The sequence below is a fragment of the Dermacentor silvarum genome, chromosome 6 (genome assembly GCF_013339745.2).
Source record: "Dermacentor silvarum isolate Dsil-2018 chromosome 6, BIME_Dsil_1.4, whole genome shotgun sequence".
Classification (NCBI taxonomy): Eukaryota; Metazoa; Arthropoda; class Arachnida; order Ixodida; family Ixodidae; genus Dermacentor; species Dermacentor silvarum.
Window position 1 is genome coordinate 79,000,260 of NC_051159.1, and position 72,089 is coordinate 79,072,348.

Sequence of the window (72,089 nt, forward strand, 5' to 3'; positions counted from 1 at the left end):
TGTACCCATTCCATTCCAACTCCATTTCAATTCCATTCGCATTTCTCTTGCCAGAGTAGTGCCATCATTTCATTCCTTCCCATGCCATGTGTATAGAAATGTGCAATAATTCCGGAATCATTCCAAATGCGGAGTTGCCACTCCACAACTCGAGATAATCGAGCAGTTTGTCACCGAAATGAACGCCTTCATTGCTCTCAACGCGTCACATGACTCGCCACTCGTGCGAAATAGAAATGTCCAATAGAATATGGAACCATACTGCACGATATTACAAAAATGTTGGCGACTTTGAATTGTGAAAGACTTAAGGAACCTCCATACAGAAACGCGCTCTAGCTAACAGGTAGTAGGAGAGGTAGGGGTGCGTACGAAGACTCCTTAGGAAGTTTTTGGGCACTGTGCCGCCATCTGTCGTGAGCTGAGTAAACTAGGCAGGACTTTGTATTGCCTCCTTGATCTGGCAGCTCGCGCTGTCTGTCTGACGATACGCCTTTCAGACAGCACTTGCCGCCAGATCTCGAAGGCCCTGTTTTCATCCTGGCCTCCAAGATTTAGTCGACGCACCGTTGCAATCTTAGAGGCCATGGTTTTTCTTTTTCTAAATTTTTCTTTCTTTGCCCTGTACCGGCGCACTTTTTGAAAGGCGGAATCGTTACGCAGAGATCGCGTCGCTTATAGTACCTTCCCCGTAAACACTTTCACGTCTCCCTGTGAGGGGATTAGACGAAAGCCTGCAAGTAGTATGGCAGAAAAAATAGCCTTTATAAAGCCCACGAGAAACTCAAGAGCAGCTTGAAGAAAGAAAGAGTCAGTGGTTTCGCCAAAAGTAAAAAACAGTGACAACATCTAGAAACAATATGCGATTCGGAAATGAACGGATTAATTGGCGAATTAATTATTGAAAACAAAGTTCTTCTAAAATATACCACTATGCTACGGAGCCTTCAGGGCAGATGTCCACTGATGGACTGTTCCAGGCACTTCTAGAGCTTCGGTCGTCCGCGGTTTCAGGGTTCAGGGTCTCGGCAAGAGTAATTAAGCCATTCCAGAGTAGGGTTCATGAAGTACAGAAACAGGATGGAGGAAGAAAGGCAGGGATGACATGAGGGGGATGACGGGAGAACGCTAACCAGAGCCATCACATTGACCACAACCGACGCCTCTAGTTCTGCCTTGTCTATTCGTTATTCATTTCACTACTGCAATACGACTGTCAGACATAGCTTAGACGTAGAAGAACGCTTTTGATGCAGTGCGAAGCGCAACCGGACAGAAGAAGGCACAAGTAAAAAGACAACACACAGCGCTCCAATCTTTTGACTCGTGCCTTCTTGTGCCCGTGTTACGTTTCGCGCAGCATCGAAAGTGTTCCTCATGAATCACCAACACACCCCCATCGCTACCGCTAGACGTAGAGGTTACGGGCTAGTTGGGGCGGTTGGGCACGTATAGTTGTTATATGTGACTTGCCACAGTAGCTTAGTGGCTATGTCATTCCGCTGCTGAGCTCTATAGGTGACGGGATCGACCTGAGCCACAGCGACCGAATTTATATGGAAGTGAAATGAAACAAAAACTCAAGTACTTCGATTTAGGTGCATGTTAAAAACCCCAAGTGGTCAATATTAATCCAGAGACACCATTACGGCGTGCCGCATAAGCATATCGTCGTTTGTGCAAGTAAAACCCAAGCATGTAATTTTTTATGCTTGTTTTTAGTTTAGACCACGCTCTGTCCCTGAGCCAACGTCCATGATTGAATCAGCGAGCCTTCTGAGCATTGTCGGCTTTCTGAAGACACGGGATTTCCGAAGACGGTACAGTTTAGTAAGGAGGCTAGCAAGTGGGCACTCTTAATCGGCTTTTGGGGAAACCACCACCGAACAACTTCAGAAAATGTGCAACCGACACTGCATCCTCCATATACTAGATAACCCCTTGCCCCGGAAGAACGGCCGCCTTCGGAGGGCGCTCTTCGTGCGTCGTGCTGGCGAATGAATTTTGCTGCCTCTCCGGTCATCGTATGCCTGTTTCGGTCTGTATAGTGATGCCCAATTGAATGTATAGACGGTACTCTGAATTTCTGCCGAATACGTGATCGTCTATTACGTGAATGGACGATCGGCTATTCACGTAAGATATTCAATGTTTTTAGCATCTGTGTCAAGCATCCGTACATGACATAGTGTGCGTTGCATTCTGAGTGAGAATGATAGTTTTGTATGGCCCTAACGAACTGATAAACTTAGCTTTCTTCTTTCTTTTTTAAAATGTGATCATCTTTGCGAAGATCCAGTCCTTGATTCAATGGCTCGTTGGTTGGGCTCCGACCGCGAAGGCTAAGAGAAGGCATGAAGTGCACACATGACGAATCGGCTTATATAGCTGCCGGTATACCATGCCCCTACAGATCTGCCAGTGCCCGGCCCTGTTCTCTACGGGATAGCACAAAGAAACAACAAACGGTAGGTAAGCATCTTTGCTGCAACAAATACACGCCTTCCAGCGCATAATTGCGAAGGCAAGAAAAGCTCAGCTTTCTTTGCCTTTGTCCCCGGTGTTTGGCGCGTCTGCTCTGTCCGTTTCTAGCCGAGCAATGTGGGGCGATCCAGCATATGGTGCAACGAAAACTGAGCCAATCTTGGAGTCAGTGTAATCCGCGGTCGCGTGGATCACATGGTGTATCATATCACGCCGCTATGTTCAGTGATGTGTAGCCCGTTTGTCCTTACTCCCTCCTTATCATTAGGTGGCTTATGTAAAGTGTCACTCAACGGAATTTCGGCATATATTTAAAGGAGGCTAACGCCGTCTTTGACAATCATTATAGATGGTTTCTACAGGAATATCTTGTTTCTATTAACATGACTTTGACTATGTAACTGCGTCTCCTCCCGGCAACGCCGAACGTCAAACTCTAATCCCCTTCGTCATATCCTGGTGGCGATCTGCGGAACGCACTGAACCAGCGACACAATACAAGCGCAATACACAATAAGTTTATTAACGAATGACGCATAGCGCGTGTGCGCGTTGACATATCCGTAGAGTGCTATGTACAAAAGCTGAGAAGTCTTCTGGTGCGCTTTATGGACAGGCAGCCTTGAAGTGTAGATCAAAACATTGTGGTACCGTGATCATATTGAACGCTCAAGGGTCATCGTCCCTGCGCATTTTCTCGTACAGGGAGGCAATTTCATCCATGTCCATGTAGCAACCTCTCAGGATCCTGAAACGTATACCGAGAAACTGTTAGTCGCAGGAAGTGAATCACTCTATAACAGCCACATTTGTGCCCTTACATTTACTTTCGTGCTCTCATACGCGGTGATCATTTCTAACTTTTACCAATTTTTTTTTAAATCGCCTGTGGCAGATAGCATAATTCTTTTCCTTCAGCTGGATTATTCGAAGAGGCGGACAATAGTAACACGAGGAATCGAAACACATATTCAACTGATTAACGAAAACTCACTTATTAACTTCCGAAATGATTACATTAGAGCACATATTTAACAATTGCAGCCAGTGAGTTTGCAAGACGTATCCACTTAAATTAATTTTAAGGATGACACGAGTTTCGAGATGTTATTTCCCAAAGTGTAGGACGAAATACATGGGCGTTATAGTTGATCTTGCGCGTCAACGCATAAAACAGCGCTTTGTTAAAAAAAAAAAAAGTAGGTGGAACAACAGTGCATTATTAAGGCGAGATTGATGACGCGTATCTCCAAATAGGTGTCATTGTGGAAATTCATACCAAATGGATGTGCCTTGCAAACACACCAGCTACAATTTTTAAATTACAATACGTGCCGTGAAGTAATTAGGAATTTAATTAATTTTGTTAATTAGTTGGATAAGGTGTTTCGATTTCTCGTGCAAGTAATGTCCGCCTCTCTGAATAATACAGCTCAAGGACTCGAGTTATGTTATCTAGAACATGCGATTTTTATAAATTCCGTAGAAATTAAAAATGATCCCCCCCCCCCCCCCCATATGATAAATGAGTCAGTCAAATAATAACTAAGCGGAAAGATAGGGTTGAAAAATCTGTCCTGAAATCCAAGGGTGAGCAGGGCGACCAATAATTGGTACCAGGGTGGTCCGTAGGTTCGCGCCGCCGAGTCCGGATCATGCCAGGGGAGCGTCCGCAAAGAAAAGCTGCAGTATGCGAAAGCGGATAGCTGATCTTATACACTTGCGGCCAGCTTTCGGTGAGCCCCGAACAGGCGGACCAGTCCAGGTTCCTGTTTTGGTGTCCTGGAGACGCCGCCAAGTATACTTAATAGTGACACGTTGTTACAACGTTAATACTTAATAATTACCCGTTGTTGCATCCAGAGATCTCTCCGTATGGACGAAAATTAAGGAACGGTTATTGTTCCATCTGGAAGGAACGCTGGGCACAGCGTTCGGAAGAAGGTTAATAAACTTCACATATCCCCGGGGTTTGGCGCGTCTGCTCGGTCTGTTTCTCGCCGAGCAGACGCGCCGTGATCCGTGATGCCTTTTGTATGGCGTCACGGATCCGAGTTTCCAAACATTCTTTTGTTCAATCTGGGACGTGTTGTTGCATAGGCTATCGGCCACTTCATGTAGATACGGATCCGAGCACCTAGCGCCTTTGCTATCTATGTGGTGTTCCCTCCCGATCATGTAGTGTTCTTAAAATTGGATCACCTATTTGCTTCAATGACAAATTATGAATTTTTTTGCCCCACTGCAGAAGCGGTCAACATGGAAACTTAAATAACCATGCCTTCAAGATCTCATTACGCGACTGGTTTAAGTAAGTGGCTTAAGTACGTGTGTTTATCATTAGAGACCGGATTTTAGGCAAATGCCTTTTTTGTTCCTTGAGCTCCTATCCCCCCAATTTGATATATGAGCATGAATTAGCGGTTAAGAAGGGCTTTTATAGTGTTTTTATAGTGCCTATAAATGCCTATTTTCAATATCGGCGCATATATGAACACTATTTAGCCTCAAGTTTCGCTTTCGAGTGCAGTTTGAGACCATTATTCATGTTAGCGGGCAACATTGACTGTTTGGAACTCTATGGGGTTCATCCTAGTCATCTAGTTCAACGAACTTTTGGAAAACAACCCCTAGTAGCAGGAAATGGGACGCGCCGCGGTTGGCGATTGCGAAACCGCGGAGAGCTGTCAGGGGAAAGGAGCGTAAAGAGCAAAAGAAAAACGTGATGTGCACGCGGCTATTGTTTTGTTTGTAATTTACTTTTTAAGATGTTCACTGCCATCGAGCGTTCCTTCTCAGCGTACAAGATCATTCTCAGTGACAAGAGGAACAATTTTGAATCCAAAAATTTGGAGATGGTGGTAGTTTGCTATTGTTTCCACGATTTTCACAGTGATTCTTAGACTACGTTCCGCGTGCTCTCCAAACAGATTTCTTCAAACACGTGCACTTCAAATGGGTGGAAGTGTATTTGGCAGTGTTGGGGTATTTTGCTTGTACAATTCCGATAATCTCATTGTATATGAGAAAATTGCCAGAGTTGTACCTAACAGTCCTCATGTAAGAACATGCTAATTTCTTAATAAATTGTAGTCTCTCTTTTCTTTATTATTTGTCTGTTTTTGTTATGTCTTAATTAAATTGCGTCATGGAGGCATAAAGTAGTGCTTTTTTAAATCAGTATTCCCAGCTTTCAAGTATTCGAAGTATAGTGATTTACAGAGTAGTCATTATGATGCTTTGCCCATTAGAAACTTGAGTGCAAAGTCATTTTTCTTCACTCCTACGAATTGTGCTGAGGTTTTCTCTTTTCTAAGCTCTGTTAAAAGTAGTAAATCCCAGGACACAGATGGTATTCAAATTGGACCTGTAAAGCATGTCCTTGACATCATTTGTCCTGTCCTTACTCACATTTACAACTTGATTCTATCATCTGGTCAATTTCCGAAAGACATGCAAATTGCTCGAGTGCAGCCTGCGTTTAAAAAAGGCGACAAAAGCTTGCTGGGAAATTATCGTCCAATTTCGATCCTACCAGTATTTTCAAAAGGCAGTGAAAAAATAATTCACGCTAGAATAGTATCATATCTTGACAAAAATAATTTGTTAGGCGATTTCCAACATGGCTTTAGGAAGCATCGTTCCACCGAAACAGCTCTTTTAATTCATAAAGAAACAATTCTACAGGCGTTCACCGATAAAATATTACTTATGGGAATATACATATATTTTTCTAAAGCATTCGATCTTGTAAATCATAAAATTTTACTCGCTAAGCTGCTAGCTTATGGTATCCGTGGTATCGCCTTGGAGCTCTTTGAATCTTATTTATCGCATCGAGCACAATATGTCGAGTTGGAAAGGAAAAAGTCCAGTCTTCGGGCTGTAAGAGTTGGAGTTCCGCAGGGAAGCATCCTTGGACCACTCCTGTTCATAATGTTTGTAAATGATATGCCAGCAAGTTCAGTACGGGCAAAATTTATTTCTTATGCTGATGATACAGCAATGTTTATTACTGCTACGTCAGAAACTGAACTACAGCTTCAGGGGAACAGAGCGTTAAGAGAATTTAAAGATTGGGCTGATGCAAACTGTCAGCGAATAAATGCCAGCAAGACAAAAGTTGTTGTCTATATGCAAAGAGGCAAAAAATTACGAAGTTCAATAAACATGAAAATAGGTACGGATCAATTAGAAATTGTTAACACGGTCTCTGTCTTAGGGGTAACATTCGCTAAAGATTTAAGTTGGAATGATCACGTAGAACATGTAAGTAAAAAGCTATCATCTGCTGTAGGGACAATAGGTCGATTGAAATCCTTTCTCCCCTTTAAAATTAAAATTTTACTTTATAATACTTTAGTATTGTCAGTTCTGCAATACTGTAACCTCGTTTGGGGCACTATTAGCAAGGTAAACCTTATGAAATTGCATTTGCTCCAGAAAAGAGCAGTGCGATACATTGCCAATGTCCCTCGTTTATTTTCTACGAAAAATTTGTTCTCAAAGTTTGAAATCTTGCCTGTGTTCTTTTTATACAACTATCGTTTAATTTTGAGCTACAGGTCATATTTGAAGTCTAATAAATCTATTGTGTTTTCTCTGGCCGATTTAAAAGCAAAGCGTAGCATCCGTGATACTAGGCATAAAGAGGAATGGCACGTCCTCAAACCTCGGACCAATTACGATAAACAATCATTAACACATACAGTACCCATTCTACTTAATCAACTCGAACAGGAAGACTTTTATCCTTTATGCATTTCCAACAACGAAATAAGACTATTCAGTCAGTTATGCCAAATAGACTAGTATGTCATAAAAGTTTTGTTTACATATTGCAGTCATGAGTGCGTGATAGCACACCTGTACATACGTGTATATAGATCTGCGTGCATTGCTTGTGCATATGGTCTGTATCTGCATGCGTGTATATAGGTATAATTGCGAAATTCTATGTGTATATAAGTATATCTGTCTTTGTGTAATTTTATACTAGATTTTATTTTTGTTGAAAGTGCATTTTGTTTCCAATATTACTTTGTTGCAAGTGTTGCATTTTTCGTAATGTTTCTGCAGTGCTCTGCTGTCAAACGTATAAGGGGGCGGGACCCTCGTCAAGCTGTACCTCAGCTTTTAGTCCTGTCTTCTCTTTTTTCATTGTGAAAAGAAATAAAAACCATTCATTCATTCATTCTTTTTCATGCTTGTTTCACTTTATGCAACGCTCGAGTACAGTGGCCATTGAACGTGAATATGAGCAGTGTGCTTGTTAAATTACGCCAAATGAAGGTCATTAGTCCAGCAGTTTTATGGGACAATTTCACAGTTATGTTAAACTGTTTGCTCCTTTGTGCCATAATAAACAATAAGCTTTCTTGTTTTCCTGTCGTAGATACAGGTCGCTCACGTCTTCGTTTGAAATTATTTGCATTTATGTAAAAATTTATTGTGCCTATATTTACGACATTGGAGGCCTAACACGTTGCTTTGCCTGCCTATTTGTGGCGCCTCAAACGCGCTTTTTTAATGCCTAAAGATCCGGCCTCTATTTATCATAAATAAAGATGAATCAACGTACACGTCCTTGTGGTCCGGACCCAGCTCCTTCATGCCGTGGAGAATACGCCGATTGTTAAAGGCGACCAGGTCTCCCGGCGCCAAGTGGAAAGCGTATTGGGACGATTCTTCCTCCATGCGCTTGGTGAATGTGCTGCGAGCGAGTCAAGCACTCGAACGTAAGTGAATGAAACATAGGCATGGTTTCTGGGCAGGCACGTTGCTTTGCGACAGTAAAGGACACAAACAAACGTAGTTTAATAGCAGAAAAAAAAAGAACAACAGCTAACAATTGCATAACGTGAACCGCGAAAAGGCATACAATTACTCGTGCAAGTCAATATTCTGAACGAACGACTACAGGAAGCGAATGTTCTGTGGATTCAGAATGGAGACCTATGCATGGAGCCTAGTTATCCAACCACTCTATGACACAAGGTAAATGGAAAAATGGAAGCCAAACTTTAAAGTCATGAAGTGTTCCGTATGCTTTTATCACATGGATAGAACTTATACAGACCGAATATTTCACCATATAGCGCCAATTACAGTCTTGGCACCTTGTACCTGACCGTCACCTCTTGTGCACAATATTACTGCGTCGGGAATCTCAGTGTACGCAGCGCGCGAAAAGAAAGAAAAAAAGAAGAAAAAAATTTGCGTAGGTTGCACTGGAGGCGAAATGCTAAAGAGACAGCGGGGCTGATGGGCACCTAGCTAGTCCTGCCTTTCATGCTAGCCTAAGCACTACCAAGTCATCCCGAGCATTTTCCGAAATTTCTTAATTATTGATCCATTATCGATTAGCTATTGATTGGCTATCGCAAGGTATTGGCCACATATTTGGGCTAGGCTAAGCACTACCAAGTCATCCCCAGCATTTTCGGCAACTTATTGATTATTGATCGATAATCGATTAGCTAACGATTGGCTATCGATGACTGACTCAGCTTAAGTAGTCCCAACCATGCATAGCTAGACTTAGCCAGGCTCAGCTTCGCCAGTTCACATGGGCATGTGCCACTGCGCTTGGACCCTTTCTGCACTGCCGCCAGGATCGGCCCACATTTACTGTTCGCGGTTGACACATTACGCTCGCCTTATGCAGCTCCGCCGTTACAATATGACGCCAGGCTCATGGCGCAGGCAGGTGAAGAGCTACCAGGAGAAAAGAGGCGCTGAGAGGGGCCGACAAGGCCGTGATAATGCGAATATAACGATTAACCGATAGAAAGAAAAGAGAGAGAGAACATGACGAAAGGTAGGGCAGAAACATTAATAGAGTTCCGCCATGTGTGGCATAATTCTAACTTGGAACTGAAACATATCTGTGCAGTAGACTGCATTACAAAGATACAAGTAATTAAAGGGAAAATGAGACATCCACCCAAATGTAGCAATTGCTACAAAGGAAACCCATACAGGTTCCTCGAAAGAAAGCCTCGCAGTTGAAGAAAAATTCGTCCTGGTCCGGGACTCGAACGCGGGACCACCGCCTTTCCGGGGTAGCCGCTCCACCATCTGAGCTAACCAGGCGGCAAGCAGATGGCAGGGCGAAGTCGAATTTGTCAACAACTCGAAGCAAAGGCAAGTGTTTGACGTAATAGTTCAGCGGAAACCCGCTAGGTGGAGACCTAGCGGGTTTCCGCTGAACTATTACGTCAAAGATACAAGTGTTCCGCACTATTTTCGTTCGCGATAATTGCTGGGATAATTGGGCATATTATTCCCACTTTCGATCTATTATCTCTGCCATAATATCGGCGTTATCGTTCTTCCACTCTCACGCGAGACGAGCTCGCACAGTTCGTGCCCTCAAACCCAGCTTATGCCGCAAGTGTTGTGGCCACATTTATTGCATGCGATGCGCGTACAAAGTTTGGAAATTTTAACGACCACTTACAATTTATCGAGAACGGTCGAGCATGCCCTATTAATAAGGATTGACAGCAGGTTGCATTGTTCATTTCGATGACCCCCGACATTATTAGCGACAGTCGCTTGCGCGGGCCGTAAGTTGGGTAAAATAACCGTTTCCATTTTAATGCTTTGTCGTCCTTCATGCGGCTATAAATATACAAACTAGGGTGTCCCAGCTAATGTTATCCAAGCTCTTAAAAATAAAATATAGAATATACGAGGAGGCAGCCAATAGCATTCTGTGAGCATTGACGTATCGCACCAGGAGGATTTCTTTTTCATAATTCAACCATGGATAATTATATTAGATTAATTAACCAATATTTTAATTGCTGAATTGAGGGCACGAATGTTGATAGAAAAGTAATAGTTGTGTTTTAAAACGCCCGATTCATTTGCTTTTCAGGTGCTATGTCTCGCGTAATTATTTTTTCCGCGTTATAAAGAACGCGCGCGAAATATGAAAATAGCCGCATGTTTACGCGTCTGCGTGCCACGACACCAGCGGTCCCAGGCGTAACTCAGAAGCGTAACTCGAAAGAATTAACTCTGCTCAATGCCTGGCTCGGCAGCCACGTGACAGTGGCAAGGCATCGGTATTGGTCACCGCGAACTGCGAGCTGCCTTTTCCGCGTGAAGTGCGAATCCAATGCGGTGCGCATCGGCATTGAGGAGCTGGACAACGGCATTGAGCAGAGCTGATTCTTCCGAGTAACACCTGGTACCGCTGATGTCCCGGCGTAATCATGTGACTATTTTCATATTTTGCGCGTACTCTTTATAACGCGGAAAAAATAGTTACGCGAGACATATCACACTGAAAACAATTGAATCGGCTGCTCTAAAACACAATTATTACTTTTCTATCAATATTCGCGCTCCCTCAACTCAGTAATTAAAATATTCGTTAATTAATCGAACCTAATTATCCATGGTTCAATTATGAAAAAAAAAACATCCTCCTGGTGCGATACGTCAATGCTGACAGAATACCCCTGGATGCCTCCTTGTATACTCTATATAATCATTTTTAAGCGATTGGCTAACGTTAGCTGGCCCACCCTGTATATGCCGCAACAGCATAAGACGACATCCTGGCTACAGCTACCTGTGCCTAAGCACGTAGCAACTTAACAAGCTACTCGCACCCCAACACCTGTGCAGCTGCGCAGCTACAAAAGAGCGCAGTAACGGCTTCACGTAAGCGCATATGGCATATGGTCAGCCGCATATTTCCTACAGTGAAGCTGCATGCGCGCGTTCAAGAGGTTGTTATTTGCTCCTTTAATTTTTTGCTCTTGTAGTTAGGTTATGACTCCACCTATACATGGTTCCGAAAAATAAAGAACGAATGGTAGAAACGAACTACCTCCGTGTTAGTAAGTTGTTGCGTCTGACCGACATTTAAGCCCTTTGGCCAGTGATTTTAAACATTCATGCAGATCGCTCAAAGAAATTGAGATCGTTGTTATCATTTTCTGGACCTGATATAAATGTTGCTGCCGTCAACACGTACAAATTCGTAGCTATGACTTTCGTGCCAGGCGGGAAAGAAGAATTTGCACACCGCTTTTGCCAAAGGTGCAAGAATAAATTCATCAATAGTTATACATAGTACAGAAAATGCAATGCTCCGATCGTAAAGGTATTTTTCTTGTATGAAAGAAATCGCTAGGGAAGAGTTATTGGGACTTTCAAAGTGCAATTGGCTACGACAATAAGCAACTATAGTCATGAGATTTTTGAAACCCTTAGAACTGCGAAGAGATTCAGAGCAGGATGAAGGCTTTACGTTCTCAACAGCTGTCTAATAAGAAATGTCTCAGGAGCCAGCGTTACAGAACTGTAGTTCGTGTATCCAAACCCAGTGGCCTGCTGCAGATTCTATCCAGGGCAATACAACGATCAATGCAAATTATGTAAAGGTAGGGCGGATCTGCCACATATTCTATGGGCAAGCTCGAAGGCGCCTCCTTTCGTGGGCCGCAAAATTCAAAACCGGCAGCAGTGGGGGACCCTGCTGCTCAGCTCAGACCAGCAAGACCAGGTCTGGGCCGTCCAGCTAGCCAAGGCAGCCGCTGAGACCCAGGGGATCTCGGCCGTCTGCTAGGCGGAGGGAGGCTGCGCCCGCCCTCGTGAATTGCTGGCACCAATAAAAGTTGAATCTCTCTGTAGTTCGTCTTCGTCAGGGCATCTTCGCTTGACGAAAACTCCGTTGTAGAAACGTTGGCTCCACAGACACCTCTCGTTAGACTGCTGTTGTGAACTACGCAATTTGTTTTGGTAGCCGATTATGGCTGATTAGTTAATATGAACAGTTTGGTAGCCTACTATGGCTGGGCATAACCAGTGATAGAAAAACTGAAAACGTACCGTGCTCTTCCAAAAAGCAAACAAGGTGTCATAGCAGTGAACTTAGCGGTACACAGTGGGACCAGCAAAACAAAAAAGAAATTACATCTTCAGGTGCTCACCTGTATGCCTCGTAGAACTTCGTAGCTTCGCTAGACGACAGCAGCGGCGGCCGCATAGAGAACGTGCTGTAATGAATCTTCTTTATCTTCCCATAGTTATTTGTCCTGATAATGGGAAACGTATCTCGAAGCCACACCTATGAAGAAACCAGAAAAAAAAGGCGGTCGTCTTATAAAGACATTAAAACAGAGAAAACAGGACTTGATGTCGTATTCGCAAGGACTTCATTATTTGTCGCAACGATCACAAAGGGGCATGTGCTGTGGAGAGGGTGTTACTAAACACCTTCTTTATTAATGCTTTTGCTCGACAACCAATGTTTCTCTGTGCCACCGTAAGGTGACTGGAAGACAAACCATTAAAAAAAATTGTCGCAGTTTCACCCGAAAGGCGAAGCATCAATTGCGATAGCAACTTACTAGAGAATACGGAGTAAGGATCGTAGTTTTATCAGCTGTATAAACTTGGACATGCAGCAGCACCAGCAACGCGCAGAACTGCTGTCGACGCCGTCGCCTTTTTGCCCGCGTTCGCACCGAACGCGCGCGGCGTTGGTGACTGTTGCCAGGGCCTCTGGGGGCGCTCGGAGGTTTTCGACGAGATCAGAACGGGAAACTCGTCGAGCAGCGTCGGAAGTATTTACCACCTTCTCGCCTCGCAACGTTTTAGATGCGAAGCAGCTTATGGTCGGGGCTATGTCACTCCCTCCCTCCCTCCATCTATCCGCCGTGCGGCGTCCACACCCGCACTGCGCATGCGTATCCTCCTCCCCCTCCTCTCCTCTCGGCATTCCTCCTCTCCTCTCCGGATTGCGCAACGAATGGCAACACCTGCGGCTCCGCGCGCGATAATGCGAAGCAGCTTAGGCTAGAGGTGCGACGGTAGGCGCTGCCACAGCCGGGCTCGACTGTCGCGAGCGAGCGCGCGCTGACAGTCGAGCCTGGCCGTGGCGCTGCGTACTCCGCTGGGGGCGCCACTGTAGCTCGCGGTATAATGACGCGCGCGCGCACTCCGCTCCTCTCATTCACCTCCCGCAACGCCGCGATGAGTGCCACGGACTGCGCCAGCGTCAACGCCAGTGTCAGCGCCGTGGACAGCGCCGCGGAGAAGGGGGCTCGAGCCGCTGCCACGAAACGGCAGCGGCGACAGGCCGATCCCGAACTTCGGGCTCGCGAAGCCGGTAGCTACGTACCTCAAGCTAACGGAAACGACGAACTGAAAACTAATGGGAACTTGAGTCGACCCCATGGCTGCTTCGCATACTACTCAGGGTTCCCCTACGGGAACATGGTGTAAATTTTTTATATAAATACGCATTTGGTGCCGCAGCTAAACCTCGCCTCAGAGTTTATCCAAATCTACCCCACTCCATGACGCGACGCGAAGCGGCCCTAGTGCGGCGTGCGCAAACACACTCTCTACTGACCCCCTCATACAGCACCACATACAAGGCAAGGACGGGCCTCTCACCTGTGTGGCGTGCGGTGGTTTCCCGGATAACGCCCACGTTCTGTGGGATTGTCCGGGTGCCCATGCAGCCATGCGCGGGAGCCTCTGTCAAATACCTACTATACGAAGACCTGTGAACCTGGAGGAGTGGCTGGCGGACTCCTCCCCAGATATTATGAAAGCACTGCTCGTACACCTTAAACTTCTGGGCCTGTCTGAAGATTAGGCCTCGCTCTTTTTGGTGGACCCGGACTGGGGTCTATTTTTAAATAAAGTTGTTCTCTCTCTCGCCTCCCCTCCCCCCTCCACCCACGGCCTTTCGCGCGACGGAAGAAGTCGCGTTTGCTCTCTCTCTCTGTATATATATATATATATATATATATATATATATATATATATGGTGATTGTAAAGGAGGAAAGAGACGCTTAATTCTGCAGCCCTTCCGGGAGCAAGGCGCAGAACGTGCGTTTGTTCTCCGCCGCGCGTCCCTCGCGCCCTTTCACTGGCACATACAGCGCGGCGACGATTTCATCGCCGTTGACGTCATACGGAACCTCAGGGCTACGCCGACGGCAGAAATCCTCTTTGAGTGTCCATATAATTGCTATCGCAATAAAAGAAACTATCGTGGGCCCTGGTTTTGAGCGTCATCTCTGCGGAAAGGCACCACAATCTTGTTATTTACAACAAGTGGACTGTAACATCTACTAGGAAAAACCTTGCGTACACTCAACAATAAATGAATAACAGCGCATAGAAATACTACGACACAAGCACTTGTGGCGTGTTTAATTTAGCACTCCTACTATGGTCGCACACGAGCTTGCCCGGGGTTTTATATCACTGACTTTGTCACTTTGCATCTTCCTGGCCTTTGAGATCTCCATAGTGGCAGGGTGCAAGCAAACAGGGTGCAATCTTTATCTGCAGTCTTTCTGTTTGCAAACATTCCTCAATCAAAAGACGCCCTGTGCCAAATATTTTTATACTTACACCTCGCCTCGAGTCGTAGTAGGAAAACGTGACCGGCGTAGACACAAGTAACCTGAAGTACTCGGGGTGGTTGTATTTCATCCACTGGGCTATGTAGAAGCCGTCGACGAAGAACGTTCTTCCTTTGTTGGGCGTCCCACTGAGTGTCTGCTTCGGCACCTCCGATGAAAGGCACAACAGCAGCTTGACGCCTGTGTGAGATAGCAACGGCATTTGGTAACTCACTGCCTACTAACTTATTTTCAATTCGCTATGTTCACATCGCAGCGGAGTTGCGTCCCCGAAGGTCTTAACATTTGGCGCTGGTTCCTAAGACAACCCCAAAAAGCTGCCACAGTATAGGAAGGCGGAATACCACAGTCGGTGCACTATTTTTAGGAAAGAAAAGTAAACGACCTTACACCATGCTAGAGCCGGAAAATAGAGGCGAATTAGAGATGTGTGCCGAATATCCTAATTTTTATTTAGAAGCATATATTTACGTTTCGAATTGAAGTATTGTAAACTCGAAGCTGATAGTTTATATCTTGGGAAATATTATTGTGGCTAAATACGAGTAATTGGAATTACTATGATTATTGAAAGATACGTGTTCACCTTGAACCACTACGTATTTTTCACAAGGAAACATGTCATAATCCTTCTACGGATACGATTGTGGAGCAGACACTTTGCACACCTTGATTGTTCGCACTGCCGCGTCCGACGTCAAGAGTGAGCGAAATTTCTTCACCGCAGAAACACCGCGGCGTTAACATCTCTTGCTCATAGTTATTTCGAGGATCGGCGCCACAGTTAGGGTGCATCCACACTGCACTCGCAAAAGTAGCGCAAGGGCCTTTACGTAGCAAAGAAACAGTCGCAAATGGTTAAATTGGTAGAAAAGCGACCATATAGTTTCCTCCTCTATTTTTCAGTTCCGCTAGTGGAGTCACATTTGCTGAACCATTTAGCGGCATTTTGGAGCCGGACATCCGAATACGTGGACGACTATATTACGTGCTGCTTCCAGTGAGTGGAGGCATATTTCCGCTACTACTCTTTTTTTTTTTTTCGCCAGGGACCGCGCTACGAGAACCGACGCCGTCGTGGTGCACATTCAGTCGTCTAGAACATGGCTGTCATCAAACTATGTGACGAGAGCCCGGAAATAGCAAATGTCAGATGCACTGCAAGCATTTTGAAAATTACGCCCTGGAAGTGCGCCCTGAAAATTGTAGTAAACTCGTGGTCTCTGTAGTAGAAAAATTATCGCCTACTTGACCTAAACAAGGCGTAAGCAGAGACACCTGTTCTGACATCCTGCCTTTTCTATTGTGTTGCTATTACGGACAAGAAAGCTTGTTCGATGCGAAAGCACCGCACAATGGCAACCAACGTGAGAATTTTCCTTTTAAACGCACCACTTCGTTAACACGGCTTGTAGTAACACGGATTTCACCGGTGTAAAAGCGATCGTTTGCGACAGGTCGTTTTGCGAACAATTCTTGAATATCAGACACCCCGAGTCACTCTTCAGTCCCAAGTCGTGATCGATCGCGTGACCTGTGTCATTTGCCAGTTCGAATAAAGTTTGCTCTCGGGATAATTCTGCGTGATGTAAGCGATGGGTGGTGCAGCTGTCGAAACCTGCGTATTCCCATTTTCGGCTCGAAATTAGCCTTTAACAGGCGCACGTGACATGTTTCACATGTTGCCTTCCTGGCTGCTGCCGAACGAAACACGTTATACGGCTGCAGAATTAGCCTCGCGCTGGTGGCTTTCTCGGCGGAATTCGCCGTAGCTCAAGCCAATTTCGCTCGCTTTAGACGCTGAACGCTGCAGTGGGAACGAGGCAACGGACCCCGAGTGACAGCCGCTAAAGTAGGATGAGGTTGGCATACACGCAAAATACTCTCGGCGATTGCGAGCGCAGTCATTTTTTACGCTAATATTCCTCGATAGTTGTGCAAGACCAAAACGCCCAACAGTTAGTCACTAAGTCACTTTTGAGCGACTAGACTATTCGACCCATTCGATAACTCGAATCTTGACGCATGAAAGCGTCTACAGTACTTTCATCGACCATTTCGATGTATCACTCCCAATATTTCTTGACATAGGTCTTACCTCCCGAGGTGTGCTTGCTACCTGGGCCATAAAGCGCACCATCCCCAGTCCTTCTGGAAACATAGGTCCTTCTAGTAAATCTACACGTATTATGGTGGGTTATCTTCATGGCCTATAGGTGCTAGCATATAATTCTGAGTTGGTGCATGGGTGCTGCCGTGCTATAGTGGTGCCAGGTGCCGTGCGTGCAGTGCGTGTGTCGTATTCACCTGGTGCCAGCGTGTCGTCGTTTGATACCACCTTCGTCGTCACAGCGTCCGGATCTCCATCCAACGCGGCAAGCGTTGCCGGCAGAAACATCCTTCGTAGCGCCAACTATAAGACCGCGGCGCTCGTCTGCATCAATGCGCAATCTCGGCGGCTGTGTCTCAGGAAAGACTACTAGGCTGCTTCGAGTATTCACGTGTCTTTGTCAAGAGTATAGCTTGATTACTTAACGTAGGAGTAATATAGGAGTAATCTCTGTATGTTGCTGATGTTACGGCACAGTTCAGCTAGCTGTCCGCAGTGCTTCAATGATAGCGCTGCTGCATCAGGATGCCTGATGCAGGTTTAACATATATTGAGGCTAAGCCTCGATTTGAAATTATGCGATGCCTTAGTCGAAGAATTGCAGAAGTTATGTGCAAGGCAACCATGTAATCTGTCCAAATACAACGTTTTGAGAACTCGACGTTGACGACTAGCGTTTTCGGCGACCTTAGAAAGGGAATGGCTCTGGTAAAAGCCAATTCAAAGCGTTGTGACAGCACTTAGAAATTCTGAAAAACCGACAACGCCCAGATAATTTGTCATGTCTATGGGGTTAGAGGCTGCTTGGACGGAAGCAAAAAGCCATAATTTGCCGTCCATTGCGCATTAGTGCCATTTTTCTCTGCGAATCAGTGGCCCTATGCGCGAGAGCATTATCGAAATGTTTTAAAATTGCCGTGGGGGAAAAATAAAGAAAGAAAACGGGAAAGAAATGGAATCTAACCTGCAAATTAGCTCCTGTCACATTCCTAGTCAAACTGCGATATTATTATCGTTTTTTATTATGATAGAAACATTGCGCCAGCTATAGCTTCAAATTAAAATGCACTAGCTACAGCATTAGCAAAAGCTGCACCATGGCAGCTGGTAATTAAGGAATCTGAACTGACAGCTATTATGACTCATCCCACTACGCTAAAACTGCACATCTGTCTCTCAGCTCCACAATGATCATCTTGATCTTTATCGGAATGTGAACAGCGTTCCGAACAAATATTGCTCTTTTAATCGGTGAAATACCACCATGTTTATAATTAATCCGTTCTTGTTTACGAGTTATGCCGAAACAAGTTAAATTATTTATCATAGACCCAATTTTCACTGTAAGATACAGTCCACACGCATCATGCATCAAATATTGCAGATTTTAAGTCTTCGAATCAGACTTCTCTGGTCCAGTGAAACTTAAGGGGACTTAGGAAGACTGCTGCAGCCGAGTTGGTTGAGAGAATACCTTTGTTTTGAAACAAATTCAGTAATTCTTCAAGGCTAATTATCAGGTGACCACAGGGACAATGGTTTAAGAGGTTGTGGACAGTGGCTGTGTAACAACAAAAAGCAGGAAAAGCGTACCAATTCGACGCAGTGACAGTGCGATCAGACAGCGCGATCACACAAGAGCAAGTAAATAAAGCAGCGCGCGAACCGTCAAACTGGTTAAAAGCATACGCACGCAAGAAATAAAATACGCTGAAGTCGAGACTGATGGAGGGCCAGAGAATACGATTCTGTCGGGCTCGAAATGTTTTTCAGGCCTTAGCGTATATTCAGCACTAACTGGAATGGCTGACAGTCCTGTATGTGATGTCTGTGGATGCGAGGTGAACACTGACCACTTATTGTGACGCTATCCTCAATTTGAAACACAAAGACAGTCTGTGTTCAACGCATTCAGGAAACGATGATTGTCCTTTGAGTGAACAGACAATATTAGAACACCGTCCCCTTCTCTCCCCCCCCCCCCCCCCCCCCCCGGTCATCGGCTCAGAAGGCAGTGAAGGCACTTATGCGGTTTCTGAGAACGTCTGGTTTGTACGAGCGTCTTTGACTCTGTACTCTGAAGTACTGCCCGTGCACATCTCTATACCCCTCCCTCTCCCTTCTGTCTCTTCCCCTTCTTCATTCCACCAACGTAGCGTAGCCAACCAGTCTCTCGGCAGGTTAACATCCCTGCCTTCCTTACATCCCACTTTCTCGTCTCTTGTCTCTCAGCCTCAGTGCGCCGGAGCGGTTCCACCAGTACCTCTGTACGTGGTCCAATGTTCATAGTCTAACGCGTTGGCAATGACTAAAAGAGAGCAAAAGCAGCGGATATAAAGGAACGATTGTGCAATTAAAGAATTTGGTAGCACCCATTTAACGACCCTGAGGTCTGAATTGAAAACACCATAAAACCTGCGTGCAAGACCCTTGATTGCAATTACCCAGGAAGCACATGTGCAATGAACGCGATCAACGGAGACAGGAATAATAGCTTACCCGGGGCGCTCTCCCTGTCGGGAAGCTCGGTGTGCTGATGAAAACGTGAACCCCTGTGCGCATCCGGCTGACAAGTAGCGTCGAACACACGTCCCATGCCAGTTTCCCGTATGTAGCCCATACGGGAGGCAACTTTCTCCAGCTCGTCTTCGTGAGGAGGAACGTCTGCGTCAGAAAAGAAGTGATATGCGGAAACTCCACACACTCTGGGAACATTTGCTTATTAGGGAGGAGGCCGAAGTTGGTAAACCTACTTAGTAAGCCTTCCAAACACTCATTTCAAGAGGCGATAAGATAAAGGTGGGTGTTGGCTGTGCAAACAGAAATCGACACGAAAGCCTCCTTTAAAAACCAATAAAACGTAGCGAACATTAAGGTACGTGTGAAAGTACGACACTCGGCACATTAAACCCAGTACACACGGTATTCGGGCTACGATATAAGGACGTCAACTTGATCAAACGAAAGGTCTTAGTGGAAGAGTAACTCTACACACAGAGTTATTTTCCTTCAGAACTGTATACGAGAGGAGTTTCTTTCAAAGCGGCAGCGCGTGCCAAGTTAATTCATAAATTCGTGATTTTAATGTGAATTAGCATGGAACCTGCCTGCGATACCATACGTACTTGCAGGTAAATGTATATTCGACTATCATTTTAGCGTCATGTCATTACAACGAATGAAAAAAAAATGTCACAGTTTCGCCAGGAAGGTGATGCATCGATTGCGACAGCAAATTATTAGACAGCTATACGAAGTAAAGATGGTAGTTTTATCGGCCGTATAAACTCGTAAACATTCGCTTACTAACTAAATTAACAGGCATGGTGTCATGCGCGGACAGGCAAACATGAACGCATCTCACTCGATGACTGCGGGCACTCGCTGTCAAAACGCTGGCGTGAGGAAGAGCGGCAGAAGCAGCGGGCGAATTGCCCTTCGTGCTGCCTCTCGAGTCAACGTGCAACTGAGCAGCGAGAACACAGCGCACACGAAGCCATCAGCCCTCGGCGCGCCTAGACTTTCTACCCACCGCGGACCGCTTTGAAGATAGGGCCGGCGCGGCCGCGTTCAGCCGCGTCATACGCAACCGCCGCCGGAGTAGAACGTCTCTCTGCTGCCTTGCGCCAGATGGAAGACGGCGCACTTCCTCCCCACCTTCCTCCCCTGCGCGCGCGAGATCGAGCCACCATCCTTCTCGGTCACCCTCGCACGCTTTCAATCGCACCTACAGCATACGGCGCCCAGCCGCGATGTTATCGAACTTGGACGTTGCACGGCACGGCGGCGACGACCGCGGAAATTCGCCGGGTGTGTCCATATAATTGATACCGCAATAAAGAGAAAGAACCTACAATGGGTTGCGTACCATGCAGCACAGAGATGCCGTACTTGACGATGTTCTTAACCATCTGCTTGAGGCCCGAGCGTTCCTCCATGAACGTCTTGTAGTCCAACTCCGGAGGATTTTCCTCGAACTCGTCGCGGTTCCATAGGATCGTTGACGACTTGGTGTTGGTGTAGAACATGTCGGACACCTCGACCGGCTCGCCGTCTTTATTCTCGAACAATTTGCCGAACTGGTAAAGCCTTCAGTATCGTGACGAAGAGAAGTAAATGGAAGGTTGTTTTACAGCACGTAAATATAGCACTGACGGTAGCGAAATCATGGCTTACTACAAGGCAGTGCGTCTTATGGTATATCAATGCTCTTTCAATCATTAGTAAGGGTTACGGAATTTTCCTGGAGGATGTAGTAGAACAGTAATCTTCTACATAGAACGTAAATCTAACTAAACCAAAATTAGGGCGATATCCTTCATTTACATTTTATTAAATTTACGTGTAGTTAAGAATATTAAACGCAGAAAACCTTGTTTACTTTCAAAAATGTCTTTTTTGTTATGGTAATTCAGAACGCATGATGTCTTCAGGAAGATAGACCAAAATAAAATATACTGGTAGCGCGAAGCACAAACAGAGCTTTCTAAATACTAATCGTCATAATAGTGCTACATTTCGAGGTTAGGTTGCACCAGCTCATTAAATTAAAAATAATTGCCGCTAAGTTTAGTGCAGAGGAAGCAGAATGAAAAAAAATATATAGCTATGGTCTTGTGGAAACCCGGGGCCAGATATTGCCTTACGAGCCCGCCATTCGTATTTTGTGATTACTGAACTTTTCATTTGAGAAGCCCAAAAGCTCAGGACATCCTGTCTCAGGATTGATTCGTTTGAACATACCGCCCTTAAAGAAGTCTGATATCGCGCGGCGCAGGGGTGTGCGCCATTCCTTTGTTCCACTAAAATCTCATCACTTTTTCAGGTGACTCTTTTCATCCTCTCTCTATTCCATCACTCCTCTCTTCCGCATGTGCAACGCAGCTTACCGTATGCTGTTCCGGCTGAGCTCTCTATCTTTTATTCTCTCTTTCTTGCCGGTTTCAGAGCGAGCTTAAAGAATCATCGACAATCCCGCTTCCTCGTCGTTTGTCCCAGATGAGAACACCACCCGCCTTGCTCTTGCCGCAGTTACTTCAACTGGGATTTTCCGGCTCACCAGTCACAGGAGTACGTGCTGGAGTGAGGCGGCGACGACGGCTGCTTGTGGCCAGCAGATCTCCAGCGTCTCCCCGCCCTCGACGGCCCACGACAGTGGCTGGATGCTGGGGTTGATCTTGACGCTGCTGACCAGCTTCTGCCGCGTTGCAGGGTGCACGCACGCCGAGCACGTGCAACTGTCGCGGAGCTGCAGCCAAGAAAGCAACATGGACATAAAATCACTTTTCTGTACTTAAATTGTGGGGTTTTACTTGCCAAAACCAGCATCCGATTATGAGGCACGCCGTAGCGGGGGACTCCGGATTAATTTGGACCACCTGGGGTTCCTTAACGTGCGCCTAAATCTAAGTACGCGGGCGTTGTCTGCATCTCGCCCTCAACGAAATGCGGCCGCCGTAGCCGGGATTCGTTCCCGCGACCACGTGCTCAGTAGCCCAACACCATAACCACTGAGCAACCACGGCTGGTAGGTTTCGGTACTCGAGGACTTAAATGCTTTGCTCAGGTCCTTAAGGGCTTGTCAATTGTGCGAACGACTTGGAATGTTGTAGCGCTTTGCATCGCGTTATTGTCTGAATTTACTCCATATTTGATGTTTTATTCCTTCTATCACCTTTTATTTACCTTCACCTCTTTCCTAGCACAGGGAAGCCAGCCTGTACTTACAGCTGTCTAGCCTCCCTGCCTTTCCCTCCCTTTTTTTCTTCCTCCTTGCCCTGGTCGATGAACCGTTAGGAGGTACGTAGCCGCAGGAACGGTTACGAAATTAGTTATTTACGGCAGTTGTCCCCCAACGTCCACACGAATATTCAGTATATCTGCAGCCTCTTATGAAGGGAAGATGAGAAAACTATATTAATCAGCCTGTTTGAGGAAAGCTCGGAATCACGCCGTTATGGTGACAAGAATCGTACGTCATCGCGTCAGAACAGCATCACGGAATCAGTTATATTGCCTTCGTGCTCGTGGCGTTCAGTGAGCTGCGAAAACCTTTGCTAGCTGACAGAAAACGGCCGTGTAGGCGTACGACAGAAAACAGTCGGACGATCTGCTATGCAGATTCCGCCACCTGTGTGTTGTTTTCCTGCAGCTCGAGCTCGTGAAACAGTGTTTTTGCCGACTTTGTCCTTCTCATGAGGTCAGCACGTGCCTCGCGAGCGGCAATCGCATCCACCGGCTTACTGAACCACAAGTTGTAGTGCGAGTCATCATCAGCATATTTTTATGTCCACTCCTGGCGATCTCCAATTACCCCTGTCTTGCGCTAGCTGATTCCAACTTGCGACAGGAGTCATGAAGGAGGTAGTGGCCGAATACTGCGCGAGGGAGGCTAATTACTGTTCTAGCGAGGGAGTATCCTTGTGGAAGCTTAGAGGCCCTTCCTAATTTGGTTGCACATGGACTAGTATACTCCCACTGGCTCTCGGCATTTTAAAGCGAACTTTTATATGACTCGGCGAAATCGCCCGTCCACACAAGACTATCATCATCAGCATTGGCTCGAGCGTCGTCTTCTTCCGCCGCTGGCTCGTTCGCTCGTGCTCGTGATCGGCACGCGCTCGTGCCACCTGCTCCCACGTTAGTCGTCGTCTGCTTGCACAGCTGGCTGCGTTGCCGCTCATCATTCCAGCGTAGCATTTCCCTTTTCTGTCGTCGTAATGGGGAGGCCGCGTAAAGGGGTATGAGCCATTCATTGCTTAAGGGGGTATGAGCCATTCATTGTTTTACTCAACGGACAGATTTAATTTTGAAGCAATTTAATTTCGAAGAATCGCAAGCGGCAATGGCGGGCAAATGCTGCTAACCACGCCGACGAGCAAACTCGAGACATCGAATGTAAGCGACAACGGCAGGACTGCGGGCATACCGTCAGTGACGTTCTCTGCGTCGCAGCCGAACGTGTGTATGTAACCTCATAATTGAGAAATACTTTATTGAACCCTCAGGATTAACCCAGTGATGAACACAGGGGCCGCACGTTTCCGCTTCGCTGGTTAACCATCTTCACGGACTGGAAGGGCCGAAAAATGTTTCAATTTTTTTTCGGTGGTACGCATCACTTCAAGGCTGGAAGATGTAGTAGACTGGAAGATGATTCGAACTTACGACCTTCACTTTAGAAGCCCGGTGTTCTACCTCTGGTCCATACCACGATCTTTGCGGCAAGTTTAAATGACAAATACATGACTGCTAACGCACAGAAAGACACACATGTCGTGAAATACTGCACCGTGACCATGGGGTAAACGAACGAATGACAACCCGGTCAAAAAACGTGCGCGTCTGATAACGTGTCTTCGACGCATTGCCAATATGTGGTAGCCCAGCAATCGAATCGCCTCGGCACGTTACTTACCCAGACACTGTTGAAGTGACACTTCGTGTCATCCGAGAATGTGACGCACAGGGTGCTCTCGTTCACCTTGCGCACGTCACGGATGACCGGCTTGGGGACGTTCTCTTCGTCGTCCATCTCGGCCAAATCCGACGTAATGGCGCGAACGCCAGTTCCTGCATACAGTACGCGTAGGACGCGTTCTGTACCTCACGTCGAAGATGCGAGCTTCAAGGTCAGCGCAGACATTTACGACCACCTATAGTGGTCTCGCATGTAGAGCCAGACCACATCACAGATTCCTGAAGATGTCATCTTATTTTAGCGCCGCGGTAAACAGTAAACAACTATTGTCCTTTGCTAGAGGCCACTGGATAATATTGTTTAGGTCATTTTCATATAACATATGTATCTGGACATACATCAACAGATTCGCTTCAATGCTGAGCGCTTTTCAGCAGATAAAGAAACGTAAGAGGAACTTTTTTTACGGTTCGTGTGTTTTCACTCGCGCTTAATGTTGAATAATTCACACCGGAGACTGTTCGCTTGCAGCTCAACTGCTTGCCACAAATTGGGCATTGTTCTTAAAGGTCATGCTGTTGGAATTCGAACACGAACTGAATGCTAATGAAATTGAATTGAGTTGAATTCTTACCTCCATTGCGTGCAGCAGCATTTCTGAGGAGACCACGGCTGTGAGTTAGGCCTGAAAACAGCAGCCTTCGGCAAGCTGCATCAAAGAACGCAGCTGGTTACGAGGGGGCATCAAGGCTATTCGTCGTTGCGAATTGTGAAGCATGTCCTTCTGGTTTTCGTTATTCCTTCTTCGAATGCGCCGATTAGTATTTTTTGTCGCTTGTATGGTTTAAATAAGCACAAATATCAATATACACACGAACAATAATTAATTGTGACATATTATACCGAGAGGCAGAAACTCGTCTTTGTTAGCGGCTTGCATAACATGGAATGCCTTCAGCACCGAGCTATGAGTTTGTCCTTATATGATGGGAAGTGCAGGAGCTCAGCCCTATTTCTTTAAATAATTTTTTGGTGTACCTACCAAGGCACTTACGATATTCCTATGGCAATGACATGCAGAGGAATGGGAGACGTATAATGCAAGACATCCCAAATGTATATTCGCCTATCTAGGCCGTTCTGCACCAAGCGTCCACGGAGGGCGTTGAACCTGTCCGCAGAGAGTCCTCGCTCATCTGGATAAGGAGGTGGACCTATTCTCGCCAACAAAAGCTTTGAAGGATAATAACAAAAATAAAGATAAAGGAAGCGCGATAACCCGTAGCACCAGTTATAGCGTGTTGTTCTTGGCACTGCGTGTGCACAAACGCGAGCCCTTCAAGTTTAGGTCAGTGACCCACATTGCTCCCCCCCCCCCCCCCCCCCTTGCCTTCCCCCAGTGACAGAACCCATATGGTGTGCTCGCTTCTCCGACCTGCACGAAGACATTGCAAAGGACCGTTTGGCCTTTCCTCCTTGACTCGATTCAGAGACACCCACTTCCTAGAGTGCAGTGCACTAAATGATTAGACCGTCTTTCAAGTCGAATGCCCGCCGAACGGAGTAAATGTTTACAACTCACTTGGCTTCGCCCTCCTCTGTCCATTCATTGGCTTTTAAAAGACAGTGATTAACAGCATAGAAAACAATAAAAGATGAAAATAAAGTGGTGGGGACCGTGTATGCTAGAACGAACACATAAGTCATACGATAACTTTACTAAGTGTTTTCAATCGAGCGTTTTCCATCAGCATTACTTACAGTTTATGTATTGCGCGCTAAATTGAGTTATTTTTCGACGAACAGTGTTATCGGTATCGCTCGTGACTTCATTCCTAACGCCTGCGCGTGTCAAACAAGCCTGACCTTAGATTATTTTACTGGCATTACGCGGGTGTTGTCTCAAGATGGAAATGAGGCTGATAGAATATTGTAACTGCTCCGTGGGATAAAAAAAGAAAGAAAAGCGAACGATGAGGCCCAGTGTAACGCAATTTTTCGTCATGCCCATGCTAGTGTGCTGAACTGTATATACCCCTTGAGGTATATTGAAGAGAGGCGTTTCAAATGCAGTGCGTGCAATCCACAATGTTTGAATGATGGCCCATAGTAGCGTAGATAGCGTCACGTATTCTCCTTGTTTTCCTTCGGTTACACTAGTTCGTTGCACGTTTCGCGACGTGCGTTGGTCGGAACCATTTCCAAGCGGAACTATTAGCAGCCGGGCTAGACCTAGCTGTCTGTAGCTACCACTAAAATCACCACGACCACCATCAGCAACTTGGCATGCTGGACCATTTTAGAAGAATCTGCATGAGAAATATGTCAAGTGAACTCACCTTGTGTCAAAGTGCAAGAAAAAGTAGCTCTTATTGGTTGCTACCACATTTCAGAGGGTACAGTAGAAAAAAAATAGCAAGCTGATGTGTTAGATATTGTGATCCGCTCAAAATAGGAAGGACCTCGTCATGTATTCCGAATGCAGGAGTACTAAAGTCAGCATAGTCGCCTATATAAGTCGACTGAAACCTGTCGTGCAAGATGACCATGATGGTTGAGGCAGCAGTCACTCGTTTTACCAAAATTTTGGACCGAGGCCTGCTTTGACAGCGTATATACATATAAGACAACGGCGGCGACTCGTTATGACTTTCCTGAAAGCAGATTTCAAAAAAAAAAAAAAAAAGAAGGAGGCCTCTAAATGTTTTTTTTTTTTGGTTCAGCAGTATGTAGTCAACGTGCACGTTTCAACATGCACTTGCGATTGGCAAGGTAACACATATCAGAGATGAGACGCTCTGTCACTATTGGGAAAGCCGCTGGAAGCCGGTCTTTCTTACTTGTGCTGACAGCGTTCTATTAAATGTTATACAACAACCCAGCGAAAATTTGAGAATACAGAGAAACTAGATCCCCTGGCAATTATTTTGCCAGCCTGGACAACTTTCTTTCTTGTCTTGTCAGTTTCGCGTTGTTTCAGCCACAACTAAGCTCGCTTGTGCACATGCAGGACCCCGCGTTATAAAACTAGCGAACAGTCACATTTCTGTCTTTCCTTTCCTTTCTTTTATTCTGTTTTTTGTTCCTATCATATTTAAAACGCAGCTGCGTAGCCTTTGGTTCGTATGGTTGCAATGAAAAGCTATCGCAAGCACTTCGTTTGCGCATTATGTTTCACTCAGGCTTAACAATGTGCGAGAAGTAAACGTTCTTAATCTTTTTATTATTCTCCTTCCAAGTTTCCTTTTTACCCGCTGGCCTCGTTGCAATCGCGCCCACGAGCCTAGCCGATACGACGGCGGGGAGCTTCCAAGATGACACTCTCTCTCATCCTCCTTTCTCATCCTCCTCCATCATCCGCCAGCGACGCTCTGCTTTTGTAAACAAACTGATTAAAGATATGGCTTCCCGGTTCGCCATGTGTGCCAGAAGCCATTTGACATGGTGCGACTTGAACTTTGTGCTCGGTTTCATTAATTCTCCTCACGAACTGTCTTTGTTATATAAAAGAAAAAAGAAAGGGTGGGGGTTAGCGGGTGGAGGGGAGGTAAGAGTGTGTATTTACCGAAAAGAAGTTCTAAATTGGTATCCTCGCATTAAAGCTCACAATTTATCCTTAATACCGATATTGTACTTGCGTGCCTTTTAATGACTTACGACCGCTTTCGTAGATTTAGCGCTGCCGAATAATAATCAACAAAAGGAAGAGCGACCAACGATGTTGTCTTAAACATATCAACCCCACGTGTTGGAATTTAAACAAAAACAAAAAAAATGATAAGAGAATGAAGCATTTTCTAATATGTACAGACAGGACATGTCGATGAATATGTACACTATTACGCAATGATACACTTCCCGTGTTGTACTTTTATAGACTGATTGTTCCTTACCGCTGCAGTTGTAAGGGTGTCACGTCCCAGCCAGGAAACTGTTCACATTTAGCTGTGGTTTCTAAGACAATTTCGTAAGATTGTTTTGAATAAATAAATAAAGAATAAATCACGCGTTGCTCTAAATCAGCAGACTGCATGTCTCATGAACATCACTTGCTGTCGGCAATCTAATTAACTTATTGCCACCACAAGCTCGTAGAAGCTATGTGCCCATATTTAAATATACTCGCTATTATACCTTAACGGCCTTTAGAACAAATACTCAACAGCGTCCTTTCATCACTGTCGTCCGCTTAACAGTAAAGTTTTGGAGATAATGTCAATCTCCCCCGGTTATTGAGGATGCGAATCTGCGCCAATGCGAGTATGAGGTCGGAAATAGTTGCAATAAAATCTCCCAATGAATGCATGTTCTTAAGCGATGACTTCGTTTGCGACAAGAAAGTAATCTGAAGTTATTTAAAATTAAATGCACAAACATACCTTGCATCTTGATTGCTCTCCAGGCTCCCGAAGCAGGCGTCTCATGCACTCGGCGTGTTTATCGCCTATGCCCAGCCGTGCCGCCGCCTGCTTTGAAACTCGGCCGTCCTTGGGCGCTCCCAGTGACGTAAAAATCGGTTACAATCTTCGCCGCTAGGCGCCCTGCCGAGTGAGTAAGGGAACCCGCACATACATGCAAGAACGCCGCTCCGGAACGCGTGGAGGCTCCGAATGGGAGCTGTCGGGATCGGGCACGAGAGATGTCAGAGAAGTGGTTTCTATGTTCACGGAGCGGTAGTATGTTGCATTTGAAAAAAATTTAGCACCGCGTTTTCTTCAGCGCTCAGAGCTCTAACACACATTTAGTATGCTGAAATGAATGTTTTGTGGAGGTACGTTTTATGGCTTCGAATATATGTCATTGCACGGAATACGTGCCGTCGAAATTAAGAACGGCTTGAAAGCGGAGCCGCAAGGCGCAGAATTGCGAGTCTTCGTCCACGCACCATTCCTTCCAGAAAGAAGGATAGGTAAGCAGAAATAGTTCTATGCCCTATGACACGTTCTTTCCTTTGCCTCAGTAGCTGCACGGAGCAAGGGCAGTTCATGTGATTAACGGAGTACTCTGTTTTACAGTGTAATATTCCTGTGTTTGCAATGTAAATTGCAGTACTATTGTTTTTTTTTTTTAATCTTTAACACATGTCCTTTGCTTACATGGCATTTGGCCGTGAATGCTGTTTTTGCCGTGTTTTATTGCAGAGTACCTAGTGGATGGTTGTAGTGTCTTCTTTTGTTTTCTTTTCGCATAGTACGTCTATATTGCCTATCTTGCCGGCTCCTCCCCCGCCCCCTCCCTTTTTTTATGTGATACCCTCGGACAAAGGGCCTTTTGGATAAAGGAAAGAAATACGTGTACATAAACTGCTGCCTTTTTCACAGTGAAAATCATACTACTTCTCCTCCCATCGAAAACATTACCAGAACTCTTTTACGGCAGAAGGCGGCGCTAGCGTGCCGCTCTCTGCTGCATTATAGGGGTCCCGGAAGGGAGATGGTTGAGGAGGAAGCCACAGCGCGTGTTTCCCTCGCCACTTGGGCGAGGGCAAAAAGAAGTCGAACGGCTGGCTCTGGGAGAGCCAGGCGGCTACGCGACTCCGATCACGTCGGTGCAGCGGCGTGAACTACGCATATGAGTTTTTGTTGTGCCCGTTGTTGCGGGCGAGCGACGGGCGCGGGGGGTACGCTTCGAAGAAAACGCAACGAAGTTGAAGCGACCAACTTGTGAAAGTAGGAAAAATGCCGTCTGATGCCAACAGGGACGCTACTTTGTGTTTTCTGAGCAGTGAGGTCGTACGCGCGGTCGTTGCTTTTTGCAGGTCATTTAATAAGAAGAAAGCACTTTAGTCAACCTGTTCCCACAATATTAACTTGTCTTGTGAAAGGCAATCCCGATCGGTCCATGCTGAAAGGTGTGTGTGTGTGTGTGTGTGTGTGTGTGTGTGTGTGTGTGTGTGTGTGTGTGTGTGTGTGTGTGTGTGTGTGTGTGTGTGTGTGTGTGTGTGTGTGTGTGTGTGTGTGTGTGTGTGTGCGTGCGTGCGTGCGTGCGTGCGTGCGTGCGTGCGTGCGTGCGTGCGTGGACGAATGTTAAGACCGCGCGCAGAAGAATGTCACCGCTCTGAGATGAACTATTGCATCAGTTTCAATGATTGCTTCAGTAGGCGCGACGAGAATATTGTGGAATACAAAAGTAAGTTAAGAGTAAACTTCAGCTCGAGGCCAACTTCGATTTCCCCATTCAAACACACCTAAAACGCAGAAGCGGTTTTATGAGAAAACAGCTGGACGATTTCGATTACATTTATTGCATTTAAGAGAAAAAAAAAAACCCAAGTTCTAGCAAACAATTCTAGGAAGCAGAGTTTTTATTTAGAACGTGAAGTTTCCTACAAAAAAAAAAAAAAAAAAATTGTCGAAACTGAATGTCTCAAATAACATTGAAGCGCGAAGTTTACAACTTTGTAACTCTGGACTAAAGCATCTAAAGCGGGTAAATTTGATAAATGAAATAACCTGTTCAGTGAGATTGTTATATTGTTTACGAGGATCTTGCGCTTTCCTGCTCACAAATTAGTGGTATATTTCAGAGCTGTGTACAATAAAGCGATTTGTTAGCTTTAGTTATATTACTAGGTACAGTCTACAGAATGATGATATCGTTTTTCATTGCTGAGGTACAGAGTTGTAAACTTGTTGGCTGAGCTTCTTAAAATTTTGCAGTATGGAAGAATACTTCCAAAAAAAATTGACAGCTTAATAAAATATCCGCTTCGTCCAGTGACTAGTTTATGGCGTTTTCTTTGAAATTCAACAAGCTCTATCAACATCGGTGCAGTGGTAGCAAAAAAAAAAAAAAAATACAATATCTCCGTTCACGTGTATTTAGATAGGACCTGCCAATTTAAAGCTTCCTTTTGAGGCCAAAAGCGAAAATTGAAATGCAGGGTTAGGCATCGACGAGCATGCTTTCTTTGTTATTATTAATAACTGACAATAAGAAAAGAACGATGCGTTTCTCCAGCTATTTCATGCTTGGGCTAACCATGATTTTCGGAATGGCTCGATTTCATCAGCAGCAATATTTTCCTGGTGTAAGGGGGCAACAGCAGTCGGCCTTCTTTCAAGAAAGCATAAGCGGAGACAATGACGATCATGAAAACTGGTTTTGTGCCCCGGTCACTCAAGTCAGTGCAATCAGCTTGCAGATGTGCGCAAAGAATGAAGCGAGAAGCTTGACAGCCTCAACATTCAACTCGACTCAGCTTACCAATGAGAATAATCGACGACTGCGTGAATAATCTGAATCTACGGTGAACCTTGAGGCCACTATTACTAACTAAAGATCTCTGTGAACAAAGGCGGTTCTCAAATAGCCAATTTCATTCATAAAATATCTACCTGCTAAATTTTCGTATAGGTTTCAGCTAAGGCAATCTTTCCCTGGACATAACCAAGCCACTTACTTCCTTAATGCTCCTGACAAAGTTTCGTCGCACAATGACAAGTTTGATGCTTGTTTGGGCTATACCTAAATCTTTCTTCTTCTTTTTTCAGAAAGAAGAAAACACCATTGGGATGTGGCTACTCCTAATTTCTGCTCTCCACGAGTGAAAAATCGGTATACTCCGCTTAGATATGCCTGAGCAGCGAAACTCCTCATACATTTTGTGCACACATATTGTGCGTCGCCACTATGCATGTATGCTGCGGCTGTGGCATCGTACGCTGACTGAAATCACTAAGTTGGAAACATGCCTTCTTAATTCAGTTATTTATAATGGCATTCGAAATGCCGGCAGTTTGAGTTACTGGCTTTTATACAATTATCTATGGTCATTTAAAGAGCGGCTGGGTGGCTGAGATATAGAAGAGCAAAATATGTATAAAAGCTAGGCCTTGTCATTATCAGCTACCATTTCTACTTCAGATGTGAAGCATTCCTTGTCAATCAATAATTAGACGAATAACTATCAAACTTGCAGTCTTATCGTAAAACCCCTAACCATGAGTGCATGTGCCCGTCTTTCTCTCATGTTCGCAGACATGAATTGCTTCTGATAGAAGTACCTGGCCGTCATTGTACCTTTAAAATGGATGGACACTGCTATTGGCACATCAACCTTTCGCAAAATCCATCAATCTTTTGTTAGTGAAATTCATATGTGGTCTGAGAGTGTCGATGGAATAAAAAAATAACAGTCACAGATAAACAGAATGGTTGGCACGGTGAACCGCCAGCCGTCAAGCGTACCTAATCTGCTAAACTCAGATACATGTCGCAAAACTGTATAAAAACGAGTAGAGCACAGTATTTTACTGGCAGTTCTCTCTGCAGCATGCAAAGCTATCGCGTGCATACTTGTTTTCAGCATTTTCAATAATTATGTTTCAATTATACCTGCCTTTGAACAAGTGGCGTTGAACTATACTGCCTCAAGGCGATCTCGTGACCAGCTCGCTACGTGTGAGGAAAGTGAACAATTACGAAGGAGAGTATAGAACAAAAAGAGTACCGCTCGGGGAACTGCTCAAGTGCAACCCACAGATATTTAGCTGATCCGACGATGGCATATGTCGGAGGTTTCCCGAATCCACGCGGTCCTCATTTTCATCAACATTTTATATTTATTTAATTTTATCTTTGTCATGACCACACGATGACCTGTAGCTAATGGCAACGAGTGTAAACGAACGCACCAAGAGACGAAAGAACGCGCAACAGCGACCAGCGCAAAACGATATTACGACTACTTAGGTTCGAGAAGCACTTGGCAGAGTCACTTCCAACATTGCATATACCGGGCATTACAGTCGTCAGCGACGGAAACATGCTCGAACTGCACAGCACGGTGTAGGCACTGATTATGAATGTCGAATTCTAGGGTATCACATATTTTCTCCCGAAATTAAACCTCTCTTTGTAGTAAAATACAAAACGGCAAAAGAAACTAAGGATGTAAGTTTTCCCGGCCATGTCATTAGCACTATCAACCATGTATATGACGCACTCCAGGACTTCAGCTGTAGTCAGCTTCAGTTTCATTACAAAACTACCGACCAGCGACCAAAAACAACGCGTTGGAACAGCTGTTGACATAGTTCGATTACATTGCTTTCACCATTAAAGGGAGAAAACAATTAAAGATCGTACAGTCCTCATTTTTATTGCGTCTTCTTCAAGTGTAATTTCGGTAATTTATGCCTGCCTGCACAATACTCTACAAATTGCCTTGAGTTTTCTCGATGTCTATACGTAATTTACAGCAAACGTGTGGCTCGTAACGCGCAAATAGGTGTCGATCATGTACACAGTGTATATATTCGGTTTTGATTCATTCGTTTTATCTTTGCAATATAGTTTTTGGTATGTATTGCTATTTTTGTAATCTCATGCTACACAATCTGTGCACAATTGTCACACCAATTCTTGATATTCCGCCACGGTAAATAACCTCATTACTGGTTTTCATTTCATTCGTCTGTACATATTCTATGTTAATTTACAGTGCACTTTAGGAACACACGCCGCGCTTTAACTGCATCTGTGTTCGGTGTAGTTGCTTGTCCCACATTTAGGTCAATTCTGGAGGTTTCTCGTACTGTGGAGCACGTTCCTTCTGATTGGGCAGAAACCGAGTTAGCATAATCTATTGGAATATAGAACTCTCGAAAATAAAGAGGCAGTTGCGGCAGCACTGTGTTTTCATTGTATCCAATGGTTGTTTACTGTTTCAAGCATTCCATTGCTTTTAGAATGTACCGTAATCTTTACGTTCTCGAGGTATGAAGAAGACCTGTAGAGATTCGTTGACTGGTACCGTAGCATCAACACCTTCATTCGTCGATGCACTTGTAGGACGTTCAGGACGTCACAGTCGAGAAGGCATTCAGGTCGTCTCTAAACACGGTCGAGGTCAATTTCCGTTTGAAATGGAGGTCAATATACAGAACCCGCAATTCAGACGTGTCGTCGCTCGACCAGTTAGCCCCTTAGTAACTTGCTGGGTATCTCGAAACGAGCGCCAAAGGTGACCACGCATACACAAGTTCCTTACTCTATACCGGCGTATATTGTTACACAGTTTTGCCTTTCCTGAAGCAAGCATTTGCTCCATCCAGAAAATCACTCGTTGAAGTTATGGTCGGGGCATTTGAGAACAAGTTCAGCGAATGACATTGCAAACTAGCTTATTTTTATTCATATCTCTTCTCTGTCTGCATTGTATGTTCGTTATTTATCATGGCATGAACATTATGCTATTCCACTTTGTTGTGTGTTCTGGAAAGTATTTCGCTTGGTGCAAATTGACTTCGGCAAATCCACACGCATTTCTGCAATAAATTTGTATTTGTGCAATATTGTGAAATAAGTTCTTCCCGCAAGGGCTCACATTTTCTGTAATATTCTATCTTTCTGGCTTTGTAGGCTGCCCTGGAAGCGATCAAAATATCCAGGGTGTCCCAAATATCATGCACCAATATTTAAAAGCGTGCAAATGCCACGTAGCTGGGCGGAACCAAGGTAATGTTGTTTGCCGTCGCATGTAGGTACTGAGATTACTTTTTTTTGCACTCCGCCTCGTTACATAATTAGTCTTCATTAATTATTCAACTCCTCAAATATTATAATCAGATGTAAAGTCTCAATGATAAAATGTAGAGCAACATCATAAACTCCCGATACAGATTTCTGTCGCTGAATACGGGCTACATAGAAGTGTTTTTCCGGGCGTGAAAGAAGCCGGCGAATACACGAAAAATTACTGCACGACTAGCCGCTCGAAGCACTTTGCGTGTATTCGCGGGATTCTTTCACGCGGGCTTCTTTCCCCTTTATGTAGCACGTATTGAGCAACAAAAAGCTGTATCTGGAGTTTCTCGTGCTACTCTGAAATTTTCTCATTGACACTTTTCACCTAATTATCATATTTGAGAGGTCGATTAATTAATTAAGACTGATTATGTAATTAGGCGGAATGCAAAAAAAATTATCGGAGTATCTCTAAGCGACGGCAAACAACATTATCTTGGTTCTGTCCAGCTACGTGGCATTTGCGTATCTTTAAATCTTGGTGCATGATAGTTGGGCCACCATCTATCTATAGCAGATAACTGAAGTGGATTCAGTGCATAAACGAACAAAAGTGCACACTGAAACCAGGGACTTAACAACTGTCTAGTGGTATGCTTATTAAATAATGTTTCATTGAAAAATAACAAGGTGAGTAAACATGCCAAATTGAAGCGCCGTCTTTGTTGTGTGAGCCTTTAAGACGAACAGGCACAAAAAAAAGAAGAAACTTAAGACGATTGTTTGCTAGAAACTGACATGAACAGCCAGAAAGTAGGAGAAAGGGAAAATTTCAAGGCATTATCCTCTCGTTTACATACCAAGTCAACATACGGAAGGGTTAGTTGCAGCCATAGTTGATCCGACGGAGACGGTGGAAGGCTGCGACAGCGGAAAGCGAATATCTATAGCGTAAGCTCAGGCACTGCTCAGGTTATTATAGTCTACGCCGCGTTGCGGTTACGCATAAATTACAATACATACAGTGCTCTACATGTACTGAGTTCAGTGTAAGACTGCAAATGAGTTCTCTTCTTCCTAAATGGAATGGTGCCGCGAAAGCTGTGGCTAAAAACAAGGTCTATACTCTTGCAGCACAAAAGAGCATTGAGCAGAGAGATGCCGCACCTTTATGTAAGTGCAGGAATAGTGAATAATAATAAAAAAAGCACAACAACCCCTGCTATCAAAGTTCATTAACAGAGTAGTCCGTAAAGATAATTAACTCTGTTAAATTTGTTATGCCGATTTCAATTACGGCAAACGTGAATATTCTTCTCTGCTACGCCAGCCGTATTGCCCCGGTAACTGCTTTTCGCCCCTTCGAAAACCTCCAGTTAACATGCGCATGGATAAATGGAAGACTACAACTATATAAAACATAAGGAACGCTTTATGAAACAAATGACGACTACTAGATGATATTCATTAGTGGGACAGATTTCTCATTACGTTCCCAGCAGTACAGCAGTGGCCGGAGACAGTGCAAGCATTCCCGAGACGGCATCAAAACACGACCGCAGAAACACATAAAAAACAAGATAAAAAACAGCAAATGTGCAAAAAAAAATCATTGCTCCCATAGACAAATCGGATGTGCTTTAGCGGAGGCCTGCTGAGGTTATCTTTATATATATATAATCTTTCCAGGCATATGACAGCCACGTTGCTTAAAGTGAGGAAAATGTTTGTCTCACCAGTTTGCACTTTGGTGAGACAGTTGTACTGCTTGTAGACGGCAATGGCCGATAAGAAGACGCAGTGTCATCGGCCTAGGCGTACAACTGAACATGTTGAGAGACTGCCATAGCATTCATTAAATGAAAGGAATGACTGAGAAACTTCAGGAACAAACTTTTCTTGACCGCTAAGCGAAACAATGTGCTTCAGAAGCGAGATAGGAATAAAATGTTTCGATACTTTCATTTGAGTGCGGGAAAATAAAACCTCGGGGGTCTCTTATCAGGGACAGCGGAATAGAACGATGTGAAGGAGGTGGCATACGGTGACATTTTATCTTTTATTGCAGCGAAAATACATTTTCACAGGGGTGTTGCTTACAGTTTGGGTCAAAGTTCGCAAAAGTAACCTGACGGCAGCAGGTATGCTTTGATGTACAGAACTGGGAAAACAATCTAAAAAATAAACAAATGAAAAGTCGAGACACAGCCTAACACAAAAACGCATGCAGGAACGAAATAGTATCAATTAATGCAGCTGTGGAGATGCTCTGATTGGCTAGATTGTAGGCCACAAAAGTAATATCTAAATGTATGGCCACTGTGTGAGCGGCTTAAGAAAAGCGATGACGTCATATGATTATGTCTTCAAGGCTCAAAGCACCCAATATAGGGTACAGAAGATTCACGACTTCAGCGCAGAAGGAAAATTTTTACTGCGTTCTGTCACTAGAAGATGTTCAGCGTCTAGTCTCCGACTTATGAGTAGTGTTGTCACGAGCTCTGGCGACAGTCTGAGGTGAATTCATATGAAAAATCTGGAGGCGTTTGTAAACTCTATAATCGAATCTCTTGGTTTATTACGATTAATATTTGCCCTGTCTCATGCATCAAGCTTTCATTCACTTTACATTATTCACTTACGGAGTGCAGAGGCGTGTAGGAGCTATAGTAACTCTTGAACGTGACAGGTAGGGAAGTGTATCTGTGAAAACATCAGGTTACATGTGTTGATAAATAAATAAATAAATAAATAAATAAATAAATAAATAAATAAATAAATAAATAAATAAATAAATAAATAAATAAATAAATAAATAAATAAATAAATAAATGTTTACTATGAGAACAATGAGAAGCTTACGCCCATCGATCATTGGGCATAATATAATAAATACAGCACGAATGAATTAACAATTAAGAACCTCAGCAAATAGAAATATTTATGTAGTCACTAACGAAAAAAACACATACTTTTCATATGTATCAGATGAGTCTTAATGGTTTGAAAGTTTCCTGCGCACCTAGTATACAAGAGAGAAAGATACGAAGAGGGAAAGGCAGGTAAATTAACCAAGGACCTGCCAGTTGGCTACCCTATAATTAGTGAACGGGAAAGATAGTTGAAAAAAAGGAAAGAAAGTAAAAATAATAAGAAGCCACGAAATTTTTACACAAATACTCAAGTACACAAAAAATCCTCATGTTGGGCCACACTCATTACGAGGTATATTCAATATCTCCTAGGAATGGATATCCAGCACAAATCTTACCATTTTCGCAGTTCAAACATTGCACTAGTGTATTATGTATATGCACGGGACATGGCGCGCAGGACACACCCGTAGTGGAGGGCCACGACCAAGGAAGGATAAACGAATCTTAGAAAATGCTTCGTTGGAATTGGGTTTCGTGGCTCGGAGCATTTCGTCTGCCGGCAGGCCTCTTCATTCATACCAGTGGCGATGCCCCGCTCTTATATGCGGTCATCCGCTCTGACTGATTTTGTTAAGCTAGCTTAAGAGCTACAGAGGTGTGCACCTCTGTAGACAAATCAAGTTTGGTCATTCCGGGCGTCAAGAAATTTATGATGGCAAATAAGGTTGGAGCGAAAAGAAAGACCAATTCGTAAACGTTCAAAATGTGATTCAGTGGGCATGGCTGTTCGTTGGAAATGATACTTAAAGCGTGTTTAAGTGTGCCGGCGTGATTATGGACCTCTGCCTACGGTGACCCTGTCTCGGGATCGCACCGAGCGTCAACAAATTGAGCGCCAGTTCAATTATCAATTCAGGTGCGCGTTACCAAGCTTTCGCGAAGCGCCTATCCGTCGACTGAAGCTTATTGAACTATTTCATGCCACCATTTACGTGAGACCAATAGCGCTGCAAACCGGCTTCGGTTAATGAGAGGTTATTGTTTTCCGCTGTGGAACACAATGTCGTTGGTTGGCCGGGGTGGCTCAGTCAGCTAAGGCGTTGCGCTGCTGAGCACGAGATTGGGGAATTGAATCCCGGCCGCAGCGACCGCATTTCGATGTAGGCGAAATGCGAAAACGCCCGTGTGCTTGCGTTGTAGTGCACGTTAAAGAACCCCAGGTGGTCAAAATTATTCCGGAGCCTTCCACTACAGCGTGCCCCATAATCAGAACTGGTTTTGGCACGTAAAACCCCAGAAAGAAGAAGAGATGGTTGGCTGACTCAAGACATAGTTAACTAAATTTAACTACAGTATACGCATTACCATGTAGTACAGTGCATTAAACGTAGAAAGGCGTTTAAATTTTTTTTACGTACTGCATTTATGGAGTCGTAGACTGAAATATTCTGTGATTATACGCTCGAGCCATTGTTCATGCTGAGTTATTAAGAGGATTGATCCGGTGGAAATATACATGTTTTCACCGAGTATATTTAGACCATTTCTATAAAGCAACTTGTAGCGATTACAGTAGGCTTTCATTCGACTGCAAACACTTTCCTTATTGCATGCGGGAATATATGTATCCAAAACAGAAACATTTGTAGCTTGCCGCCATGAAGGCGCATTCGCCTTTGACTGCTATCACAAGCGCAATCTCGCATTGACAAGGAGAATTAATTGAACCTTGCACACAACGGGGCGCCATAAATTAGAGGAGCAAGTACCACGGACTATTAGTTACCTTATTCTTTACTCCGTGGAGGGAAGTGCCGCTTTGGCACAGTAGAAAGGAGGAAGCATTGCCATCATCGGCGCAGGCACAGGATTTGAAGCGTTTGTCGCTGGCCAGGATGCATTTCTCCGTGTATTCTGACTGCCACCGTATTTTCTTCCTATAGCAAAATCCTGTGGGAGGGTATGTTAGTTCCCAGTAAAGCCAGTATATTTTTTGAAAAAGAAAAATAATATTCATTCTCCTCGCTTTTCCAGCGTGAGACTAGTTCGTTGAACGCTCGGTGTTGTTTCTCCGGGTCTGCGGACGACATTCTTACACAGTAGGGCGTCTAGCTTAGCCAGCAGCGTTAGAAGCTTCTTCTGTAGCGCCGGTTACGAGGCAAGTAATTTCACCAAAGCAGCAACATTTCTAAAGAACGCCTTATTATGCAGGGCTGGCCTGCTCGAACAAAATAAAGCGTAAATGAAAACTTGAGATCGGAGCAATTTGTTCGGCAACCAGCATACCTTCGGTCTACAAAATTATTCTCCCTTTTACATATCACAATAGAAAGTGGCCGGCTCTGCAGATTTCTTTAGAGTTCTTGACGTAATGAAGCCCAAAGTTCGATTTCAATCTTATTTCCATACCCAACCCAGTGTTGTCCTTATTGCATTAGTGTGCCTCTTAATCAAGCCCCGAAATTGACGCTACTGTTCTATGGCACCATCGTCAAAAATAGTCGTCTGTGCATTGAATCCAAGCGAAAATATACGTTGTCATCTGTCGCATATTACGATAGACACGATGCATCTAATGGTAATCAGTTCCGAACGGATAGCCCTAATCAAAAGCTAGTCTGATGCGAACAGTCATGCCCCTGCATAGTGGCATCCTCGATTTTTCTAAGACGAAGGTCTCGGTTGGATAAGAGGGAGCAGCCACATGAATAGCGTCAGGTCCACTTTGTTGATTTCCAACCCCAGGTCTCTGAAAATGACAACGAAGAAAATTCGCCCACTGGTCAAATTTTCAGGTTGACTGGATGTGACTGGGTACGATAAAATAACCATTTACATAAATTTGTAGCCTACCACATGCTGCTAGGCCAATCACTTTAAGCTTCAAACTTTGTTGACAAGTCTAGAGGTAGCAGGTAAGCTGTTCGGCTAGAGTGCTAAGTACCATTACCGAAAAAGCCTAACTATTTTTTGTTCAGTTAAGTTAGGCTTAACTGATAAGTTTTCGATGACCACGTTAATTCTAACAGTCATGCTGGTATTCTCTTGGCAGTTTCTATACAGCATGCGTATTCCAATTGCAAGGGGTCGTTCGCTACATAACCATTCCGCTTTCACCCAAAAAGAGCGGCACAAGCCTTGAGCAAAGCAAATAGTATGCCACTTCGATTATTTGACTTTGCCGAACAATTCGGTCTGGCCTCAACCGGTCGAGGTAGGCTACGCCTTATCTGCCACGTAGATAGCGCTTATCGTCAGTGCAGGTACTCCCCCGGCCTCTCTTTCTGTTTGAAACGAGAACGCTACGAGCTCAACACACCCCTCTTCGAACGCCTCGTGGATACTGATAACTTCCGGAATGCTTTTGTGTCCTTGCAGCCTCCCGGGCGCCTACGTAAGCGGGAAGGATCCTGCAAAGAGGGTGACGTGACGACATATGAGCAGAACCGAAGTGTCGACAAGAGAAATTCACGCTAAAGCGTTCACAGCAACGCGTATGCTTTAGCACAACCTTTATAGTACCGCTATCGTCGGACAGACAGCGAGAAGTCTTTTTGATTAGCTGTTTTCTCAACTTCAACAACACCATTAAAGCTAGGGCGATCTGTTAAGGAAGAATCTTCTCTAGAAATGCGTCCATAGCGCTCTCTTGACCTTACTTGCACCAGCAACCCCCCTACTTGTCCTACACCTGTAGTATAGACTGCTCCGCCGCTATAACTATACGCTCGACACTACGGCCAGTCAAGTGCATCAAGGGTGCTGATCAACTAGACTCCACTCCTGAGCCAGGTATGGACACTGACAGGGACGGCTTAGAACAACAGCAGATTAGTGTCGAAGTAAATAAAGAAATTCTGTCTCTGCGCCTTCTTTTATATGGCTAGGCGAAACGAAAAAGCGTCTGTTAGTCGCCTGTCCACAGAAAACTATCATCATCAGCATTGGCACGAGCGTCCGTGATCTTCCGCAGCTGTGGCTCGTCGGCGTACCTCGGGGTTGCGCTCGTGCTCGTGCTCGGCACGCGCTCGTGCCACTGTTCCCGCGCTCGTTGTCGTCGTCTTCTTCAACAGCTGGCTGCGTTGCCGCTCATATTTCCAGCGTAGAACTTCACTTCTCTTCTGTCGTCGTAATGGGGAGACCGCGTTTACGGGGGTATGAGCCATTTCTTAAGGGGGTATGAGCCATTCATTGTTTTACGTAACGGACAGATTTAATTTTGAAGCAATTTAATTTCTAAGAATCGCAAGCGGCAATGGCGGGCGAATGCTGCTAACCACGCCGCCGAGCAAACTCGAGACAGCGAATGCAAGCGACAACGGCGGACTGCGGGCATACCATCAGTGACATCGTTCTCTCCATCGCAGCCGAACGTGTGTGTAACCTGAATAAGAAACACAAAGACGTAATCAATAATTGAGAAACTCTTTACTGAACCGTCGGGATTAACCCTGTGATAAACACCGGGAACGCACGTTTTAACTTCGCTGGTTAACCATCTGTACGGAGTGCTTGGGCGCTGATTTTTATTTCTTTTGTACTTTGCTAAGCGAGTATAAGTAGGTCGATCCTTCACCTTTTGAGTCAATTATTGCCGCTTTTGAGAACACCAGATGTCGAATTCACAAAGCTTTCACTCGTACGTTCTCTTTGTGATTGGCTGCCCACCATGAATAATAATATGTCCAGCATCAGGATGTCCTAAAATGTTCTCTTACGAATACTTATAGCGCAAGATTTGTTTGCGAATACGGGCCCAGAATCGCACGAAAGGCTGTAACGATTGCTACGCCTTTCCTAGTGAATTGTTTGTGGTGTTACATTTGTTTAGCTCCTCATCCATAATCTTTCAGTCTATCTATTCAATGATCAACTAAATAAAAACCAGCGAAAGAAACGCCTACTCAAGAAACAAAGTACGAGTGCTGGATATTTATTCTGGAATGCTTGCCAAAGTGTAAGGCTTATGGCCATCAAAAGTACTGAAATAACAAAGCAATGAAATAACTTCAACGCTTCTTTGAAGACGCTGACATTCGTGAGGAATATTGACTCTACCGAATTGTGTGTAATTGTGCCTCATTCATGCATCCGAAACAGATTACCGATAGTAGTGTAGTTTATTTCTGTGTGGAAAAAGTGGACACGGTGACAACTTGAAGAAAGAAATGCGTATACAGCTCCTGGAGTTCCCGGTCATGTCAATGAAATCGATTTTATCGCCCGAGCATCGGCCAACCTGGTAACAGGTGCCATTAGAGGGCGCTTCCAACGTGGCTGCCGTAAATATTATGCTTCATCTTTCTGGTGTGTGCTTACTTGAGGCAATCATCATCCAGTTGTAAGAGTTCAAAGAAGGGAGGGAAGAACAAAATAGTCGTTCCATCACGGCGAAAGGTCCTTACAATGGTGAACGACATTCGAATGTGATGATTGGCTTGATTGGTTAAGGTGTTTACTACAAGCGGGGTTAGCCTATACCGTCCGGACCAGGAATCACTCTGCCTATGCGTCCCGTTCGCTGGTCAGGAATCTGCTACCCCATCTCTGAGTATAATGTTGTGTAGATACGCGAGTAGAAGGCGTGATACCTCCTTACGAACTATCCTCGGCCCTTGAGGGAGCATTATGAGTTGGATACACGCGTTTGGCAATCCTCTTGTTTGCAGCTTGTCAAGCAGAGTCTTCCTTTTGACACTGAAGCACCGGCAGGACCAAACTGTTCCACGTCAATAATTTCTTGGCATTCCGTGCATAACGGAGAAATATCTCCCGCAGTAATGAGCGCCCACGCTGGAGTGCAAGCTGATCTCTGCACACGGCTCAAGTGCCGGGGTTCAAATCGACCGAACATGGCAGCGAGGAGGAGGAAATAACTTTATTGAGTCCTGAGGAACCCCTCCCCACCCACTCTTTGTTTAGTGGTCGGCAGGGGTCGCGGGCCGCACCCACGTTGGGACGGGAAGCCCGTGAGCCTCCGCCCTTTCGTGAGCCCTCTGGACAGCCCGGAGCTGGGTCTGGTGGTCGTCGCTTTGCAGGGCGTCCTCCCAGTCTTCTTCTTTACGGAATATGGTGCCGCTTAACGCGGAGCATTGCCAGAGCATGTGCGCTAGCGAGCAGTATGATTCGCCACAATCCGGACATTGCGGCTCTACCTCTGGTGAATAAAGGCTCAGTCTGCCTCTCGAGGGGAACGACCCTGTCTGAAGCATTCTGAATATCGATGACTGTGGTCTATTGAGTCCATCGAGTATGGCAGCGAATTACGTCTTTTCGGAAGCGGTGGCTGATCGTTGCTCTTATTCAATTCCCAGGGATACCAACACGGGAAGGTATTCACTGGAAGAAGTATATCATTCGCTTCTCAAGGTCTTTATTAAAGCCAGTGATCTCTGATAAAATGTGTTAGAAGGATCACCACGGGAAAGCTGTTGAAGCGCAGGTCTTGAATCTGTTAACACGACGGTTCTCCATGCAGGGCACCATTTCAGCCTGCGTAGCGCCGCTGTAATAGCAGCACACTGCGTAGTTGTTATTAATACTCAGTCGGTCTTACCGGCCAGACCATGCAATCGCAATGGAAGTGATCCAAATACAGCAGCACAGGCGTCTTCAGCCACGCTGGTCGACCCGTGCACGTACACTTGCAAGTAATCTTGATTAGTTGTCAAAGAACGCGCTTCTGAAAAAGGTGCTAATTGCTTAGATATGCTGACATCATAATTAATGTCCTCTAGCGATCTAGGGGCTTCATTCCACTGTTTCTCTTTCAAGTGGTTGATACCGATGGGGCGTAGAGTACGCAGTGCCGTTGAACGCCCATTGTGAAAAAAAAAAAAAGCTTGATTGGTGGACCTTACACCGATAACTTCACACCATGTAATGTTTTACTTTGGCTCAGCAGGAAAGTGCCTGAACGATCGATTCAGGGAGCACCAGGCCATTAATGGTAAGTGCTTCGGAATAGATGAAGCAGGTCATTTACTTGCCATTTTAAGGAGAGCAGGTATTATACAAGTTTTCACTAACACATGTGTTATCGGGCTTCTCAAAGCGAACTCCAAAGGGTAACTATTTGAAGCGTTTCGAATTCAAGCTGTATATACATTAATAAGAATCGTCAACAGACAGAGAGACAAAGAACTTTATTGACTAGGTCCTGAGAAGCCCTTCCCTAGGGCAGAGCTGCGGGCTGCTCCCACGTGGGGACGGGTAGGCCGAGCCTAACCGCCGCATCGTGGGCTCTCTGGACAGCCCAAGTTTGCCGTGAAAGTTCTGAGCTCTTGATGGCAGAGCTCCATTCTTCTTCGGTGATGCGATTGTGTCCCTGTAACGAGGGGCATCGCCAGAGCATGTATTCTAAATTGCTAAGAGCCGCAGAGTCGGGGCAAGTAGAGCTAAAAGACTCTGGGGTGGTCGAATGAAAAAGGGCCAGGTTGGGATAGGACTTAGTCTGAAGCATGCGTAAAGTTGACAACACAGGTCTAGCCAGTTTGCTATGAGGGGGATCGTCAAGAGCACAGAAAATAACTCTTTAAGAAAGTGTAGATAAAACGTGTTCTATAGCAAATAGTGCGATTGTACCGACAATATTACTATGAGAGAACACTGAATCTTCGTAATTGCGCGAATGATTTAGGGTCGTTTATGCCTGATTTTCTGTAGCAAAGACGAGCGGAAGTAAGGTGCACCCTGTGTACATCTTTACTCTTTTGTATGCGTTTCTATAGACGATAAACACGGAGGTCAAGAGTGACATAATATTTAGAAGGAATATATGCTGAATAAATTCACGTTTCACTCTAGAATCTGTACGAAGAGCTGTTCAGCTAAACGCCCTACCGACACTGAAAGACCAAAGAGAGTGCTGAGGCTAAATAAGTAGAGAAAAATAAGTGACATGCTCAAGTCGTTTCCACTGCGGAAAAGGCAATGTCTCATATAACAACAACGAACGCACATTAGGAAGCACAATAGGTTGGGCAATATGGTAATGGTTCCGATTGATGGTGTGGAAACAGCGCCAAACTCGAAAACAAAGAGGAAAGAAACGAAATGGACAGCCGCTGACTTCTGTACACACGGTACTAGCAAAGCTGTGTAACCATACATACGGCTGTAATTACTAGAATGCTATCACATCAGCTGCTTTCTATGCCTGTTGACGGCATTTCTTTCGAATATCAGGTTATATTGAATAAACACATATACAACACGTGATCTGTGCATCACCGGTAAATGTATATGCGCTATTTCATCTTTACAGCATTTCACCTTATTAAAACATTTTTAGAAGATGGAAAGCTATGGCCTCCCATTCCATTGTACGTGCATCTCTAAGATGCCTTCAAAATGGATTTAGTTCACACCACCATTACAAAAAATAAATCTCCTGAATACTTATTTTATAATACCTGCATCAGCTTGATTAATCTTGGCTTCCGCCCATATTATTGTTTACATCAGGTTTACTATGAAGCATTATTAGCACTTGAACACTAACCTGCAACCTGCGCCATTATTCTGAGGTATCCACCGAATTTGCCTGCTACTGTTTCGATTATACACTCGTTATTTTAATTATTACGTTATGCTCACCGCCAGGCGTCTGACAAAACGGGATCATCCTCTATTCTTAGGCCCAACAATCGGAGGGCGTTTTTACGTAAGAATTAACCTCCTCTATGTTTTCACTGCCTGTATTTTTGTATGATAATAACTATGGTGGTTGCTTGCGGAAATGAGCAAAGCCCCATTTTACCTAAGCTAACTGCGTTATCGAGGTAAGCGATAAGACTGTTGTGTATGCGCACAGTGTGCGCCAAACACGAGGCTAACGTTGTGCTTAGTCACGTCAGGCAACATCGTTTCCTAGAGATCCCTGCGAACTAGGAGTTATCTTGAGAGCTCTGCTTATCTTGCATTCTGTTGCGCTGCGCATTATCACAACTTGTAGGCAGTCGAGCCGCGCTTGTTGTTGCGAGACGACCTCGAGCCCTTTAGTGACGCAAGGCTATAGGACCGAGATATCGCCATCTAATCGATGTTGGCGCAGAGGAGGGCGCGGACGGTCGTTGGAGGTTACGCTGTTCACGCCTTTTACTTTGCTGAGCTACACTCATTTCTGGGAAATGCAGCAAAGCAGTTTGTGCGATTAGATAGCGTTTATGTGCTGCATGAAGCTGTAATTTTTTTTTTTACTTCAATCGTCGGCGCACGGCTGCAGTGCCCCTTGTAACACATTTCTGCATGGCGACCCGCTGTTATCGCTCTCCTTGCATGTACAATTGTGAGGGGCGCGGGCTATAACAATGTTGTTTCGTGTTCTTTGTCGTTTTCCAGTCTGAAAGCACTGCATTTACTCTTTTCTTTGTCTCTACGAGCTCCTCGTCAATCGAATTCGCCTTGTTGGCATGAAAACGGCGGTTACGCAGAAGCAGACGCTTATCTATCTTTCTCTTCACCGACCAGAGACAAAAGATCGCAAAGTGACGTTCTCCTGCAGAAGAACCCAGGTGTCTTGTGCTAACTTTGTTGCTTAACTCATATCCACAAAACTAAGATCAAATTCTTGTTCAGGAGGAACAGACTAATGAAAGTACGTCGAGTCGCAAATATCGAAGAGTTTTCTAAACGCCACGTCAGTATCGATACATCTAAGAGCAAATGAGTACCGCAGGAACTACCTCGCTCTCAACCTATTTCGTAAGTCGAGCAATCAATGACCAATATTACCAACTACAGCCTCAAAAATGTATCCGAGCATGTCCGACACAGTATCCAATTACTCTTTTTCACTCACTTAAATAATGCAGCTATGATATAGTGCTGTCTAAAAAATTCACCCACAATTACGATACTCCCCAATGCAAAATTGGAGCGCTGCTCTACACGTGTTTTAATATCGCGATATATCTGTCTCGTGCGGCACGTTGCAAACGGAGCGAAGTGGGGCGCGACTGCCTCATCAATCGGGAGATCGCGAAAGGCAGTGCGTGTGTGACGCGTCGGCTTGATTCACAGCAGCCGCCGCCAACAGTTCTCCGCTCATGTAGCGCTTTCTTTTCATACATGGTATCGGTGGTGTCATCGACGAACAGACAACGCACGCTACTCTGGCGCCATCTCGTAGCCATCGTCGCTGCAGAACCCGTCTTGTGCGGTACTGCGCTTTTATTTTCGCGCTTTCGCCATACCCTCCTCCTCGGCTTTCCTGCCCGAGTTGTCTTCCCTATCGCCGTCTTTCATCCCCCGCTGCGCTCCGCGTTCGCTCGGTTACGAGGGACGCCGGGGAACGCCGACGCTCGCTGCAGGAACGGGCGCCTAAGAGCCCATTCACACTTGCGACTAGGCGAGGTCGCGCGACCAATTGCGACTGGCGACCAGAAAACTACTCAAGACGAAAGATGTTCACACTTACAAATGCGACCGACGAGTCGCTAAACCGAAATGTATCACGATATGCCGTTCACGTCTGCTTGAAATGTGATCGCCGCGTAAAATAAGCGTCAGCGTATACGGACGTCCTGTTCCTCCGCATCTGATTGGTTCAACTGTTCTGCGACTGCGGTCGCGCGACTGGAAAATCGAGCAGTGAGCGACTGGCCCGAAATGGTCGCATTTCGAGAAAAGCGACCATTTGCGACTACTTGCGACTGGTCGCTTTGCGACCAACTTGGTCGCGCGACCTCGCCTAGTCGCAAGTGTGAATGGGCCTTAAGAGCCGTGCTCTAAAGTGGCTGCCAATTGGGGTTGGTTTCTCATACATTTTTTCAGGAGAACAGCGCACTGAATTGCTTTTAGAGTGAGGTGCACACCCCGTGGGGGTCCAGTTCGAAGTCGTGTCTTTTTCGTTTAGTACAGTAGAACAGCCCGTTTCTCCTGAACAGTGAATAATTTTGCCCAGTATTGCTACGAGAGCAATACTGGGACTCGACATGGAGAAAGCATTTGATAATATCCTCCATACGTTTATACTCAAAACCATTTCGAACCTCGGTCTGGGTCGTCACTTTCATCAATACGTCGAAGCCTTTCTCAGTGGAAGGACGGCCACGCTCAAGGCTGGGGACCTAACATCAGATACAATGAAGCTAGGCAACCTAGGCACACCCCAAGGAGCAGTCATCTCGCCCACTCTCTTTAATATCTCCATGAGAGGTCTCGCCAGAAGACTCAAAAGCATCGAAGGCATCGAAGGCACAGAATACACCATTTTCGTGGATGACGTCACGATATGGTGTACTGGAGCCAGTGATGAAGAAATAGAACAAAGGTTACAAGAAGCCGTCAACGTCACTGAAGAGTACCTCATCCCAACGGGACTCCGATGCTCGCGCAACCAATCGGAACTACTACTATACAGACCTAAGAGAAGAGGCCGCAAACCCAGGGGATGGATTTCTCCTGGGGAGAACGATATAACGCTTTATACCAGGAGCGGAAGCGTCATCCCAAGGGTGGACTCTATCCGGGTCCTGGGCTTGGTGATAGAAGAAAACGGGTCCGATAATGAAACGATTCTACGTATTGCTAAGGAAGTGGACAACGCAATCAGGCTCATCAAAAGAGAAACTAACCCGCTCACATGGGCTTGGAGAAGACAACCACGTCAGACTGCTTCACGTCTTTGTGCTATGTCACTTCGCCTACGTAGCATTCATGCACGAGTGGCAGAGATCCGAAAGAGACAAACTCAATGCATTGTTAAGTAAGGTTAATCAAGGTAGCGATTGGGCTACCTATGTGCACGGAAACCGAAAGACTTATGCAACTAGTGATGCACAATACACTGGAGGAAATAGCCGAGACATAAGAAAGAGCCCAGTTCTTTAGACTCTCTACCACGTGATCAGGAAGATAGATCCTCAAACGAATTGGTATATCAATTACAGCAATAGATAATAACCATAGAGAAATTCTCAAAGACCTGCGGAATAATATCACAGTCATGCCTGTTCCAAGGAATGTTCATCCCATTCATAACGTGGGCAGAAGGCAAGCCAGAGCCAAAACCTTGCTAGAGAAAGCTAAAAATCAAGCTGAAGAATGCTCGTTCGTCGACGTGGCTTTCATGTCCAATAGCCGAGCCTTCACAGCAGTCTATCTGAACGGCAAAGGTGAAGTCGTCAGCTCGGCTTCCACGTACACCGCGCAAGCAGAAATAGCCGAACAAGTAGCCATCGCATTGGCACTTTTAGACCAAAAGAGATCCAGTATCCACAGCGATTCTAGGGCAGCCGTCCGAGCATTTGCCAAAGGAGTCAGCTCTAGACAGGCCCTGGCAATTCTCGACTGAAAGGTCGCCAAACCCCACACGATCATCTGGTTTCCTGCTCATATGGGAGAAATTAACGGTGCTCCCGCGAACCTCAACGAATCTGCCCACAATACTGCACGAGGACTTGCCAACCGTGCAGCCACAAGGCAAGAAGATGCTGAGGTTCCTGATTGCAGGGACCACATCCTCACGTACAACGAGCTAAGCAAGCACTTCTACCTAGAACGCAGGGTCTTCCCCCCTCCGCACAGTAAACTAAATAGAGCTCAGGCCATTACGCTAAGGCTGCTACAAACAAGAACTTATCCGAACCCGCTATTAATCAACAAGATCTAACCGGAGATGTCTACTCCTACAACACTGCGATAAATGTAACGACACCATAGATCTTAGTCATATGCTCTGGCGTTGCTCCGCGTTACGCAGCGACAAGGACAACACTGAAGAATGGTGGGACGCAGCTCTATGCAGTCCCACATTAGATGAACAGCTATGGGCAGTCCAACGAGTCCGCGAAGCGGCAGATAGGCTAGGCATTTCGGTTCCAACGTGGGAGTGGCCCGCTTCGGGCTATGAAACTTGCGCGACCCAATGGGCTATAATAAAGTTATTCCATCTATCCATCGATCCCCTTCCATATAAAGCAACGTCATTCTGGATTGGCCGTTTCTCTACAGGTCGTCGAAGCTAAGAAGCCTGGGACTCGCACGGTTACCGGAAAGGTGAACGGTGTCACACGTACTGCAGGTTACTGACAATGATGTCTTGTTCGGCTTGTCTTCCTTCTTCCCTCGAGCGTTTCTTAAAGCGGGATATGTGTTCCACTTAGCCATGAACGTCTTCAGAGAGGCACCCGCCGTGGTTGCTCAGTGGCTATGGTGTTGGGCTGCTGAACACGAGGTCGCGGGATGGTATCCCGGCCACGGCGGCCGCATTTCGATGGGGGCGAAATGCAAAAACATCCGTGTACTTAGATTTAGGTGCACGTTAAAGAACTCCAGGTGGTCCAAATTTCCGGAGTCCCCCACTACGGCGTGCCTCATAATCAGATCGTGGTTTTGGCACCTGAAACCCCATAATTCAATTTTTTTTTCTTCAGAGACTGAAAGATACGAGAGGAAGAAGACGACGCTCAAGCAGCTCTCCGAGCAGCTGGGCTCCGGCTTCACCAAGTGATTTCGCAACGATTTCTGGCGACTATTGGCCTGAAGTTTACATCCCTTGATCCGTGAAGTGACCAGTTCCGTGGACACCTAGTTTTCAGGTGGGACACTTCTTTTCCCGGTGTTACGAACGTTTTGGTGCCACGACCACGCCGTCGCCGCGCTAAGCCTAAGCGCGCGCCGGCTGCGCGCCGAGAATGGAGGTTCAAGTAATCGGTGAAGACATCACCCCAGAAGAGATGACCGCCGAAATGGGCTGGCGCACCGCCCGTTCCCGCCGTCCCGACGAGAAACGTGGCCAAAATTCATCTCGCGACGACCCACCTCAACCGCAAGACTCCCGTTCTCGCTCTAAAACCCGGAAGAACGTTAAATCTCAAGTCCTCAAGGCCAGACGTATGCCCCAATTACCCAAGAACGAAATTAAGATCATCGTCAGACCTAAAGGGGCACTAAATATCCCCAAAGTCGGCAGCCCCACAGTGACTGCAGCCATTTTCCAAGCAACACAACTTAGCCCGGAAGAAACCCAAGACGACACGATCTGCCCGAACGTTCAACAAAACATCGTCGTGATCAGCATGCCCCGACCGCTCAATGCTGACAGGTACGTGCGCATGAAATGTATCCATGTCAATGGTGTCACCCATGAAGTCAACGCATACGAGGCAGCCCCGGACAACACTACCAAAGGAGTTATCCGAGGTATTCCCCTCACCGAAAACGCCCAGGAAATCAACGTTAACATCATAAATGCCCGCAATCCGCTAGCCCTGGCCGCCAAGCGCATCGGTTCCACCACAACCGTCGTCATCGCCTTCGACGGACGCAGTGTGCCGTACCTGGTCCGATACGGTGCAACACTGATCCCCTGCTCCCTGTACCGCAAGCAAATTGACATATGTTACCATTGTGGCCGTCTCGGGCACCGCATGGATGTTTGTCCATTCCCTAACAACAAGATCTGCAGGGGCTGCGGCGCCCGAAATCCCGACCAACACCATCAGTGCACCCCCAAGTGCACGCTGTGTGGTGGACCCCACCCCACGGCGGACAAAGTGTGCACAGCCAAATACAAAATGCCATACGTCATTCAGAAACGCCTCTGGGAACAACGTACGCCACAACAATCAACACCTAAACCAAGTGGTTTCCCACCCATGGACACCAAACACCGCTCACGCTCACGCTCCGGACCAGGAGCAGGCCGTTCCCGGTCAAGATCCACGTCGACCCCAAGAGGCCGACAGATTTTAGAAAAGGTGAGCTTCGCAGAGGCTGTGACACGCGTCTCGCGAGAGGGTCCTGTCACGTCCCCCCCCCCCCCCCCCCCTACACCTAAACAAAACACACACAATGCTGTCATTGATCAACTTAAGAGAGAAAATGCAGTTATGCGCGACTTAATTCAAAAACTCACACAGGAGGTTCAGAGCCTAAAGCAACCCAAAACACAACCCACACCCAAAGCCCCAGAACCCCCTAGCGTCACACCATCAGAGGAACCCCCGACGCCGGCCCCAAAAAAGAGAGCACTCCAAGGAGGAGCTACGGGGCAGGTGCGTTCCGAAGTCAAAGACATGCTCGTGTCGCTACAGAGCAACCGTCGAAAGTCTCCACAACGCTCTGCTCGCCGTAATGCAAAGAGTCACCGCCACAGAAAACAACCTCCAGACCCTTTTCACCGCATCCACCCCCGTCACCCCGGCTATAATCATGGACACGAGCGGAATCGCTCACGACAATCCCGCCCCGCCACTGGCGGCCTCTTAGATCATCATCATGGCACACAAAAACACCGACACAGTGATATGGCAGTGGAAATGTCGAGGCTACCGCCACAAACAGCCCGTTCTTCGTCAACACCTTCGCACATCTTTACGTGAACCGGATGTACTCATACTCCAGGAAACGCACGACATTCCGATCACCCTTCCCGGATATCAACCCTTCATCGCTGCCAACGCCCCCCACGGAGTGTCCACGCTCGCCCGACACAGAATCACCGCAATCGAACACGATCTCCACGACCGTCGCACCGAACACTTTTTCATTGAACTCATCCCACACGAAAAGCGGACGGACGGCATCTTCACCCTCAATATTTATAACGCTCCGTCCCTACGCCACAGTCGCTTTCTAACGCTCTTTAAAAAGGCCCTGAACGCTGCAGGCAGCAGCCCCCTCGTCATCGGCGGCGACTTCAACCTGCCGCACACAGGTTGTGGCTACAAACACTGCTCCGCTGCGGGCCGTAACCTTTGGCAAGACTCCCATGATCTCGGCTTCAATCTCATCACAGACCCGACGTTCCCCACACGCCTCGGCACCTCCACTGCGCGAGACACGACGCCCGACCTCACGTTCACCAAAAATGTAGTGAACGCTCAATGGCGCAATACTGAATACGACCTCGGCAGCGATCATTCGATCATTGAAATTACTCTCCCGCACCTCACAGCTGTCTCTACGAGAACGAGGGAGTTCGCGTGGGTGGACTGGGACGCCTTCCGCAAACATCGCACAGCAGAAACGACAGACACCCTGATCACCGATATAGAATATTGGTCGCGCGACCTTTTATCAGATACCCAATTGGCTACTCACACTATCAAAACCGACGCCCCGACTGAACGTATGGATAGTCGGCTTGCCCACCTCATTGAAGCCAAAGCGTCCATCCTCTCTCGGTGGAAGGGTCAACGGCTCAACAAACGACTCAGGAAAAAGGTTGCACTACTTAACGAGAATATAAAAGAACACTGCCGAATCCTTAATAAACAGCAATGGGCGGAGCTTTGCAATTGTCTAGACGGGCAACTCCACCACTCCCGCTCGTGGAAAATCCTAAAACATCTTCTTGACAATACCAGCACCCGCTCACAACAGCAGGATCGTCTTACCAAACTCCTATTCACAGAAACCAAGGCGCACGGCCAGGACCATGTCACAAATACCTTATGCCAAAAGTACATCCCTCCGGGCCAGCAAAGCCTCACGGCCCGTACACGGGGTCCTCGAACTCAGCCCTCGATGAGGACTTCAGCGTGGTCGAGGTACACGCTGCTCTGCGCAAATTGAACAGCCGTTCAGCCCCAGGTCCGGACGGCGTCACCAACAAAGCTCTGAGAAACCTAGAGGACCCCTCGGTGGAACAGCTCACCGAGTACATAAACGACTGCTGGCGCCAAGGGTCCATTCCCCCATCATGGAAAGCGGCCAAGGTAATTCTAATTCCAAAACCTGGCAAGCCATCTAGCCTTGCCAATCTCCGCCCCATCTCGTTAACCTCGTACGTCGGCAAGGTTATGGAGCATGCACTCCTTACCCGCATAAACTCTCACCTCGAAGATACGTCCGCATACCCGTACTCAATCATCGGCTTTAGAGCTCATCTCTCAGTCCAGGACGCCATGCTCCAACTCAAGCATCAGATCCTCGACGACAACTCCCGACACACGAAGGCGATCTTGGGCCTCGATATCGAGCGCGCCTTCGATAGTGTCGCGCACTCTACTACCCTCGAATGCATCTGCTTACTAAACCTCGGCGAGTTAACCTACAACTACGTACGAGACTTTCTATCCAACCGAAGGGCGTTCCTCTCGGTTGGAGATATTCAATCGGAGAAATTCACTCTCGGATGCGCGGGAGCCCCACAAGGCTGTCATTTCCCCAATGCTGTTCAATTTGGTCATGCTCGGATTAGCACAGGAACTACAGAAGCTCAACGGCATAGAACCAACCATCTGTGCCGACGGCATTACCATCTGGACCACTACGGGCAGCGATGGACAAATTGAAACCGCTCTGCAAGACGCCATCGATGCTGTCAAAAATTATCTCGAAGGCATGGGACTCCGATGTTCCCCCGACAAGTCAGAGCTCCTCTTATACCGCCCCACGCTCCGTGGACGCCCACCACTACGATCTACGCATAAACGCCGCTACGAGGAAATCCAACTCCACATGAGGGATGGTGGAACCATACCCGTGGTCTCCACTATCCGGGTTCTCGGCTCGGCATGACCATCGAAGCCAACGGCGCAAATTCAACGGCTATATCCAAGATCCTCCGACAGACGGCCAATACATCGCGGCTGCTGAAACGGGTGACCAACCGGCGACAGGGCATGAAGGAAGAAAGCGTCATTCGCCTTGTTCAGTCGTTCGTCATCTGTCACATCACATACGTCGCCGCCTTCCATAATTGGTACAAAGCAGAAAAGACTAAATTGGACATCATTATACGCGGCGCCTACAAGCTAGCCTTAGGACTGCCAAACAACACCAGCACTGAACTTCTACTCCAATTAGGACTCCATAACACCCTAGACGAATTAATCGAAGCACAACGTCGGTCTCATCTGGAGCGTCTCACCCTCACAGAAATGGGCCGGCACATTCTAACTAAACTCGGCATCACCTACCACCTTCAACATGGAGACAAATACCCAATTCCACGCGACGTACAGACTTAGCTACATGCCGACCCTATTCCCAAAAACATGCATCCGGACTACAATAAAGAACGTCGGAAGGCAAGGGCTGCCTCCCTCATTAAAGCCTATGGCGACACCACGGGCGTCACCTTCGTCGACGCAGCTGAATATCAAGACGCGCACCGCTTCGCCGCGGCTACCACAGTAAGCGACTCGCGCAAACATGCCGCCAGCATCGTAACCCAAAACGCCGAGACGGCCGAGGAAGTGGCCATCGCCCTGGCCACCCTTGATCCGGACTGCCATACCATCGTGAGCGATTCCCGCACGGCAATCAGCAATTACATCAAAGGTCATGTTTCAAAACAAGCGCTACGCATCCTAAACCAAGCCCCTCACTCACTTGAAAAGCAAATCACTCTCGTCTGGTTCCCGGCGCACGCTGGCGACGTACATCCGCACCTCACCAACCTCAACGAGGTCGCTCACTCCGTAGCACGAGGCCTTGTCAACCATGCCGGAGACAGCGCAGGTGCACCAGCGGAACGCGATCGCCTCACCAGCTACAACGACCTCACGAAATCATTCTATCTCAACAGAAGAACCTTCCTCATCCCTCATCACAAGCTAAACAGAGCACAGGCAACCACCCTCCGCCTGTTACAGACAAACACATACCCCTCACTAACACGTTACCACAGGATCTACCCAGACACCTACCCTATAGTAACATTTGCAAGATCTGTAAGACTGAGGTAGCATCGCTTTCCCACATGCTATGGGAATGTAAAAACCAATATCCGACAAATAATACCGTGACCCTCTCGTCGAGATGGCACGCCGCCCTGCGCAGCTCCCAACTCGACGACCAACTCTGGGCTACCCAGCAAGCCTGCGAGGCGGCGAAGAGGCAAGACCTCGATGTCCCCACGTGGGAGGCCTAGGCCCAGCCAACTAAACTGCTGGTTTAAATAAAAGTTTGTTCCTCCTCCTCCTCCTCAGAGACGGAAAAGTATCCCTCTAAATTATGTCAGATACTGCTTTTCTTCATCGGGGAGAAATCGGAATACCACATTCGTATTGAAGTAAACTTGTACATTGACCAGTTGGAAGAATACACTGATAAGCGTATTAGACGCCGTATTGGCCCCTCTTTTCGAACAACATTGTATTTCGCATTGGATACTAATAAAGTGCTCTTCCTGAGAGTAGGCGATCAAATACTCCTACGAACAACACGAGAAAAGATCGCCAATTTCTCTTCAAGCAGCCTTCTTCAGGAAGAAGGGTTCGAACCTGACATCTGAATATGTTCCAAGCATTTTTCCCGTAAACACTTGGTTCCATGGAACAATTGTTGATCTTGCTGTTCCTTTTTACATCTTGCTGTTCCCTTTTGTGTAACCCAGAGAATGGCGAAACCAAAGAGGAAAAGAGTTGCTACTTTTTAAAGCGAAGCTTTCTAATTCTCACTGATTTGTCCGCGAGCGCCGAAAACGCACTGCAGGAAAGCCAACTCACACAATAACTATCTGCTCATCTGCGCACACAATAGAACATTTAATTTGGGCATCTGCGCACATAATCGTAGAACACTACAGTTTACACTCGCAGTTATACCGATAAGAACAATGGGAACTGCAACGCCACGCTACCAAGACGAACTGCATATATATTTGCATTGCATTACGCGCGTGACGCAATGCATTCCCGGCCGTCACCATGGGTAGGCCGCGGGTTCAGCGCACGGCCGGAAAGGCTGCCGTACGCGAACGTAAGCGCGAGCTCGATCGTGCACGTAAGGCCGATCCCGTGTATTGGCAACGGCATGCTGTCCGTGAAAGTGTGAGTGTGTGCGTGTAATCAACGGCTACATGATCTAAAATATAGGCTATGTAACTTAACGGAATGTGTCTTCATTCAACTTCAACGTTAAAAAAAATACAATCCTCAAAAAGCAATAAAATCCCATATGCATCACATCGGGTCGCTCATCATTTCTTGGTTTCGTTGCGTGGTCGTTGGCTTTCGACTTTGATTCAGTTTGCATGAGAGAAAGCGGCCGCCCGCGATCGCGTTCAATCATCTTTCTTTAAGAAAGGGGCTTCGATTTTTTTTTATTACGGGAACTTTACTACATGATTAGGCAAAGTTTACACAGATATATTTTGGACCGATAGTTAAAATGGCTAGTGGTTTATGATAAGTTCCCTAGATTTCGATATTACGAACTTAATTTCCCACGCAACAGAACAGATAACTGGAATTGGCCACTGCAAAAAGGAACTTGCATTACCGCCAACGCTATGAATGAAAAATCTTATCGATTACTTCAAGATAACTGAAACACTTTATTGCTTTAAACAGGGTCGATGCGGTACTTGAAAACCTTAAAAACTCCTGAATTCAGAAATCTCGTTTTCATGGCCTTGAAATTCACGGATATCTTTCGGATCCTTGAAAACTCTGGAACTTAAAGCATTCGTTAAAGCATTGACTACATTTAGTAGACTTTCTGAAATGCTTGGCAACATTGAAGCACTTGTTTCAATGAAGATGCCTTGCGTTGTGTGGCTATGTTTAAATGCAAGCGTGCCACACCCGTAAAATAACTGGCTAATTACTGCGGTGGCCGCATGAGGGCATCTCCCGACGCGTTGCTTGTGACACTGCGACCAGAGCAGGCGGCATCCTGAATGTAGAGATTACACGAGAACTGAGTAAGTCAGTGGCCTCCACAAGACAGCATTATTGCGCTGCCTTGGAACCAGAGAAGCAGCAAAAGCTTGAAGTAGCAATGCGTCTGAACAAGCACCGTTTCGAGAGAGAAATTGAAAGTTTTAGAAGAAATAACAAGTTGGAAGCAGCAGTGGCTGAGTTTACAGCTTATGCAGACAGCTATGCAAAGACAGCAGAGACTAAATGGGACTTTGCTTTCATTGCAAAATCAGCATAAGGAAGGCTGCCAGAGGCAAAGCCCAAGAGATTCTGAGCATGAGCTAAGGACTTGAAAAGAAGCAGCAGAAACTATCCAAGAGGTAGCGTGGGCCTGTTGCGTCCACTTTTGTTTTGTGATAAGACCATAGAAGACATGGTCCTTGAAAATATATTGGCGTGGCCGTGAATGTACTTGAAAATTCTTTAATTCCTTGGCTCAGAAGCAGCACGAACCCTGTTTAAATATTCGCTTCACGAGCAAATCTGGCGCCAATTTTCGAATCTCAGTAGTGAGAGTGATGGTGACTGAGCAGGTGGTATCTCACGTAGCTGCATATGATCTATGAGAGACGACGCATTAGAGGGCCGCGAATTAATTTTCGTTGTGAAGCTATGTGGACATATCGCATGAGAAACAGCTGAGATAGCGTAGTCAACTAGCCATCTTTTCATGTGAGCGATGACCTAGGCATCCCAGGTATGCCGGCATTTTTTGCCGTGTACTATTTAATTGGACAAGTGACGCAGCGTGTTTGCGTTAGAAAAGTACGCGCAGTGACACTGCATCGGTCACCGTGAATCGCTACGACAAGCTTTCATGAATTGGCCGTGTAAACGCTAAGGACGAAACAACAGCACAGAAATGACGAAGCATCTTTCTCCCCCCCCCCCCCCCCTGTTCATGTTTATCACTTCCGTTGCGACGTCAGCCAGAAAGCACCCGAATGATAAGCACGATTCAAATAACAATAAAAAAAGACAGGCATGATCGCAGCACCACAAGGTTCAATTCAGCCGGCTGCACGGTGTGCGCGGCTGCGGCCCCTCTTATCAGAGCAAGTCTGAGAAATGGGGCGGTTGTTGGCGGGCGACGTTATCAGGGCGCTCCTCAGATTTGTTTTGCAGCTGCGCTGCCTTCTGGCGCTATCTGTACAGCGGTTACGTCAAGAGCCAGCTCGTTGACTGTCGACTCCTGCAATGGAGCGATGATGGCGCAGGTTTCGACGCCTGAGAAAGGCTTCGAGATTCGGGCCAACTTTCATGAAAATGAAATACGCTAACTCGATGTATAAGAATTCAAAACAGCAAAGTTAATTCATACAAGTACCTAATTTTACCAAGTGACCAATAGTGACACGATATTAAAGTGAACATTTCATTGCATCTTCCTCCCCCTTTTCGGGTCTGGCCCAAATGGGCCGGTATACGGAGCTAGCGCAAACCGAGGCGGCCCGGGGCAGGCGAGCGCCGACGAGATCTCCAACAGAAGCAAAATTGTGTCCAACTTTGTGTGCGGAGGGTGCAGAGTTCGGAAGAAGCGTCCATCGGAGCAAAAACGTCTTGGATACGTAGCAAAGCAGTGGTTTAGAACGGGAGCACGTGCTGGCTCGTGAACGCGAACTGTAATAGCGTCGAATGGCGGTGAGGATCACCGCGGAGCGCAGCGAACATTTCGCCCAAATACGCGAAGCCGAGCAGCATGGAGAGACAGTGAAGAATACCTAGTAAGGCGAGTGTGCAGTTTCTCGTAAACGCTGAAGCCAGACGGCGTTGATACGCAGTGGCGAGAGAACAGCGGAACGGAGGAGTTTCGTTTACGGGAGCAAACAAGTACTTTGAGAAACACATCGTGCAAGACGAGCATAGTCCTGGTGTGTATAGTATTTGCGATAAAGTCTTCTTGCTGACAGATGTGTCTGCAGTTTTGGGGCGCCCCAAGTTTACGTTGAGCGAAGCGTTTCCCGGTATAAGCGTGCCAAACTTCATCGTGCTGGTCTATACCTGTAAATTGGCGCTAAAAAAGAGCAGCGTTCCTGGCAAACATGAAAGAAAGCTACGCTTAAATCGATTGCCACAGTGCGTGGGATCGTATAATTTTTTATTCCCTATTTGAACATATAGCTGATATTTTCATGAATTCCGTCCTCAAAATTATACAAAATTATAACTTTTGGATTCATGATTTATGGTTCTTAACGTACCAAAGCAACACTAGACCTGTGAGAAAGGCCGTAGTGGGTTGGGATTAATTTCGATAACTTGGTGCTCTTTAAAGTGCTTCTATATCTACATATACGAGCGTTTTATGAGTGGCACCCCATCGGAATGCACCCACCGTAGCCGAGGATCGATTTCGTAACGTCAAGAGACAAACAATTTAGCATGTAGAGCACTCTTAGGTAACGTAACCAGGTCGTTGCTCCTTTCCATGTCCGAACAGCAAGTACGTATACTTATAACCTAGTGACAATATGATAAGCACTACTGGAATGCTAGATAGTGTTGGCATCAAGCTACATGACGCGTAAATCATTCGCGCGTCGCTTTGTCATTCACGTATACTGGTGAACACGAAAAGGTTTATCCGAACACGTCTCTGAAATGGCACCTTTAGTCTGTCGAACACCTCCATCCATAGTGCACCAAAGTAAAAGCCGTTTATAGCACGAAACTCTTACATCTGATGTAGCAGTCGTTAGTACGGGTTTACGTGCGTTTCTATCGTCACAAAAGAAAGAAAAATAAGGAAACGTTACACCAAGACAGAATGTTGGGAACATTAAGTACAGGGGCACCATCTGGATACTTGGCAATGGCGAATTTTCGTAGCTACTGTACCTGGTGTCCGGGCTGTAATAGAAATCAGCAAAGCTCCAATGTATGTTAAGCAATGTACTATGCTTACAAAACATAAAAGAAGTCCGGCAGTTTCCCTAAATGGGCCTTGGACGCAGAGCAATCAAAGCACTTGTTCTCGTTTGCTACGCTCGTGTTATCTATTCTTCATCACTAACTTTCTCACACATCTAGTTCTCAAATATCTTTTCTACTCGGCAAGTATGTCCTGGCAGGTTATACAGCACTCGATAGTCTGATCAGTGCCAGTGGTCACATTACTACATAGTCTGACACTTTTCATTCAGTTTCAAAATCGATGACTTGCAAATTCTAGACATGACATCTCGCGTGCTCGTTGTACAAGGGAGTGAATGCTACATGCTATTTAGTCAGCTGTGCTCACACCGGCGCTAATGGCAATATGTTGTTGCAATGCTTTAATTTATTTTCGTTGCGACCGCCAGTTTTGACTACCGTCATGTGTGGTGGATGGAGTATGAGGAATATGAATAACAGCAAAAGAGAAAATTTGATCAGAATTATTTGATTGTGTGTAATGTCCGGGACAGAGCACTTATCGGACTCAGAAAAGCCGAGAACATTCCATACCAGGCTTCAGAATCATGTCGCCTTGGTGTTTTTTTTTCCCGACCAATCGTTCCCTTCATTTCCGCGGCGACAATGATAAAGAAGGTGAGTGTTGACAGGCCTAACTCGTCTCTCAAGAGCAATACCATGGATAGCTGCCAAGGCCATCGACGTAGCCACTCCGGTAACTATCGCGTTGTTTGTACCGCGCTGACACAAACGCCAGTCTCATATTTGGAAGCCGAGGGAAAATAATACCGAAGCAACTCTAATCGAAAATGTCATGAGAAAGTGCTGTTTTGAGGCGTGTTACATTGTACGCATGTGGCAGTTTACCGTAATTATTCATATTGTACTTGCAGAAGAACCCTTGTTTCGGTTAAGAAGTATGTTTCACTCTTTCTATAATAATTGGGTCAGAAACGCTTCTATTATTACATCTATGGACATTTGGTTGATACTGTCATTTCCCAGCCACGAGCATAAGCCGCGAGGCTTCAGAAACTGATATATTTTGCACAGTTTTGTTTTAACAAAGTATACTTGGCGTCAGACCGATCAATGACTGAGTTCAATAGAATATTTCCACGTAAGAATGATACTCGACATAAGCTCGGGGTGGTCAACATCCCAACCACTACAACTGGCGGAAAATTATGCCAGCAACTAACTAATCACAGATAATTTCTATGCGCATGCTCATAGCCTGAGAATTCAGTCAGGGAGTCGCTGAAGTCATCTGTGGCTTCGGCTAAGTTGCATGATTTTAATGCTAGAAACCAAAATACCAATTTCTGTTTGCCTCGTACAGCCACGAGGGCTAAAGTGCATTGTGGACAAAGCATTGGCTACCTTGCAGAACAATGAATGCGAGTATTTGAAGTCCAAGAAACTGCATCGTTTCCTGCATCTCAATATCAAGCTTTGAATCTGTCTGCCGCGGTAGTTTAGAGTCTGTTGCGTTTTGCTGCTGAGCATGAAGTCCTGAGCGTTCCCAACCACAGCAACCGCATTTCTATTGGGCGGAGTGCAAAAAGGGTCGTGTACTGCAGTGCAAGGGATGAAGACCAAGGAAGCAGGATGACAATAGTTGGGAGTGGCGCAGTGTTTGTCGTTTCGCTTATTTCGAATTTTTTCCTTTGATCTGCCGCTAACCATCAGTTTTTAAATCTTTAATTCTGGATGCACCCAGAATCCCCCCCCCCCCCCCCCAAAAAAAAAAGAAAAAAAAAGACTGGACAAAGACAATATGTTAGGCTATACGTCTGCTCGGACAGGAGAGCACGTGCTTCGCGGTCCCATTGCGCAGACTGCCTGACGGCGCGTTCAAGCCTTTTTTAATTGCATTTCCGTACTTACAGCCTGGGTGCTTGAACAAGAGTACACTTCCCCATGCAAATGACAGGGTTGGCACTTTGCAGACATTCAAACAGCAAAGGTTGGAAGTTAGTGAGATATGGCGCGTTTCCAAGGCCATCTGCGGTGCGCTTACATTCCTTATACAGTGAGCATCGGGATGCCCTATCACACACTGTGCATGGACACCTACATGTGCCCCCGATGAAGCCTGCTACGAGGTGGCACTGCACTGTTGTAAATTGACTGTTTTTGACATCAACAATTTTGTTCGTTACATCTTTCTCAAGGTGGGACTAGCCGGTCCGATCCGCGGATGAATTGCTAACGCATATCGTTCCAATAAACGAGCAGTTCGTTCCGCCTGCAATATTTGGTACTTCAAACAATTTTCAGGTTATGAAAGGATGACGTAGTAATGTAACAGTGGAGAAGCATCTGCCGTTGGGCTGAACGCTATTCTTGTTTTTGTCTTGCATCCAATTAATGCTTCCTGACTCTTCAAATTGCATTGAGATAAGGCATTTACGCGAATAAAAGGCTCCCAAGCGCGACGTACAAATATTGCCTGAAGCAAGACTTTTAGGTTACTGCAAGACGGGCACATATTAACCCGAGTTCCAGGCCTGCATCTTCTTTGTCATGCAAATTATTAGCTTACGTACGAACCAAATGCAGCGGCAAGAATAGCTAGCCCAAGGGGCGGATACGTTACATCCGCTGAACAGATCTAAAGGGAGTTTGAGGAATCATGAGCATGAGAGCCTATACTTCAATTACCGCTTGTTTCTTTGGTTGTCAGCTTGCGCCTCTGTGATAAACATCGTGGCAAGTACAAGTATTGGTTTGGTTTAATTCCTCAGGACTTCGCGTTTGAGTTTGGTCTACACAAGCGAAATAAAAAATGAGTTCATAATTACTCTTAATTTTTGTACAGAGTTCTACCGTGGCAATACCACTTCTCACACAAAGCGTACATCTGCACCAACAGGACTTCATCATCGTTAGCAGAGGCACTTCAATATCCGGCTTATATAAACTCTGCTTTACAAAATATTTCTGCAGAGTCGTTTCCTTCTTCTTAGTGTAGCGTTGGATGAGTTTTGAGCGCAGACAACCAGACATTTCCTGGGTCTCTCTTGTAGAAGCACACACGCATATAAGTACTGACACACCGCGTATTCGTCAGAGGGCCAACGTTCTTCTTCTCAGATCGTTTCCATGTGCCGCAGAGATTCTCAATGTGACCATGGCTCGTTGAAAAACCAGAAACATAAAAATTGCGCCTTTAGTTTTCTAGCTGAGCAAAGTTGACATTCTGTGATTATTGTTTGCTGCAGGCTACCTAGCAGTCCCGAAAAATTAGGAATATATTAGCGTCTCCGGCCTATTCCTTTAGATATTTTTATCGGACAATTACGGCGTTATAAGCGGAGTGTCTGACGCTACGCCGCAGTCTGTCGAGTACAGCGGAATCTGAGTTTGTGGCAACAAATTATATTAATTACGAAGTCGCATTCAGCGTGTGGTGACGTTTTGCTGTATAATTCAATATCCTGTCAAGCGCACACGGCCTAGATTTTCGGGTGTTATGAAAATTTCACTACTTCGTTGCGAAACTGCTAAAACGGAATCTTACTGAGGCTCAGATAAAAGTAGCAGTTCACACCACCGCAGTCATATAACATACTCTAGTGAGTGTTGGCAGGTTTTGTTTTCTGATTCGTGTTTAGAAATAGTGTACGCTGTGTTAAAAAATTAAACCCAGACTCATTTAAACTTTGATGTTTCTAGCAAATACGCAAGCAGGTACGTTGTTGTGAACAGTCGATTGAGATAGATATTCAAAAATACTCGCCTAATTTCCAGCCACCGCTTTCATCTTAGCACACTTGCCGGCGAACACGAAGCAACCGCAAACGAAGTTGTTTTGAAACACACTCGAGCGCTGACGTCAAAATGACGTAGCTGCCATATCACCAGAGACGCCGCGGCTTTCCCTGGACTCTCCTAGCTGTTACACAAGCAGCTGAATCTCATGACTGTTCTCGCTCGGTATTGCCTCGTGCGGTCTTACTTCAAGTTGCCCTTGGCGGCCTGCGCCTTGGCAAAAGGACCTTCTTCCGTAGGTTTCGATTTGTCACAGGCAATGAGCGTCGATACTTCAGCTACGATCTGTAAAAGACTGCGAGCTAATTATGTCTTCTGAAACTGCAGTCCTACAGATAAGCTTAACATGGCTACAGAAAATGTTCACCACCACCGCGGCATCAATTTAGCAGTAAGCACTGAGGGCCAAGGTTAACATTCCAGAAGCTAATACACGTGAAAATGTCACTCTTTGCAAGGATCTAAGTTGTTTGGCAAGATACCACAACCTGCAACAGTACAGAATGCTTAAAACAAGACGGACCACATGTAGGCATAGCAGATTGGTTAGAAACGCACGTAAAATGAGCATACATTGCACTAAAAATGATGTTGTGTAGGATTCGAGAGCCATAACCGCAAGAATGTGGTATTATACTATTCAAACTGTAAGCTCTCTGCCGCGTCGTCTTCATTATGTCTCTTGTTATCTGTTTCAATCTGCAATGCTATGATTTTTATGTCCCACAGACTCGAAGAACAGCATGCTTAGTCCAATTCGTGAAAGACGCACTGTCCGCATGACATTATGTGAAATAGTTTAAAAGCACATCATACTCCTAAGCGTTGTCTTCAAGAAACAGCGTTCATGCCAAGTTATGTGTTTGCACCATCTACACTCATGCGGTAATGTTTGCTTACCGATTCCACGTTTGTTGCTATAGCCCATTTAGAGCCTATCAGTATGAACTTGCAGCAGCCGATGTGAACTCTCGAATAGAGTCTTTTTACCTTATGTTCGAACATATGCCAGCCCACCATCGAGAAACAAGCCGGCTGTTACTTTCTGCTCAAGTTCCATAAACAAGTACTCTGGCGCAATTTCCGGACTCATGTTTGAGATATCCGTGTAATTTGGCAGCGTTTGCTACCTTTGCTTTTATCAACGCGCTCAGATAGAGAGCTGGGAACATGGGGGATCCTGGGTCATTTTCCACGCCGCGACAGCCAAGCACAACAAATGGTGTGCCCGGGAACCTCGATGGAGATGCAGAAGGATGGCAAACACTAGAGGACTGCGGAAGTTTTTCGCAAAGTTGCGCAGCACGTCCGCCGGGGAGCAGGGCGCCCTTGGGGACGAGCGTGAGCCCCAAGGTCAGGAAACCCCTTTGTGGCGAATGCGCAACGCGCAAAAAAAAAAAAAAAAAAAAGAAAGAAAGAAAGAAAACACGGTCTGTGTCCTTGGCTGCCCGTGACGTCACTGATCACATGAATCCCCGAGTCAGCACTCGCAGACGCCGACAGTCAAGCGCGAGTGCGAGCTAGACGGAGTTTATCGCAGAATGCGAATAAAGAAGGGGAGAGATAAACACGCGACCGCAGGGCCTCTGGTCGTGTGACCGCGGTGTCTGCGTTCACTCTCAGATACCTAGCTGCAGAACACATTACGCAGGTGGGGTGCAGTCTGGACCTGAGCTTTCGCCACTGTAGGGTTCCCCCATTTTACCTTCTCTGGCTTCGAGGGGTTGGCATGCTCTCGGATTTGGCTACAGAGAAAACGTCGCAGAATTTGATCAAGGCCAAATGTTCACAATATATGGCACCCTGTGTCATAATTTTTTTTTCTACTGTGCTCGATATATTGTACCGATTTGACGTGCAGGGATCTGACGTGCAGTGATAAGCGGCGAATGGTCACGTGTATTTTTATGATCGCACTCGTTCGGGACTGTCTATCACCACCTGGAGCATTCACTCCTATGGCACATTGCTTTGAAGCATAGGTAACGCCACTTAACCTAGGACTGCGATTGATATGGGTGTTTGCAGAGATACTTTTCACCACAAAGACATTGCTGTGTATCTTTACTAGAGATTACATTATCAGCGTCAAGGCAACGAACACGCGTCCCGTGGACCAATAAACAACTGTTTTTTTTTTGTGGTCTTTTATTGCCGAATGCGAGAAATACTTCCTCAAACAAATGCTTATCGTGGTATGCGAATAGAGAAGGGTAAAGCGAAACGAGCAACGGCCGGCCTGTCTGGTATACTTTGTGGAGTCATCTGTGTGACAAGTCCTTCAACCGGCGAGCTAGATGACACTGGGGAGCCAGGTCTGCGGAGGTTATAGCTTAAATACAGCAGTCAGTTTTGCGAGCACGCGACGAAAAGTTCTGCAAACGTAACGAGTGTGTGCAAGCGGAGACAATGAACCCATGCACTTCGGACTTTCCATAAACTGTTATTGCTATGAAACCTCAAGGACAATGTATGCAAGTGTAGTCCATTTTATGAAACACTTCGACTCTACCGCTTGTGTAGACTGTTGAAACTATCTTGTGGCAGCTTTAGTATTCCTGTCGCTAAGAAAAGAAACATTCAGGATTGTCTGACACGCAGCTGATATAGAGTCACTGAAGGAATGATGAAAATCGCAATGATTTGATATAGCTGTATGACTTAAAGCGCAGTGCCAAACAAAAGAGGGAGGATGTGTGCAGGAAATTTGGCTGCGTCATGGAATAGTTTTACGAGATATCAGTCCGGTGGAATATTAAAAAAAAGAAGGTGAGCGCATGTAATGGATCTAATATCATTTCCCGCTTGTGATGCACGTGACAGACGTGGATTATGCGCCACGCACGCACGAGAAAGAAATGAAACGGTAAAGCGCTGAACCTGCACAGCACCATATGTGACTTGAGAAGTTTTACACTTTGTCCCTGGCTGTTTATTACTGCGTACTTTTTGCAAGTTCTCCACGCTACTGGCGTTAATCCCCCCTTTTGCGTCCCGTAAAAAAAAGTATCAATTCACGTGTGCGCTTTAATTTTTGTTGTCTACAAGCCCTAAACTATTGGGCAACTGCTACTGATCTTCCCGCTACAAGTTCAGTGTGTCATTCACTTAATATGCACGTCGAGAAGTCATGAAGTCTTAATTTACCAGTCGCTATGGTTCATTGGCTACGTACGACCTTCTTCTGATCCCGAGGTAGCAGCTTCTTTGTAGGATTTATCGCCGGCCTCATTCCGATAGATGCCACAACGCAGCAGGTTGCCAAAATTACACCAATTCCTCCCATTACTACACATCTCATAGCTCCATGTGTTTGTTACCTTAGACCATCTTCTATTTTCATGGATTTTATGTACAGAGTAAAGCCTTGTCTGAAAGGATTTCGATTGGAATTGCTACTTCGTATTTTCGCGTAAGCTCAACGTACCGCACAAAATATGCACCAAATGTCTTATGCTCTCCTACAAAGAAAACAAATAATGATTGAATATTCACTGAGGCTTGCGTCATGGCTCATCCCGCGTTTACTGGTTGGAGAGGTGCATGCCACACCCGATAAAGAACAACTTGCGCGAAAGCGCGTACCCGTATAACGACGAACAACAGCCAACTCTTATCGCGTTCACCCTCAGCGCATGATCACAAAGGCACAACCTCCTAGTGTATATGTAAACAATATATCTCTTCCATTGCATCCCTTTTGGCTGCAACAGAATAAACATAAATGTGGAAATTCGTTAATGCAGCAAAAAAGCATCTTGCCGAACGATTATTTTGGCATAAAGGAGGACATGCACGTCGACGTTCTTTTCTCTTTCAAGAACGGACGCTAATCGGGCGGCAGAAGATTCGGATTCAGCGGAGACCTTGACGCTAGTATTCGCAATTTGCTGGCTAGGTTTGCTACCACCCAAAGTCGTATGTACAGTCTGATAAACGAGGTTCTCCTAGCGCTGTTCGTTGGTCAAGGCGCAGGTAGTTACGTATGTCTGCTGTTTCTGCTGAAAATGCCTGTGGACGTGATACGCGTAAACATCACTAACGGAAAAGCTTTCCTCTCTCCATTCGATGCAGCAATGTTAATTAAAGCAATATTTGCTATAGTCTGCAAACTTACTATGCTTGACATGTGCCCTTCTTTTAACACCGCCCTGTTCATTTTTATTTTTTTTATTCCTATCGACAAGCGAAAGATACACATGGGTCGACATGACCCCGAGACCTTGTACCGCGACTTCCAGTAAATACGTTCGTATAGTGTGCTCTTCATCCGCATTCTGCAATATGGTTTTTCCCAGCTGTTTTAACGAACATGGTCGAATTTTATTGAAGACATTGTATAGTGCAGATGTGTTTCTCTTTTTTGCTTCTTTTTCTTTTTTTTTCTTTTTATTTTTTATTTTTTTATTCTGTATTATATTTTTAATTTTTATTTATTTATGTATTTTTTTTTTTGCAGCGAAGCTGTATATGCCTAGGTTGAAACACTTGTGGTGCGACCACAAAAACCCTGCGGTGGAAATAACCCTATCAAAAACTCGCGTCTCGTTCACTCGGTATAATACAAAAATTGGCATGGAAGGGTAGGAATGTATGTTATTCATGTCATGACCGATAAGTCATGACATGAATAACATCACACACTCGTCACTTACGTCACGATTAACAATAATAAGAAAGAAAGAAAGAAAGAAAGAAAGAAAGAAGAAAGAAAGAAATCACGTGTGGCTCATACCGGGGCCGCACGTTTCATCTTCGCTGGTTTACGATCTGTACGGGGTGCATGGGCGGTGTTTTTTTTTTTTTTTTTAAGTTAGCGCTGGTGGACGTCAGCGAGTGTATAAGAAGTCAACTGCTGAAGTAACTATATTTAAAAAGTAACCTTTTAGGGCCCGTTTTGCAAATGTGCAACTGAATCCGGTCAGCATTCAACGCGTGCTCAACTAATAAGAACTTTGTAACTTTCACAAAATTTGATTTACTCATTTGCGAAATGTTTGAGAAATTGCACAGGTGTTACAAATTCGTCTCAATTTGTGCAAGGAAGGCCTTGCCCTGTATATGTATGCTTCGTAATCTTCGTCTGTCTGCTGCATTTACACACTGACGCGACACGACTAACTACTTGCGCAGGTGCTGTTGATTAGTTGATGTTATCAGCTTCACTTCACGATCCTACATAATGAAAACGTTTCAAGTGACTTTTTCAGACAGACAGTAAGGTTGCCTACTACCAAGATTCAACCGTTCGTTCACATTTAGCGTTACTTCTTGCTCTCATTCTTCTACTGCGTGCTAACAGCTCAGATTAGAGTATAGTGAATACTTTAGCGACATGCGCACCCTCATGGTGGAAGAGAGAGAGAGAGAAATTGTTGATATATTGCGGAAACCTCAAGTAAAAAAAAAATCATCCTCAGATTGTTAGTGTCTCCTACGCGTCCTGAGCAGCTGGATAATATTTACATTCAACGCACATTGCTCATTCCGGTGTCTCTCACATGGGGTGCATATACTTAGCCCAGACTCTGAGCGGTGAAGCAATCGTATTTCGGGGCTAGTTGCTGCGAACTTAATTTTTTTTTTGTCTGTAGACAGAGCCTGTATAACGTAGCATTCCATTTCGCTCCATTCTATTCCTGTCCTATCATTCACCACTCACGCAGTGTCAATCGTGGTGATAACGTATACGAAGCGCAACTCGGACGTAGACGAACAACACCAAATAATTGGAATTGAATTTTTAAATCCTCCCATCCCAGATTACTGATGTCAGCCTCTCCGTGTTGTTCTCTTATGGTAGTAGTAGTAGTAGTAGACATTTATTCAGCCAAAAATTACAGACCGAGCATATCAACCGCCTGGGCGTCAAGTCTACGCTGTTCTTCCCCTTCAGCGTCAAGCCTTTCTCTTATATAACTTGTACACAAATACCTCTGAGCCACCAACACGTGTCTTGTTGTGGTGGCTCACTGTCTCTATCGACAATAAGCGCTTTACTCATTGTACACCGACACCTGCGAGGCAGAGAGGCAGTACACCGGCAGCACGAGAGGCCAGCTCATCGACGACCCCTGTACGGCAACACAATGCTAGAAACACAACGCACAAGGAGTCGCGATTGTCAGCAGAGCGGTCGGCCCGCCATCGAAGCGGGCGGGCTTTCTCTTCTTTGCAAGTGTTCTTTCGGCGTAAGCGGACTCTGGCCTGTCGCTGCAGCTGCACCCTATCGGCTTCCGACAACGATGCTGCGTGTTTATCCTCGCGCGTGCCAGCAACCACCCAGCAACACGGCCAACTGGGTCAGAGAAGGAAATGGCGATGCAGCTGTGGTGCAAGAGAGACGACTCCGTATCGCGGATTCTCTCCCGGCCCTTTCTTACTCTCGCCACACTCCAAGGTCGGGGAACACCGCCGACGACGTCGTTTGAACCGGCGGCTGTTTATGTCACGCCGCTGTTGCTCAAGCGATGGTCCCGGTGTACGCAAACAGAGCGGGGAAGAAAAAAAAAAACGTTACAGAGACAAAAAAAAAAAAGGCCTCTCGGTAACGTTACCGAAAGGCACTTGTTTTTGTGAGGTACGAGCTGAATGCAAACAGGTGTGCGGAGGAACGTTGTGTGGCAAGTTTGTCAGCGAAGCACGGAAAGTCATATCCGACCGAGTTACGGTTGTTCACCGACCATTTGGGAACAAAAGAAGGGAGGAACATGGCATCGGACGCCCGTCTCGCGCTGTGATAAAAAGCAATGTGAAAACACTCTCTTCATGTGCGTAAATTACCGCAAGGCTTTATTCACTACAGTTATGCGGGAACCGCTACTGTGGAAAGTTCGCTGAAACGACCGTAGGAGATAAATAAAAAGAACAGAAATTGTAAAACGTGCAAGATCTACGCCGATGTAAAGAAACATATGAAATGTCAGTCAAGCGTCTGAGAAACCAGTTTCGGGGAGGCTTTAAATATTCTGATATAGTTATTTTTGCAATAGCAACCAACTACGCTCAATAACGTTGATGTGGCAGAAAAATACAACTTTTACCTG

The 72,089-nt window shown here is 45.8% G+C and overlaps 1 protein-coding gene across 1 annotated transcript; it reads right to left on the bottom strand.

Moving 5' to 3' along the window:
- Positions 1–2,986: 2,986 nt before the first annotated feature.
- LOC119455633 (gamma-butyrobetaine dioxygenase-like) lies at positions 2,987–28,939 on the bottom strand. The gene is given in 11 exon segments (XM_037717050.2): positions 2,987–3,232; positions 8,066–8,197; positions 12,438–12,574; positions 14,882–15,072; positions 19,502–19,666; positions 20,871–21,091; positions 22,062–22,105; positions 22,107–22,250; positions 24,420–24,574; positions 25,057–25,131; positions 28,802–28,939. Coding segments are annotated over 11 exon segments (1,350 nt in total). The 5' UTR covers positions 28,809–28,939; the 3' UTR covers positions 2,987–3,153.
- Positions 28,940–72,089: the final 43,150 nt, after the last annotated feature.